Raw genomic sequence first — 72,089 nt, 5'->3', positions numbered from 1 at the left:
TTAAACGAGATCTTTGAAGGCATACCAGGCGTACGCGTGTACGTGGACGACGTGCTTATTTGGGGAACTGAAAAAGAGGAGCATGACCAACGGCTTCGTAGCGCGCTGAAAGCAGCGCAGTCAGCAGGTTTGACGTTCAATGCACAAAAATGCCAGTTCGGTGTACAAGAGATAGGATTCCTTGGTGATATCATCAGCGGCAAAGGAATTGGCCCGAATCCAGCCTTAGTCGCCAGTCTAGTGCAGATGCCAAGGCCTGATAACAAGCTTGCAGTTCAGAGGCTGCTGGGCGTGGTTAATTACTTCAGTAAATACTTGCCGTCTCTAGCCCAGAAAACGGCTGCTCTGCGATCTCTTATCAAGCAGGACGCAGTGTTTGACTGGACACATAATCATGACAAAGAATGGAGAGCCATATGCAGATCACTAAGCGAGAAACCACTACTTACAGTTTTTGATCCATGCAGGCAAAGAAAAGTGACGTCAGATGCCTCCCAGAGCGGTATTGGATCCGCCCAACTGCAGAGTTGCGAAGACGGCTGGAGGCCAGTGGCTTACGCATCTAGAGCTCTGACAGGTACAGAACAACGGTATTCTTAGATAAAAAAAAAGAGGCTCTTGCTCTTGTATTTGGCTTTGAGAAGTTCTCCCATTTCATATATGGGCGGTCGCTGCAACTTGAAAGCGACCACAGGCCTCTCATTGATATTTCCAAGAAAGCTATTGCCGATATGCCGCCCAGGGTGCAACGTTTTTTTTTTTTAAGACTTCTGAAGTATGTTTACACACTGCTGTTTGTTCCCGGAAAACAGATGGAGCTGGCGGACATGTTATCGAGAGCACCGGGCACTGGAGACGTCACTGCGGTGGACACTGACGACGTCGAAGTTCATGCCATCAGCGTCGTGGCAGCACTTGTAAGTGAAAGTACGTCAGCTAGATTAGCACAGGAGACCGCTTCGGATCCATACCTTAAGGATGTCCTGCAGCAGATTACGGAAGGAAAACCTATCGCAGGCCAGCTTAAACCCATGGCTTCTGAGCTTTCGGTAATTAATGGTATGTTACTGAAAGGGACAAAGGTTGTGGTTCCGGCAAGCATGCAGCCTGAAATTCTAAAACGTGTGCATGAGGGTCATCTCGGAACAACTAAATGCAAAGCAATAGCGAGACAACTGGTATACTGGCCAGGCCTCGACTGTGATATCGAAACCTTGATCCAAAAATGCGCCGTTTGCAGACACCATGCTTACAGCCAGCGGTCAGAACCACTACTGATGCGTCCCACCCCGACTCGCGCATGGTTCCGCATTAGAGTTGATATATTCCAGTACGCAGGGAAATACTACTTGTGTGCGTACGACGCAACGTCAAACTTTCCAGAAGTAGAGTTGCTGCACGGGACCACGGCTGCTGCTCGGTGCAACTTTGCAAGATACGGCATTCCCGTTGAGGTATGCACGGACAATGGGCGTCAGTTTTCCAGTCGTGAATTCGCACAGTTCGCGAAAGCGTACAACTTCCGTCACGTCACGTCACGGGGACAGGACGTCTGATACACGTCCTGTCCCCTCCAGTCCATCAGGAAAGTAAGGCTTTCACGTTAGAACAGCTAAACATAAATTATACACCCGTGCAGAACCTACACTGCAGTAATGCGAACGCATGAACTTTGTTTGTGCAGTCGCGACACTAGAAGCGTATTTTTGCTTCGGTTATATTTTTATTTCCGTCAAATTACTGCAGCTTCATTTTCATAAACAGGTGAATTATGAATACATTTGCCGCCATTCAATGCAGAATAGTGGTTGGCGTGATCAGTTGGGACGAGGAAGATGTAGTGCTCGAGTCTTGCATGGACACGTTTTTTACCATAAAGTAGTTCAGGAGGAGACACTGGTGCTGCGGGGCCGCTCTGTGTCCAAACTCCTGGTGAGTGGCCCTGTGCACGACACGCATGAGGCAGGCAAGGCTCTGGCAGTAAAATAGCAAATTCAGTAGGGTTTAGCAATGATACTGCTTGTGCATGGCTCCTGATTTTTCTGCAATATGGTGCAGTTCCAGTTTACGTGTCTTGATGCAAGCAATCTTAAACAGTGGTTTCCTAGGTGCCGTTGATGCAACATGGTTAAACTAACAAAGTAGCCTAACAAAATTGTTCATATGTCCGGGAATAAAGTTTTAACACTAAAGCGAATATACGGAGCGGATTCAGACCTTCGCAATGCCACCAAAAAAGGTGCGCATATGATGTGCAGGCCTCTAAACTGCGACAAAGATTCATCGCAAAACGCAGGATAATTACGCATGAAGGCGCTCGTCCCATCCATCAGCCGTCCTTTCGTGCATCTCCATGCGAGCGAGATGCTGTCCAGAACCAACGAGAGATGCTCGCTGATGAGGTCATCCAGTCATCAAGCAGTCCATGGTCATCTCCTGTCGTCATCATCAAGAAAAGAGATGGCACACTGCTCTTCTGCGTCGACCACAGAAAGCTAATAACCGTGAAGAAGAAAGAAGTTTATACACTACAGCGCATAAACGACTCCTTTTGCAGACTTCGGCATGCTAAGTACGTGTCTTCAGGCGATCTCAGTTGATGAAAGGGACCGGGAGAAAACTGCCTTCAGCACACCGGACTGGCTTTACGAATTTCATGTCGTCCCCTTCGACCTGTGCTGCGCTACAGCAAACTTTCACAGGATCAATGATACGGTGCTCACTGGTCTAAAATGGCAAATTCTGCAACTTTAGATATAGTAGCGCCTGCCACCCAGAAACAAATGGCCTATCATAACAGCTCAATAACAGCCCACTTCATATATACTGTTCATATGCTAGTGTTCGGGAAGAAAAAAACAGCGTCGTTTTCTGAAGACAACAATGCGCAAAACAATATGCACTAATCAGCCTTCTTGAGACTGGCATGACCATGAGGTTGACCACGGCCAAAATGCAGAAATACCAGAAATACAGAAAACATTGCGGCGACCGAGTTTCATTTAAACGAAGGCCCGAACAGAATACCTTCGCTGGAAATTGTACGACAGGTCTGCTTTAGATGCCGATATTTTTCTTTATTGCCTGCTTAAACAAGACCACACAAATACAGATCATATTGTACAGTAGATCAGCGTCCCACAAGGACACATAGTTAATATAAAACATCCTCAGTCATATCAAGATGCCACGAATACTCACCCACTCAAGTGTTTCGCTTTGCATTTATTATATTTATCTAGTTAACGAAGATTTTCATTATTAGTATCACTAGCTCAACGCACACTACATCACAATAAAATTGATTTTGTCCTAACCAATCAAGTGTCGCATTAAACTTCAACGTAACGCGGTACATCGTACGTCGTCTTACCTTTACCGTCCATTCTTTTTTTTAAGTCTGTCTTGATTTACAGCGTGGTAATAAAGGAACACTAAGTGAAGAGTAGTTGCCCACCTTGCATTAGCTCGCTCTTCCTAAACAATCACCTAATGAAAACTTTATTTTTTCTTTTAAAACGTTATGAAGCATTTAGGCGGAAAATCTGTCTCATATCGTACTCACGTTAATGATTCTACTTTTTTTACATGAACCCTGGAAATGACAGCCGTCCACAGTAATTCCTGTCTACTAGGGGAAGCCATAACCTTGTACTTAATTGGCATAGCTTCGTGATTCGTCCTACACTTTTGCGTAACAGCTCTTGATTGCGTACGCCATGTTCTTTGGAAATGAGTGTCATCGCTAATTGCTTTCATTGACAGCACGAGCCAGCCGTGGATAAATTGGTGATTTTGCTGCAGCGCGAGACCACATTCATGGCATCTATAACCAGCAATATTGCGCAGTCTGGACCTTAAGCCATAATTCTTATGAAACAACGATAATTGAAAGGTTTGATACGCCTTTATATTATTCTTTGTTGTGAACATTTACACAGTGCAGAAATGCATAAAATCAGATCAGAACGTGAGAGAGCTGCTAATGTTACCGGGAACAGTGATTCGTACCATTGCAAGTAGGAGGACGAAGGAATGTATTACTAGGCGCAACTATAGCGAGGAACAGCAAATAACGCGCACTAATCAGCTTAAATAAATTACAAGAAATATAGCAGCATTACAACAATTTCAGTTTACCAAACCACATAGTCACATAACACTGTCTAAGCATTAGGACATACACTAAAAGCTTAACAGGTAGACATATGAGCCCGATTCAATTTTTTCACTTACTAATATATACATTACTCACTCAAACTTGTCCAGAAAGCACGTCAATATGAATATTGTAAAGTGTACGAAGAAATACCATCAGCCACAGGTGCAAGCAAAACATCAAGTGCTAACCACGCTATTCAATACATGTATAGTAATTATGAATACTTTTTGCTAGCTTTACACGCAAGGCATTCAATAAGTAGTAATGGTGGTCACAATGAAGACGGCAATCAAAAAAGAGACATTCCTGCTTCTGAAAGAGCTTTTTATTAGGCTGACTTGCGCCCTAACTTGACTAAGCAGCGCTTTGGAGCGCCAATTTATAGTTGGCGACAAAACCTCTGTATAAAAAAACTAATGAACCTAGAACAGCGTGGAACATTGCGGGAACTCCGGGTTAAATAGAAGTCAACGAGATACCTTTCGACGCATTGTTCCCTACAAATAAAATGCTAAGCAGTGTTTCCGTGACACTTGCGATTAATAGACAAAATCATAATAATCTACAGCGTTATGCAGGTGAACTAATAAGGCAGCATGCAAGAGAATGTGAGCAGTATCAATTACAGATTAGAAAGATTCGTGGCAATACGACGCATTAAATGGACCCAAATAATAAGTTTCAGAATTAAACTCTCAACATCTGGATGCACAACGAGAAATACTGGCTTGTACATATAACAGATTTCCAGCGATAATAAATGCATTTCGTCTAAAGATCAGGAAGTCAATAGTGATGAGCGCGAGAATGACTCATCACAATACCCGAACACAAGTTTCCCACTCGCTACGGCACACGATTGTTCACAATGCGCACCCCATTCCCTCACTGCCGAAACACTACAGTTTTTCTAAACCGTGTTTACGGATACGAACTGCGCTTGCAGCGGATATCATTCAAAACAAGAATAAGCCACCGGAATCAATACACCTCAAAAATCATCGCAGACTGACCCAGACATCAGCCACCTGCTTTGGTTCCCCTCAACGCTCTTCCCAGGGTGTTCTCCTTGCCGACCATTCACTTCGAGCATTATGAACAACGGATATTTCTCTCTAAAGATTCCCCCTACACGCTGCCTAGCCGTGGATGCATTGCGCTGCAATCCAAGTGCCTGACATTTGTGAACAGTGTCTCTTTCTGAAGAGTGAGAGTGAGTTTTACGGTGAAGGGATGTCAAAGCTTGCAAAGACAATATCTTACACGTCTATTGGCTTCAGAAAACTATCATAACCACAAACTCCTCACCGTGCACTCTTTTATGTATCTGAAGCTTCTGAAGGTAAATTCCTGCAACCATTAACTCATTTTAAAATGAAACGAAGTTATAGCTATTAATCCAGGACTACTAATATTGAGCTAAAGCTGGTAGAACTTTCAAATAGTGGAATGTAAAGAATTCTTTGTTAAGTATTCTGCATAGAACTGTAGTAGACTGTGTCACAAAATTATAATGCTCAGCTAAATTGTCACAAATTGCTGGACCCCTCCACAACGGCGTCCCTTATAGCTAGATTTACTTTCAGAATCAAACCCTATAATTTAACCAATAATCCAATGTCAAGCAATAAGTGTTTTATTTTGGGCGAGTTGGTTCATATTTGCAAAAAGGAATAAACTTACGAAAAACGTTGAGAAAAAAAGAGACATGACGACAAGATAGAGCACAAACTTTTTGCGCAAGTATATTCCATTTTGCAAATCGACACCTTTTGACGAGGTTTGAAAACTTAAACCGAGTTTGCAAATAAAAGTAGAGGAACTTGAAGTACACAGATGACGGCAACTTTGAAGCGTTTCTTAAAAGATTTCAAGCAGTATAATAAATTGCTTACCACCGAGCATTATAACAAATACAACAGCAAACAATCAATGTCATGAGATGCTCTTGGAGGCCAAGTTATATGAGTTTGAGAGCACTAGTATGCATATATCGCCCGAGCCAACCAAAAACCTTCCTTAAGCCTCAGGGGATGCCATAACGACTGCGAAGTCACTGTTTCCGAGATACTAAGGCCGCTATTAGATAATAGAATGACGTTTTCCCTTACGCCTGTGGAGTGTCATTTCCTCATGTTTTATGCGTAAGTGACGCTCACGTGGTGCCAGATATCCCTTTAGAGTTCTTTAAGCCGTGTTCATGTTCATGCTCTATCGTATCGTGGATTATTAAGCATTCATTTTCTGGTCATGTTAGAGAATAAGTTGCAAAATGAATTCTAACCTACTTCATAAGTATCTGCAAATGCATGTGGCGCAATAACCATATTTTGCCAATCTGCGCAGCTGTCTCTCAATAAAAATCGCCAAACACTTCAAGCCAAACCAAGCCAAGCATAGTTTCACACGTCCTCATGAGTTAAACTTGTTTTAAACGCCGGCTAATATTCCCTTCATGGATCACTGCCTTGTCGTGGCGGAGGGGCTTGCGAAACTCGATGAAGTCGTGAGCTCTGCTTTGTAGGGCCACCTAAGATAGACAGGTCACGGCAGAGAGTTCTGACAAAATGTGATTCACTGGAGAAGGTAATGGCAACCCACTCCAGTATTTCATGCCAAGAAAACCCTATGGCCAGTCACAATACCATTAAAGATATGGCGCCGGAAGATGAGCCCCCCAGGTTGGAAGGCGCCCCACGTGTTACTGGGGATGAACAAAGGGCGATTCCTAGTAGCTCCAGGACGAATGAAGCGGCTGGGCTAAAGCCAAAAGGACGCTCAGTTGTGGACGTGTCGGGAAGCGACCGGAAAGTCCGATGTTGCAAGGAGATATATCACATAGCAACATGGAATGTAAGATCTATGATGCAAGGTAAACTGGATGTCGTCAAGCGAGAAATGGACAGATAGGACATTGATATCTTGGGTATCAGCGAGCTCAAGTGGTCCGGAATGGGAGAGTTTAACTCTGGCGACCATTATGTCTTTTATTATGGGCACGAATATAAGAGAAGGAATGGGGTCGCTCTCATAGTAAACGGAAGAACGGGCAAAGCACTGCTAGGGTACAACCCCCAAAACGACCGAATGATTTCACTTCAGATCGAAGGTCACCCTTTCAACATAACAGTTATCGAAGCCTATGCACCGACCACTACTGCTGAAGAAGCTGACATTGAGAGATTTTATGCGGACCTACAATGCCTTTTAGACCGCACCCCATAATCAGACGTCGTTCTTCTCATAAGAGACTGGAATGCTAAGGACGGGAGTGAAGAAATATCCGGAATTATAGGCAAGGTCGGTCTTGGCGAGCCAAATGAAGCTCGGCAGAGGCAAGTAGAGTTTTGTCAAGAAAACAACCTGACAATAGCGAATACTCATTTTCAACAGCACGAGAGGCGCCTGTTCCCATGGACTTCACCGGACGGTCTGTACAGGAATCAGATCGATTACATTTTTTGCCGGCAGAGATGCAGAAGCGCTATACAAGCAGTAAAAACAAGGCCTGGGGCCGATTGTGGCCCCGATCATCAGCTTCTTATTGCCAAAATTAAGCTTCGATTGAGGAAAACGCAGAAAACTGGAAGGCCTTTCTGGTATGATCTGGATCAAATTCCATTAGAATATGCTGTGGAAGTGAGGAATCGATTTCAAGAATTAGATCTAGAAGACAGAGAGCCCGAAGAGATGTGGACTGACGTTCGTGATATAATACAAGAAGTTGCTACTAAGGTAGTTCTAAAGCAAAAGAAATGCAAGAAAGCAAACTGGTTGTCTGAAGAGGCTTTGCAAATAGCTGAGGAAAGGAGGATGGCAAAAGTTATGGGGGAAGGAGAAAGATACAAGGTTCTCATTGCAGATTTTCAGAAAATAGCAAAGAGAGACAAGAATGCCTTCCTGAACATACAGTGCCAAGCTGTTGAGGACAACAGCCAATTTAGGAACACAAGAGCTCTGTATAAGACAATCAGATATCAAAGGAAGCTTCTGTGCTAAGCTGGGCATGATAAAGGACAAACGAGGCAAGGACCACACTGAAGCCTCAGAGATAAAGAAGAGGTGGCAGGAATACACAGAAGAACTGTACAAGGACCCGAATGTGCAAACCACACATAAGACTGTTGTGATTACTGATCTCGAGCCGGGCATCCTGAAGAGTGAATTTGAATGGGCCTTAGCCAGCCTTGCTAAGAACAAAGCTAGAGGAATTGATGGCATTCCAGCTGAGTTGCTTCAAAACCTCAACCATGACGCTGTTAACATTCTCTATACATTATGTCAGAAGATTTGGACAACCCTGCAGTGGCCACAGGATTGGAGGAGGTCATTTTACATCCCCATTCCAAAGAAAGGCAGTGCCAGATGTTTCAACTACAGCACGATCGCACTTATTTCGCATGCTAGCAAGGTGATGTTGAAAATCCTCCAAGGAAGACTGCAGCAGTATGTTGATCGGGAGCTTCCGGACGTGCAAGCTGGGTTTCGCAAGGGCAGAGGGACTAGAGACCAAATTGCCAACCTTCGCTGGATCATGGAATAAGCAAGAGAGTTCCAGAAACCCATCTACTTTTGCTTTATTGATTATGCGAAAGCGTTTGACTGCGTAGATCACAGCAGATTGTGGCAAGCTCTCCAAGAGATGGGAGTTCCAATTCACCTCATCTGTCTCCTCAGGAACCTGTATGAAGGACAAGAGACCACAGTCAGAACTGGGCATGGTCTTACTGATTGGTTTCCAATTGAGAAAGGAGTGACTCCCTGCCTATTTAACCTATATGCAGAGTGCTTCATTAGGAAGGCCGGTCTGGATAAGTTTTCAGCTGGAGAGAAGATTGCTGGAAAACGCATCAACAACCTTAGATATGCGGATGATACCACTTCAATGGCAGAATGTGAAGTGGAACGCAGGAGATTTCTGATCCGCGTACAAGAAGAGAGTGAGAAGTTTGGGCTCAAACTGAGCATTTAAAATACAAAGTTCATGGCGTCTAGCCCTATCAAGCCCTGGAGCATCAATGGACAAGAAGTGGAAGCTGTGACAGATTTTCTCTTCTTGGGCTCCAAGATTACCTCGGAAGGAGACTGCAGCCATGAAATTAGGAGACGTCTGCTTCTGGGAAAGAGAGCAATGGTTATCCTTGACCGCGTAGTAAAGAGCAGAGGCATTAGTCTGCCAACCAAGATCCGTATAACTCGTGCTATGGTCTTTCCAGTTGTGATGTATGGATGCGAGATGTGGACTGTGAAAAAGGCTGACCGACGAAGAATTGACGCGTTTGAATTGTGGTGCTGGCGAAGACTCTTGAGATTTCCTTGGACTGCCAGAAGATCAAATCAGTCGATATTGTCGACCATAAACCCTGACTGCTCATTGAAGGGTCAAATTCTAAAGTTAAAGCTCAGCTACTTTGGTTATCTAATGAGACGAGAGGAGTCGCTGGAGAAAGATTTGATGTTGGGAAAGATTGAGGGTCGCCGGAGAAGGGGTAGGCAGCGAACGCAATGGTTAGATGGCATCCTCAATGCACTGCAGATGAAGTTATGTGCTGTTAGAAAGATAAAGAGAGACCGGAAAGCATTGACCGAACAGTCGGACACGACTGAATGACTGAAGTGAACTGAATATTTTCAATATAGAAAAAATTGTTACTTCCTGTGATGGTCTATTGATCAGGATATAATCCTCTGAGAACATCACAACATTCTATGAGAATATCTCGACTTTCTCTTGGCTAAGCAACAGTTCAAACCGGAATACCGTGTATTCGTGTATCTAAGCGCCTCCGATGGGAACCATGGCCCCTAATTTTGCAAATTTCTGAAAAAATATTTTTGGCGCAACTCGGCTGTGGACACTTTAATATAGCAAACACTCGTTATACATTGCTTTGCCGCAGAAGCGCCAAGCGCGACAGTGGCATGAACAACAGATACACTAGGCAGCAATAGGACCCCAGCCACAAGCAGCATGGGCCCTTTGCGTTTTAAGTCCCGTAAGGACTTAAAACGCAACTTGTATTTCATCATACAATACCGAATAACTCGCTGAACCACGTTGCTGCGCTAGGAAAATCGAGTGTTTGGTGCCGGAAGACTCGACTACGCAGCGCACATTTAGGGATCACAGCACGGCGGTGTGGCGGCTATTCCCGTCAAGCGTTGCGGGCGACATCTTGCAGAAGAGAGCCGGTGGTACAACAACCGTCGGCGCGCATGCGGAAGGTTAGTGCGAACCGCACAGCTGCGGCGGCGTCGCGCCTTCCTCTAGAGGTCATTTAAAACTAGATTTAACCTTCGGCTTTGCATGCTCTAAGTGGACATTTGCTGTAAAAAAGTTTGTTATGCGAATCTAATCATCCTCTTATTTTTCAAATGAAACCTCCTGGGCTCACTCTATCATTCAGAAGAGCTGCCAGGACAGCGATGTGGCCTGACCCGCACGGCAATCGTAACGTCAGTGCCGGCTTTACGCGTTTCTGTGTTCCAATAATACGTAACAGATGTCGGCACAGAACTTCTAAAACCGGCGGAAAACGACCACCTCAACTCTGTAAGTGTAATGCGTCGTCAGCCTAGTATCGACTGCGCTGTATAGGTTTGACGGGAATCGCGGGTGCGTGTTGCTTGGTTTCATATTATGTTCTCAGTCTTTTAACGGAAGTCAAAACCCGTTGATAACCGCTTGAAGTTTAATCTAACCACATTCGCGTTTGCCATATATGCTTGACAAGTTTGTTAACAGAACAAATTATTTATTGCGCCCATCTTGCGCCGAGATATCGCTGCAATAAGAAGGCTCGGGTTAATATTAGATGTCGCTTTGCCAGCGCGGTAATAAAAAAATGATGTACTTATATACAACTAAATGACCGAAAAGGTCAAAAGAAACGCAGTCTTCCGCGAAATGGGATGATACTAGTGTCCGTGGTAATATTGTTATGCTGCGTAGTGGCTTACTGAGAAGCAGCTGAAGAAGCAGAAGCAGAGGAAGCGAGGTTCGCGCCGACTGATCCGGGTTTCTGAGCCGTGTGCGTCCGTCCTTCATTCGACGTGCACCTGCATTAAAACCGTTTCATCCGTTATATTTTGTGCTAGACGCTGGGTAAAAACGTTCTGGATTCGCTAGTACCTTGTCGCCGCCATCGTGTAGCAGTTTTGCCACCTTTATCTCCTCAACAGTACCTTTCAATGGCTACCATCCGCACGACGCATACTCATGAAAAGCGACCTGAAGAGATGACGACTTTTTCCCACCAGCGAGAACCGCGTCTGTTCTACGGTGAGTCCGAAGATGACGTTGAAGAATGGCTCCGGCATTACGAAAGATGCAGCAAGTACAACCGCTGTTACTCGATCGCAGGTCTGTAAAATGTTGTTTTCTTCCGCGCTGGCACGGCTCTCAGAGAGGCCAGCTGCCCGATGAGACATGCACAGGTTACATCGAGGAAATATTAAACTGTCGCATCGTAAACCGGCAGATGTGAGAAGAATACATTGTAGGGCACCTTCTCAAGAGGACTGCTGAGGATGTGTACACCTTCCTTATTTCACGGACACCTTTGCCACAGTAGCAGATGTCATCAAGCATTGCCGGGCATTTGAGGCGTTAAAGGCACGTCGGATAGCGCCAAAATTTGACTGTCTTTCTAATGTGACAACTGTTTCCGGTATCGGCATTCCGGAGGCTGAAGACATCGCTTCTATGGTCAGGAGGATTACACGCGAGGAGCTGGATATTCAGCGGCAATGTACAAATTTCAATGTACCCTACCACCCGACATCGAGGTCCGTATCATCATGGGAACAACGTACGCCATGGGCTGCACAAAATAACAGCGAACTATCTTACAACAACGGCGTGGACGGACCCTGCAAGCAACATCGCACCCTTATTTCCAGCTGTGTCCATCCGATCCGGATGAAGTGCCTGGTGGTGCTCCTTGTCGCGCTTCTGTCGCCGCATCTCTGCCTCCAAGTGACCCTGAAGTGAACTACCAGAGCCGCTTGCCATCCGTACGTTACACCTTTGGGGGCAGCGGACACATCTTCCGCTTTTGCCCGCGTCGTCAAATTACCCATTCCCCTGCCCACGAGCATCGCGCTTCAAGAATGGTGCCCAGTGGGAGCAGCAGCCACCCGCTACCTTCTATCTGCCCCCTTCCCCTCAACGCCACACACGGAATGAATCCCCTGTGTCCGATCGCAGAATCACTCCCCCACCGCAGCGACACCCCGTTCGCCATCCCCACGTCACCGCTTTGTTTCTCCAGCGCTGGGAAACTAGGTGGTGCGACCGATAGATGTAAGGTCTCAGGACAGTCAATTTCACGCATACCTCTACCTATCGTCATGCTAAAAACAAAGTGTCAGTGTGTGCAGACAATGTTACAATGGATGCTTTGGTTGAGACTGGTGCCGCTGTGTAAGTTATGAGCCGTTAAGTACCGCCTTCTACAGAAAGTTATGTTTGTGTGGTACAAAAACGCTACGTTTTGTAGAGTTGGGGTGAAAATTTAATTCCGGTTGGCCTGTGCTCAGTTTCAGTTCTAATTGGTGACGAGAGCTACAGGACAGAATTCACTGCCTTGAGACGTGCCACGCGAGACGTGATCTTGGGTGCTGACTTTTTTGCGCGAATGGGGCGACTTCAGACTTTAGTGCCGGTAAAATTTGTTTGCAGCCGAATATTATCTCCAAATTATTAGATAAAATGTCTCTGAGGCATCAAGAAGTTCTCGCCCTGAAGGAAGATGTGCTACTTGCCTGCCATGACGGCGACGTTTCTCCCCGTGAATTCATCTGAATCCTTCATGGGTAAGCATTCAATAGTCGTCTAGCCTGATGTCTCGAATAGAGCGAAAAAAAATATTTTTGTGCCACGCTCTGTCGTGGAGGCGGAGGATGGTCGCGCATACATCTGGGCTGCGAACGTGTCTGAAGAGCCTATTCGTCTTCCATCTGGTTTGACACTCGCGATATTTGAGAATTATGTGACTCATACCGTTGGAATTATTTCCAATTGCAGAGCAGCCGTGAAAGACAAGTCTGAATATTGTGCTGAGTTTGAGGGCATGGTCAACAAATAGCTCCCATCTAGTGAACGTCGTATTCTGCAAGACATTTTGTCAACTCACGTCCAAGTGATCGACTTTGCCTCAAACGGATCGGGTAGCGATTTCCCACCTTCTCGGCTACAGCACAAAATTAATACAGGCAATGCATCCCTTATTCGCCAAAAACCGTACAGAGTCTCCCCGGCAGAGCGCAAGATTATTAAAGAACAGGTGGACGAAATGCTGCAGAATGAAATTATCTGAGAATCTTCCAGTCTGTGGGCAGCTCCCGTGATCCTAGTGTGAAAAAAAAAGACAATTCTTGGCGATTTTGCGTAGACTACCGTCGTTTGAATGTGGTAACAAAGAAAGACGTATACCCGTTACCTCGCACTGCTGACACTGTCGATTGTCTGCATTCGGCCTCACATTTCTCCTCTGTTTATTTGCGATCTGGCTATTGGAAAATTCCTCTACATCCATCCGAGCGTGAGAAGACTCTGTTTTTAACACCAGATGCTTTATACGAATTGAATGTAATGCCCTTTGGATTATGTAACGCTCCCGCGACGTTCGCGCGATTTATGGACACTATCTTTCGTGGCCTCAAATGGTAAATATGCATGTGTTACCTTGATGATGTTACCATGTTTGGAAAGACCTTCCAAAAGCACAGTGAGAGGCTTCATAGTGTTCTTGAATGCATTGGAAAAGCAGGCCTTCCTCATTTTCAGTTGGAAGAGGTAACATTTTGGAGAGCGATAAACTTTAGTTCTTGGGTTCCTCGTCAACGAGGATGATGAGGATGGTACCAGGCCGGATCCGCAGACGATTGCTGCAGTACTCGACTTCGAAACTCCACGCACCCTGAAAAGTCTTTGGAGGTTTCTCTTATTTTCCGCCGCTTCATTGCTAGTTTTGCGCCAACTTGCCCATCCCATTACTTCTCTACTCCACAAGGATTCGCAATTTGTGTGGACCCCAGAGTGCGAATCTGCTCAAGTCTTCTCTAACTTCAGCACCACTGCTGCGCCACTTCGACCCTTCTGCTGTGACGGAGGTTCACACTGACGCCAGTGGTTCTTGTGCAGCTGCATAGTGGGGCTGAGCACGTTATTGCATATGCCAGCACCACGTTGACAAAATGTGAACACAGTTACTGAAATGAAGTGCCTCGCAATTGTGTTCGCTGTGCACAAGTTCCGACCATACGAATATGGACGCTATTTCACCATAGTTACTGGCCACCATTCGCTATGCTGGCTCATCGGACTTCGCGATCCATCTGGTTGTCTGGTACGCTGGGCATTACGCCTATAAGAATACAACTTTGGTATCGCGTACAAGAGTGGACGATATCACAGTGATGCAGACTGCTTGTCACGGCACCCATTGCCGACTTCCGTTAACGAGGAAGACGGCTTCAACGGGTGTTTAGCCTCAATCGCGTCGACGTTTCCTAGTATGGCAACCTTTAGGCAAGAACAACGCAACGACCGGTTACTACAGCCTCCTATACAAGAGGCAGAAAAAAGAGCGGAGTTAACGCAGCTCACTATCGAAGATGATGCTTTGTTCAAGAAGAACTACTCAGTTGACGGTGCTGCCCTCCTTTTGGTCGTCCCAAAAAGTTTCCGTGCACAAGTTTTGCAAGCCGTGCACGATGACATTACCTCTGGACATCTAGGCTTCTGTCGTACCGTGCACCGAATTCGCCAGCGTTTTTATTGGCCACAAATTTATAAGACAACCAAGCAATACGTTGCGACATGTAAACAATGCCAACGACCTAAGGCACGCACCAGAATGCTGGGCGGACCTTTACAACCCGTCGAGCCACCTACCTCACCTTTTGAAAAGATTGGAACTGACCTGCTCAGCCCTTTTCCAAAGGCTGTGGAGGGCTACTGCTGGGTTATCGTCTGCGTTGACTATCTTACCAGATACGCAGAGACCGCTACTCTCGCTGCCACAAAGGCTGCAGATGTTTCATCGTTTCTTTTGCATTCCATTATTCTTCGCCATGGCGCACCCCATGTTATTATAAGTGATCGTAGTCGGCAATTCACTGCTGATATCGTGGAAGAAATGCTCCCAATTCGTAGTTCACACTACCGACACTCGACACCGTATCATCCGCGGACCAACGACCTCACCGAGCGCACCAACCGCACCTTGACAACCATGCTATCCATGTATGTCTCGTCTGACCATCGCAGCTGGGATGCAGTGCTAACGTATGTGACGTGCGCTTATAACACTGCAAATCATAAAGTTACCGGCTATTCTCCTTTCTAATTACTCTATGCAAGAACTCCCCACGTTTTCCTAGACACCATCTTCCCATTTTCCCCCAACGACGATGCGTCAGTTTCCCAGATACTAAGCCGTGCCGAAGAAGCCCGTCGTATAGCCCGCTTATGCACACTTGCTTCTCAAAGCCGCTGAAAAGAACACTACGATCTGCATCATCGTGCAGATGCTTACTTCCCTGGAGACTACGTCTGGCTTTGGACGCCTATTCTCAAAAGAGGATTATATGAGAAGTTTCTCTGCAAGTACGATGGCCCCTTCGTCGTGTTGGACTGACTGAATGCATGACGTCATTGCCAGTCAAAACTGATAACCGCCCATCCCGCAACACATAAGTTGTTCACGTGGCTCGCCTGAAGCGCTGCCATCTTCGATCTGCCTAATTTTCTTGGGGACGAGAATCGTTTGCCCAGAAGAAATTGCTACGCCGCGTAGCGGCTTACTGAGAAGCAGCAGAAGCACAAGAAGCAGAGGAACCGAAGCGAGCGCAGACTGATCCGGGTTTCTGAGCCCTGTGTGTCCGTCCTTCATTCGACGTTCGCCTGTATTAAAACCATTTCATCCGTTACAATATATATGTGGCTACGCAGATATTCATACATAGCAAACCTAAGGGCCATGGAATGCAATCGTGTTGTGTTAAAAGAGGAATAACGTTTCGCTCCTGAAGTCAGTCTTGCTTCGATACTTAAATAAAGCGTGCATTGAAAAGAAACATGTATATTTAAAAAAACTGGCAAAGTCTACAACCTAATAAAAGGGGATCTTAAGGTATATTGATAGTTGCGGTGCAGTTGTGCAATCTGCGAAAAACATTATAGTCATAGGTTATTTACCAGAACATCTCCACAGAGTGTGGGGACGTAGATAAAGTTAGAAAAATCCGCACTATGTAATGTGCGATATGAGTTCACTTTAAACAACCCCTGGTGGTATAAATCTGCGGAGAGCTACAGAACAGCGCCTCACATAGCTTCAATCTCTTAGGTACGTTAAACCTCACCAAACGCAGTTATTCAATCATGTATCCATCGTCGTGTCTCTATACTGGTGCACCTTGGTCTAGAACTGCAGTACTTTTACGATTCCGCTCCGATTCCTTCGCGAGCAGTAGGTTAGAAAATAGAAAATTACTATGAGCTCTGTGGTTTCAGGGAAGTATGCTTAAAAGAATTCCTGTCATGTCACTCTCATTCAGAGTTCTGCTGTTGAACAAGAGCCTGTACAAATCCTTGTAATGCGCTTTAACGAAGGTTACAGCCTTCCTGGACATAATTTATCAATAGCATTTGCGAAACGCTAGGAGGAGCCCGTCTACTGCGCGATATCTGCGCACTGTAAAAAAAAAAAAAAAAAAAAAAAAAAAAAAACTTCAGGCAGGCGAAACTTTCAGGGACACTCGGCTACGCCGTCTTTCATAGAGTCATAGCATTCAGGAGGTAAATCAGTGGTCTAAACACATATGCCTATGCACGACACATTGAGTACATTTTGCCACTGACGCTGTGGGACAAATTAAAAAATAGAAATAATACACATAACAATAAATTGACCAACAAACCTGCTACAAAAGTCATCATTTTGATTTGATCCAGGCATTAGGAGAAGTCAAGTTATTCTTTGTTTCATAATGAAACCAGAATGCGCTTACAGTAGACATTATTAAAAAGAGGAAAGACTCATTGAAGGAGGTTGTTAACTGTACACCTAATTTTTCAAGGCACAACACAAAACTGTCACTCAGGTTTTCGGAGGCCGTCCAGAGTACTGACGGGTGACGTGTCCATTCAGGAGCAGCCAATAGTCTAGCTCTCTGTATATTAATCGAAGAGACACGTGCGCTGCTATGTTTATAATCATCAACAATTAAAGTCACTGGTTACTGCTCAAGAAAGTAGGAATGTTTAGCCGAATGCCACCTCCAATAAAAACACTGCAAATGAGCAAGACAGCATCCCACAAAAGCAGATAAAAAACCCGCGATGGTGAGACATTTGCGTGATACGCGCTTTCTTCAAGTACTCATCCCGCAAAGCCGCAATGGAGGCTTCCTCTTTAAACGAGCACTCAGGCATGCGATACAAGGATGTCTCTACTAGGCGGTTCAAGATGTTGCCATAAATTCGCCAGTAAAGGAAGTCTTTCCTCACAATTGTAGTCCCCGGCCGAATGGCAAATGAATCGTGCGATTCTGCATACTCAATTTTGTAGTATTTTTGCGCACAGTTGGTTAGCCCAGATGGAAGACAAGCGAACCCTTTTCGCTTCGCGCAAAGAAAGCAACCTTGGGCTTCTTTGGACAATAGACTCTTGGGGTGTTTTGTGCTTTTGTAAGCTCGACGAATCTTCTCCACAAGAGGTGAACCAGGGGGTGTATTCTTCTCTACTCCAAGGAAATCAACACCCTCCCAAGCAAAACAGGGCTTCAGTTGACCTTCGTCTAAAGCCGACTCCAGCTCTTCCATGGTATCGAGGACATTTTGCGGAACTACCACACTGAGGCGAGATGTGAGTTCTCCTCGAAAGTACACAGAGAGAGGCATTATTCCAATTACCCAAATAAACAGAAGCACATAACGACCAGGGAGAAGGCTATTATAAGTACGGTGTTTCTTCGAGTGAATTGGTACTGATGTAGAAAGAAGCGATGCGATAAGAAACATTCCATAATCCATACTTGCTTCCATGCAATTCGTTCCCAACTCAAAGAGGTGTCTAAGAGTTAATGCCAGCCAGTATGCTAGTAGCACCAACAGTGCAAACATAAAGCCCGACTTCGACTGCGTCATTACGTAAGAGAACGAGACATGTATCAACTCCGGATCTTTCCACGTGTAAAAAAATTCTTGCGTGACGGTCAAAGTTGGTGGGTAGCGTATAAGTTCAAAATACCGGGGATCATGTTTAAATGATCTCATAAGGATGTCAATGTAGCCATTGACCACCGCCATGACCGCTGTGCTATCGTCCGGGTAGGTGACCAACCTGGTGGTTACATTAAGGGCATAGAGTGCTGTTAGTATCGCAGACTCTCCTGATGGCCAGTGGCAGCTTCTAGGAGCAAAAGGTTGCTGTAAACAAGTTACAGTTATCTCATTCATCGATGGAGGAAATCGGAGTCCCGATTCTTTTCCTCGGGTTTCCAGCAAACAATTTGTAGACAAGATAGAAACATGCGGCCCAGAACAAGGGATGCTTGTCTTATACGGAACTGAAACCAGAGGGCTTCCGTCGCACAAAAGGTAGCGTGAACGAATTTGGAAAGCAAAAAAATTTTCTTCCTTCGCCACATCATCTCTGTCATGGAATATAACCCAGTCTAATAAAGGTGGCAGGGTGGGTGTGTATAAAACCTTCTTTACAAATTCAATCTTTTCGCTTGGTGAACCCATGAATACAACCACGGTTCTGACGTTCATTGCTCTGTTTGCCAGAACGTATTTTTCTAAACCAGTCGCGCTACGCACCCACCTAGTTACTTTTCCGGGAAACGTTCTCATCAGTATTTTGTCACTTCTCTCTATTTGGCGGTTACTTGTGAAGAATGCCACATGAGAGTTTGAAGTTGTACGTGCGAGGAGAACACGTGTCAGGGCTTCTGCGCTATAGCAAATGCTCAATTCATTTGAGTATGTTCGATCTGAAAGAAAGTACACGTGTGCCAAGAACAACAGGGGTAACTTCAACAACAGAGCTGCAGTCATTTTGTCAAGCAAACGTGTGAAATACGCTTGTTCCTAGAGGGCAGTAAACTTGAAAGGCCTTTGAGAACCTGCAAAAGACAGATTAGGAATACAATTGTAGATTTTATGTTGCGCGAAAAGCGTCATTAAAACATTCAGCGCCTTGCTATTGATATGCTATTCTCTAAAAAATATTAAGAACTGCTAACGGCCTCGTCTTAGAGCAAATTTCGAATAGCAAGAAAATTTTGTGGTAATCATGGGCAAGAAACAGAAGATGAATTAGGTTATTACTTTGTGGAAAAACTCATATATGGTAAAAATGTGGAAGGTCAAAGCATTAAACTGGTTTTTGTGAACCATTTCAAAGACCGCGGATAGAAAATATTGGTGGTAATACTGAGAATGAGTGCTTTACAGAAGATGTTGATATTCTGTGCCAGAATGTAGATGCATTCTCAATTTATAATACATATGGAGAGGCTTACTCTGGGCACATATGGACAAACATTTGTCCCTTGTTGCAGGTATTTTGGAGACAGCTGAGGCAGGCCACGCATGCTTATAAATCAGTGATGAGGTGTATTTCTTTTCAATAAAATTACACAGGCATGTGATGATGAATATTGAATCCATTGGGCACTAGACTGTTAGGTTGTTCAAGCAATGTTCATATCATTTTAACATCTGGAAGGATCATTATTACTGCAGAAGTCTTCTACTCTAACGACAACACAAGGGTATAAGAAGGAAGAAAGAAAGAAACGTATACGTACAAAAAATAAGACGTTGACGAGGGGAGGTCAATACAGCTGTGCTGAGCTTGATGATGTGATGATAGGAGATGGTTCTTTCCTATTCGTCTCAACAGCAAGCTGGCTCAGTTCAAATTTGACTTTTATAATGTCCCTTGTTTTGCCAGGATTCACTCACCAGAGCAACTCTTCTTTTCCTGGGTTAATGCCACGGAGTTCTTGTTAGTGCCGCGACGGAAATACCTGGTAAAAGAGCAAAAGCGGTACATATTTTACCACAGTATAGCCAGTAACGTAAGCACAAATAGATAAGCATTTAGGCCCTGATGGCATCGCCTAAAACCAGAACTCCTTTGTTCCGCATTCTACTAGGTAACCTTTAAAAACAATTTTTACTATGTAATCCCTCCGGGATCCCTTAAAAGGAGACTGCAGTGGTTTTCAAACTTGCTCACCTTCCACTGTACTGAAGTAGACTGACAGTTGTCAGGTCTGTCAAGTTATTTTTACGATTATTGCGAAAACACCAGAGCAATCGCCGAATGAAAGCGCATCGTTCAAGTTTCCCGCTGCCCGCAACGGCGCAAGAGAGGACGTTCAAGTTTCCCGCTGCCCGCAACGGCGCAAGAGAGGAGGAGAGTGAAGAGAGAAACTTCCCCCGCGCCGGCGTGCGTGACGTCACCGTGAGTATAGGCCAGCTGCTCCCAGCAGCCCGAGTCCGTTTTTAGCCTGTGTTGTTGATCTTGTTTCGAGTTGTGGAAGTTCAACGGGTCGCTTGAGTTGAGCACCCATCCCAACATGCGGTAGTGATATGCCTTCTGGTGTACGAGCACCTTCGGCCGCGACGATGCCAGTTTTCTCAAGTTCCCGCAAGACAAAAAGCTCCGAGCGCAGTGGGTCACTTCTGTGAAAAGCGACCCGTTTACGCTGACTATATTACTGGGTAACGGAAACTGCAATAATTGCTGAATTCTTATGTTGTATTCTGAGAGCAGCTGCAATGCACCTGGCAGAGCTATTTTCTAGCAATATATAAACACCTATTGTGAAAGAATATATTGTCCTACGTGAAAATACGATTATTCGTGTAAACAAAAATCGCAGACGAGCAGCGAGTATGTACCCGACTTGTTTTTTGTTTACTGACCACGAGCGAATTTGGGCAGTTCCCTTTCGGAAGGAGGGTTTTCATCAGCGGCTGCGAGCCTCGACTATCTGTTGATTCAAGCTTCCCGTATAGTTGCAATTCGAGCATAACCATACAAAGCAATATTGCAAATATACTGTTGTATATCAACGCACATTTTATGTATATCAACGCATATTTTACTGATAACTGAATCTTATTTGTATGTAAACATTTCGGGAAAACTAAAATAGCATATCCTACGGCCGCATCACTATTTCAAAAACCAGTGCCTCTGGGTCCCAGCGCCCTAGTGCCATACCTGATTATAGGACCTGTATGATGCTGGAGACTGTGCATACTGGGGCACGGCTTAATGGCACGCGCCGCACTGGTGGCACTGGTCGCCCGGAGAAAAAATCGCCTCGCATAAAAAGTAAAACTGAAACAGAAAGAAGCACCTCAACTACATTAGAAAAAAGATTAAAAAAAAAACTACCGAAAAAAAACAGCACTAGTGTGCTTCGAACTCGGTACCTTTTGCTCCAAAACTTTCTGCGCTAACCACTCGGCCACGCCGAAAACAGTACAGTAAAGCTTCTAAAGATTTTTGCCTGTTATGTCATGATCGCATTCATAAGATTGGGATTTGTTGTTTTGAAGTGTATAAGCCATTGCTGCCGCTCTAGCAATTACAAATTCTTGACCATCGGAGCTTGCTGCCTGCTCTCACGACTTGCAACAAATGTTCTGGATGCCTAGGCGCACAATTTGGTGCTCTGGAATCATTTCAACATGTCGAGTTTGGCATCGCTGGCAAATTTACCAGCTGCTGGCTCTTCGGTGGCACGCTGCTACCTTGGGCGCAATTTTCGCTGAACACGCAGCTGTAGCACGAACCTTTAAGGAAAAGAAGTGCGACCAAGCTTCAATACCGGCAAGCGCTGCAGCGACGACACTATTTTTCTGATAACTGAATCTTATTTGTATGTAAACATTTCGGAAAGCGATGCGATGTTCAAAATATGTGGCTGGAACATGCAGTTCCGAATCATCGGTCTCACCATGTCTCGAGAAAATCGAGAACGCTCTACACCACAATCAAGAATACACCGAGTACTCGGTTCGCACGCCGCTAGCCAGGCAACAAGTCGTCACTTCTCTACTAGGCAGAGCGTTAGGGTCGCCTGAATCTGCCTCCGAGTCGGAAAGTAATGTTAGAAGCGCTTTGTGGTTGAACGCTCCCACACATACATCCAATTTTGGCAAATAAAAACATATGCAGCTTTGCAAAATGCCGTTCTACATGCTAGAGCCACCTTTCGATGCCAGTAGACGCTGATGGCTGGCCTTCGCTTCGTCGATGCTGCGTCGTTAGCCGCCGTATCTGGTGCGTATAGATACGACGAGACCCAGATAGTCACTTTATCGTACCGCAACAGCTTTTATAACGTCGCAGAGAGCTGTGACAGCTGCGATCTACATGCCGTGCAGCGCAGGATGCATATTGGCCGCGTCTCGAGTCCTCACGACGGCGTCACGACAGCTCAACCAATCTCAGGCGGCGGTGCGGTCCGCGGCGTGTCTCGAGGTGCCGGCAGTGTCAGTCGCATATTCTACTTTGAAAAAAAAAAAAAAAAACAATTGGCGCTTGTTTCTGTCTAAATTTAATTAGAAAGTCGAGTTCACGGCGTGAGAAACTGAAGCCATTAAAATCTCGATTTCTTCAAAAAAGTGCTGCAGTGTCCCTTTAGGCAACTATTGCCCTTTTTTCTCTACTACGTATATCTACGATGTGATAAGAGGAACCAGCAGCGAAGAGCGCATTGAAGAAAGCAAGTTTTAAACAATTAGTAAATTCATATATTAGGAGATATTATTTCTTTCAACGGGTCATTTTAAAAATTTCGTTGCATCCATTTGCAAGAATTAATCCGTCAAATAAACATTGTTTGGTTTGATATATGCGGTTTAACGTCCCAAAACGGCTGAGGCTGAGAGGCGCCATAGTGGAGTTCTCAGACTTCAACCACCTTGGCGGCTCATAAATATAAATAAATCGTTTAGTCTTTGCTATAGCTGTTCCTTGATTAACGTTTACACTAACTGAGCATAACGGTTTTTATCGAGGGCCATTTATTGGAGGTAGCTCCCCATTCTAGGCTACAATATGTTTGTATCTTTAGAAACATATCTTCAGTAGAGAGCTTGAAATTCGACATAGACACTACCCGCTGTGGTGGTGTAATGATTAGGTCGCTCGTCTTCTCTTCCCGAGGATGGGGGATCGAACCCTGGTCGTGGCAGCTGCGTTACTATGGAGGCAATCACCCGTGTGCTCCACGACGATTTCATTGCAGGTTAATGAAGTTGCCGAAATGGTCCGAATTTGCTGAACCTTCCACAATGACATCTCTCATAGCCTTAGTCGCTTTTGGGATGTTAAATCCCATAAATTAAACATAAATCTTGAATGGATATAACTCTAGGTGCTTATGTGGAACCATGAATTCGTTATTCGGGAACATTGAAAGGGCTTCTTTAGCTAGCGTGGGATACGGCGGGATCAGATTTTGATCCAGATAATGACCGAGGGAGTGTTTACCAACAGCGTCTGGAACAATGAAAGATAATAATTACAACTCTTAAGCCTTAATTTATTTTACCACTATTTTGCTTCTTGAGTATCTGCTCTGAGCTGCTGTAAGCGGCCGTGGTATGAACACCACTCCTAATTTCCCCCACTCGTTAAGCATGTGTGGTGCACCCTACATGCTACAAAAAGTACAGCCCTTTAACCAACCTTTACTTACACTCATCGTTGAAATACTCTTTCCTATGCCTACATTGTTTTTTTCTTGGTAGGGTGGATGTACCCACGAAACGCAGGGTACCTGAAAAAATAACTTGTGTCCTTTAGAGATGAGCATTTGATCCGCGATCGACATCTCAGCTTATTTTAGATGTTATTTTAATAATAATATCTATATTAATATTTCTTATTTCCATCGAGATGATGGAGGAGGTTGTGGGTAAACGGTTCTCCTAAAAGGCTGCTCAACAAGGCTCAGAGCCCTCCTTACAGGGCAACAACAAAGCACGAAAAGACACCACAAGTATACATATAAGCCCTTCGCAACTTAGAAGCTGCACAATAAAATAAAGTGGACACAGAAAAAAATAAATTGGAAACAAAGGAAATAAAACAACATTAAAATAATTAAAGAAGATACAAACCAGTACAATAAACACAGCATTAAATATACATATCATAGAAACACAGGTGCAGTTTTTGAGGATGTATCCCATGAAGCTGTCATAATTCGTGTTTAGATATTTTGAGCAGGTCAGTCCCGGATTTTTTATAGCTGTTTAATAGTGTTCGAAGGGTAAAGCATAACTTTCCATTGCGTAGCTGGTTCTAGGACTTGGTACAATTCACTCCTTTTTATGACGGGCAGGGTAACACAGTACTTTTTCCCAGTAACGAAAAGTCATGCAAAGATTCAAGATGGTATTTTATTCGCGCCCGAAAGCAAGTGCTAGCTTATAATTGTAGACATCGAATACTGGTATTAGGTTTTATTTTATGGAAAAGACCTTGCGAGTGACTGTTGTGTGGTTGATTGAAAAGTATTCCGATAAACTTTTTTTTTGAAGTATGAAGATCTTTTGTTGATTTGTATAAGTGGTTGTGCCCCAAATCAGGAAATAGTAATTAAGATGAGAGTAAAACAGAGAATTATAAAGCAGAAACTTGACTTAATATGGAGATATTTTCTGTAACGGGAAATAATGCCAGCTGCCTTAGGTAACTTAGTTAAAATCTAATCAATGTGACTATCCGATAGCATGCTCTGAGAAATTGTAATACTCAGAATTTTATTGGTATTCGTGATTACAATTGGTGCTCGATCAAAAATTAAGCTTAGATGAAAGTTTAACTGCCTTGATTTAGGTTAAATATTACAGCTTTCGTCTTAATAGCATTTATGCTTAAATGGTTCGCTATTGACCACGTTTTAAGCTTGGTAAGGAGAAAATTTGCGTCTGAAGCAGATAGAGATTTGCCAGCGTCGTCTTCATATAAAACATATTTAGGCTTAGTAGAAAGGTTAGTGAGATTACTGATGTAAATATTAAAAAGAAGGGGACCAATAATGCTGCCCTGGGGACCACCTTTGACTATGGATTTTAAATCAGAACGATACGTTTCTATTTCGACGAACAGCTATCAAAAACTGAGTTATGATTTGATAAGTTCGATAAAATGTCCTAAGATTCCCTATATTTTCAATTACCTAAGCAAAGTTAAGTTATCAATACAATCAAATGCTTTAGAAAAGTCGACATAAACACCAAGAATAAAGTTCTTTTTTTCAAATTCGAACAAACTGAACTATTTCTATTCCAGCAGAGGTAATGTGGTCGATTTGTTTTTCCTAAATCTATATTCAGCATCTGAAATACGTATGTGAAGATCAATGAAATAGCAAAGCTGATAATAGATAAGCATTTCCAAGCCTTTCAAAAATATAGATAAGTCTAAGATGGGTCTATATTTATTCTTGTCGATAGGATCGCCCTTTTTAAAGAGCCTATTTATTGTAGCGATTTGCATTCGCTTTGAAAAACATGCAATCGTTAGGCGAAGGTTAACAAATGGGTTAAATATGGACATAATACATCCAAAATATTTCACGGGACGTATCTGAACTTTTTCAGCATCGCAACTTGAACTACTACATAATGAAGAAAAACAGATGCAACTTCATCTTCACTTGAAGGGCTTTGGAAGCCTGAGAAATTATTTCTATCCGGCATAGGATTGTAAAAATCTTCAGCTATACCGTGATCAGAATAAATATATAAATACGCATTAAAACAATCTGCAAGACACAACCAGACACTTCACAGTAATTAATTAACAATGTCTGAATTCTAATCGAATGGTTTTTGCGTTTAAAAACATTGTTCAACTTTTTCCATACGAGGTCAGTTTCCTTCAAGCAGCTTAGGAATTCAGAGTAAATGTAACTAGATCTGCTTATTTTACTCTCCTTGTTTAATTAATTTAGGTACATCCTAAATTGCTTTAAGGCATCAGCATCCTTTGTTTTAATAAACTGGCTGTGAAGCGTGCTTTTTCGTTAATGTTTCGGCATAGTTCTGGAGTTACCCAAAGCTTACAGATTGTTTTACTTAGATTTAAAAGATTCAATTGGAAAATGGCGCTTGAAAATCTGCAAGAACTGGTTCAAACACCTTCGTACCATTGATCTCAAGCATCAGACTCATCAGTCTGATGCTTGAGATGGACGTATAAATATGCCACCTTTCCGTTTAATAAATAGTTGGTAGTGTGCGTATGAGGTGTCCCCTTCTTGTCTGTGTCCGTTTCCGTGTTGCGCCGCCGTTCAATTCCCCAAAGAACTTGCACACAGCTTTCTTGTGAGCGGGCGGTGGAAACTGTGCGATCGCAACCGTTTTCCCAGGGTCACGGCGAGCACCATTCTTGCTAACGATATGACCAGAGACCGCAGTTCCTTGTGCGCAATGTGGCAGTTCTCTGCATTCAAAGTTATCCTTTATGACTTGATAGATTCTTGTACTTTCTGAAGCCTTTGCAGGTGGTTTACAAAGCTAGAGAAGAAGACAAGGACATCATCCAAGTATACTAGCCAAATCTGCGCCTTCAAGCCCGCCCGCACAGTGTCCATTACTCGTTGAAACGTCTTTAGTGCGGAGCAGAGGCCAAATGGCATAACTGTGAACTTGAAAAGGCCATCCGGTATGATGAATGCGGTCTCGCGATCTTTTTCGTCGACCTCAATTTGCCAACACCCGCTCTTCAGGTCCATTGATGAGAAATACCTTGTATTGCAGAGGCGGTCGAGTGAGTCATCAATACGAGGGAGAGGGTAAACATCCTTCTTTGTTATGCTGTTTAGGCGGCGGTAACCTACGCAGAAGCGAAGCGTTCCGTCTTTCGCCTTCACCAGAACGACTGGTGCCGCTTACGGCCTTATTGATGCATGAATGACGCCGTCACGAAGCATTTCATTGCTTTTCTCTCGGAATGCTTAGCGTTCCCGCAGCTATACTCGATAAGGGCTCTGACGGAGAGATCAGGTGTGTTCGTCAGTAAAAATGCGCTGCTTTGCCATTTGGAGTTTGTTGCACGTTCGACGCTGACGAAAAGCACTCCCAGTAGCTTTTAAGAAAGCTACTAATCTGGTCTTGTCTGCGCCTGGGTAATGCTGGGTTGATGTCTAACGTCGGCAGATTTTCTCGGGTGGGTGCATTGTCTGCGGGCTGGTCGGTTATTACGAAGACATTTCGGATGTCTACTAGTGCGTCCAGGAAAGCGATGATTGTCGCCTTGTTAAGATGTCTGTATGCTTGGGTGAAAATCGTCCCCAGCACCTTTGCTTGTCCTGCCCGGAACTTGACGATGACTCATGCGATGCCGAGGCTTCCTTCCAAGAGCAACTGGGCATTTCGTTCGATGGCGCCTACGGCGATTTCGATGTCTGCGCTACTTATGCAGACGTCGACACTAGATCGGGTCAGCACGGTACATTTCAATTCCTCGTCCACTACGTTCAGAGTGGCAGATTGCGTCGAATTTAAAATAGAAGGCATAGCATTTTCCGCCGAAATATTGATGAGCTTTGATCGAAGGTGTATGATCGCTTGATGTGCACTGCGAAAATAAATACCAGGATAATGTCTCACCTGCAGTTGTGTGGCACCACGGAGCTTGTAGGATAAGTGCGTCCATTCATTATAATTCTTGCGGTGCATCATCCGGAAGGCGTATTAACATTACCACCAGAGATCCAGTTGAGGAAGTCATTCCATGTGATAGTCATGCTCTTGAGCTAGGCGGACAACGTTTTATTGATGACATAATGATCAGCTATAGTGTCCACTAAGGCGGTAACCGTTCTACCTTCGAGAGCCACTTCTCGGACACATTACTGAGTCTTCATATTGCATGTCGTCTTCGGTGTTTGATCGCTGCTTCGTTTTTTGCTGAGGTCTCGGCCGGGGCATGCCGTCGTCACTGTTGGGCGTTGATGTCAGCTGGAAGTCTGGTCACGTCGTCGTCAATGCAGTCGTCGTGCGTAGCGGTGGTGTAAACTTTGCATCATCGTCACTCGTCGACGAATGATCTTCGGTAGTTCTCTGTCTAGCAACCCCACGTACAAGGGTTGCTGTCTTTAGTTTCCTCTATGGGGAACTGGGGACCCTCGTCGCTCGTAGTTGCGGCCCGACAGCGCAAATCGCGAGCAGTACGGCGATGCAGAGCGGGATAGGCGTCTTGATGACGCGTACTCTGCCCTGCAGGTAGTCGTCGATTTCTTGTGGTCGTTCACCAGGAAGGGGTCGTGGGGCATCGAGGGCGAATCCCCGCAGGCCGATTCGTCTGCATGGCCAGTGGCGTTGAATGTGACTGGCATCACCGCAGTGGAAGCACAGTGGGCGGTTTCTTGCAGTCCTCCAGGCGACTCATTTCCTGGTGCTTGCGAGTCGTACGTGGGCTTGGCGGGCGGGAGCAAGACGCCTCGTTCAGGAGCACCTTGTTAGTGACGAGGGGGCCTGGCGTGGTTCGTCGGAACGCAGGACGGCGGAACACTGCACCGTAGTTCATCGCTGCGAACTCTTGCGTTGCAGTAGACGGGGCCGTCACTTGATGAAGGCCCAAAGCCTACTAGACTTCATGACAGACGAAGTCCGCAAGCGTCGCAATTTAGGGCTCTTAGGACGTTTGCAGGAATCGCAATTCTTCGCGGACGATATCGCGGATAAGCTCCAGCAGGTTATCAGTGCATGTACGTGAGCAGTCATAGAGGTCTGTGGGGAAGACGTCGACTGATCGATTGTACAGGCGGCCCTTGTTTCCAAAGTCTTCTCTATACACGCTGCATCCTGGCAGAATTCCTCCACAGTCTTTGGCGGCTGGCGTACAAGACCAGCAAAAAATTCGTCGTTTACACCAAGCATCAGGAAGTTTACCTGATTCTTCATGGTCATATCGGGATCGGCGTGGCGGAAGAGACGCTTCATCTCTTCAACGAAAGCAAGCACGGACTCATTAGTGAGTTTAATTCGGGATTGAAAGTTGGCCTGGGCTTTTTTTTTTTCGGACGAAATTTACAAAAGCCGTCAAATATTCTCTCCTAATGTTTACCAATACTTTAAAATGTCCCACAATTTTTGAACCAAATTCGGTCAGAACTATGAAGAAAAAAGTAGACTTGCCTTAGCTTCGTTTCCTTCGTCCAGGCATTCTATACTGAGGAGCGCTCAAACAGGTCGAGCCTGTCTTGTGCGTCCTCACCCGGTCACCCCTGGAAGCCGGGAGACTCACGAGGCTAGGCGAAAACCAACAGCGGTTTCTGTTCAACTGGTGAATTCGTCGGGGGTACGTAACGGTGTTGGGAGTCACAACCTCCACAAAACGTTATGTAGTGGTGACATGGTCATTGGCGACAAATGAGGAGGCGTGAATTCACTCGAATAAATTCGTTATTAAGGCGAAAGCCTTTAAGGGCGCATGCTATCGTGGACAAGTTTGTCCCGCTTTTGCGGCGTTCTGATTGGCCGAGGCGGGATGCGGCCTTGCCACCTGCAATTCCTGACTTGAACGCGCGTCAAGGAACGCCATGCGACAGGAGCGCTGGTGTACCGTCCAAACACACACTTGCCGGAGAAAGTGTGGTAGATACTGCGTCTTTCCTTTCCAGTAAACCAATTATAATTTTATGTAGCACTGCAAATAATGCCGACAAGAGGCTAACAATAGGAGGCAAATTATAAGATAGGAAGGTCAGGCGTTCGCCATGGTGCTCTTAAGGGACATCTAAATGACCCTTTTATTATTGGGTTGAATTGCGTCTGCAAAAAAAAAAAAAAAAAAAAAAAAAAACTAAGATTCGGCGGCGGCGATGACAGCAAAGATGCCCGATGGTCGTCGAACAAAGAATGTTTGTCGCACACATCAACGCTCATTTTAGGGAGGCTCAGAAACCTCTAGATAAAGCCGCAAACTGTTGCTAGCACAACCTGGAACTTTGTAGAAACATACACGAGCGGCCGGAATCTTCAAGACAGATCTCGGTGCTTCTTGCGCGACAAAGAAACTGATAAAGCTGTGCCTCTGGACAAGCATGAACAAACAAAGAATGTAGAATTGACTCGAGTGCAAGAATCAGAGTGATAAGGCCGCTTTCCGGGGCTGTTGAAAGGAGCAATAAAGATTTTAATTGTTTGCGCCAATATCTATTAGTACTTTCATTTAAATGATGCTGTCATGCATTCAGTCTAGATACTATATTTAGCTATCTCCTGATTCGTCTATTCTGGTACACTAGCGATAAGTTCAGAAATAAATAAGGTACGTTATGATGCATGCATAATTAGTGCCCTTCAGAAGTATATACACCGAAAAAACTACCCATGTTGCACTAATAGTATTTTAATGACACTGTTTACTTTTATAATGCTTTCTTGAGACCGCGACCGTGTGCGTGACGTCAGTGCCCTGAAGAATAAGCAAAACTCTGTGTCCTCAAATACTACCCTCCGAACGACTAGGCAGCTGATCCCTAATATTTTATGGTTATCGCAGACGCTGATGCGATAAGAAATTTGTCTAAAAGCTTCGCACTGTTTGTAGGCCACGTGCGTGCACTTCAAGTAGCCATGAAGCCATTGTAATGCAATTTAGAAAATTTGCTACAGGCAATTGAGCCCCCTGTTTAGCACGTGGGCAGCATTGTGTTCAAGGTAATATGAAAAGTGAATTTATACCATGCCTGCCACCATAATCTGTCTATTTATAGCAGAAATGTGCAAAACTTTAAATGTCTGCCAGGTGCGCACTTTCGAAGATCACGAGAAAGGCACATTTACTCAGAGCAGACCATCATTCAAAGGTCAAGTCGCTCGCCAAGACTGACCGCAGGAAGAGCACTACGGTTCTATGCGTAAAACGTGATTGTGAACTAAGCGAGTAAAGTGTAAATAATAAATATGAACCAAAAAACAAAGAAGATCTCGTTAAGCAGATATCCGGCGTTGGAATCGGCGTCGATATTGGCGTATTTCTCACGTCGGCGCTACGGGCGAAAGAACAAGCCCATAGTTATGGCAAGTAAAAGCTGGTAGCTTGTATATGCTAGTCATGGATTGATCGCAGAGCTGTCTGATGTCAACTCACTTCCTTACTCGTTCTGGAGTCGAGGCAACTTGCATACGCGAGTAGCGATAAAACTCACGCGCATGGCATTAGCATGTGGTAAGTGGTGGTGGTAAAAACGCTTATTTGAAGTAGAGGTGTGGACCCCCTATGCGCATCCACATGCTAGATAGTAAGAGGTAGGGTACGCCAAAAATAAGTGGTAGCATACAGTGCGGAGCACTGATTTCTCGAGTTTTTTCCTACGTAATGAGATTACATGATATCAGGAAGTTGGGAGGAGGTGTCAACATGAGCTACTCATTTGAGATGGAAGGTTGAATGAAAATTCGCCTTCCAGAGTTTCTTGGTGTAGAGGGAGTCGCTCTGATCGCAGGGAAATACGAACGTGTATAGGGCAGTTTAATCCGGGCTGCGTTTTGCCAAATCATATCCCTTAGGTCCACTGGAGCAGACGACGCACTCAGCGAGCTAAACGCCGATTGTTGCTGAAAGGTCTCTCTCTGAACGCAACTTAAAGGTAACATACACTCACTGTAAACGGCGGTTGTTGCTAAAAGATCTCTCTGAACGCCACCTAAATGGAACATGCACTCACCGAAGGTAGGAAATAATTACGGTGAAGGTAACTGTTTAGTGTAACCGTTCTCATACGGATTTGTACTGAAGTGTGTCAGTGAACGCAACCTAAAGTAATACACTCACTGAAGGCAGGTTATAATTGCGGTGAAGGCAAATGAAAGAAAAATTCAGAAAAAGAAATTAAAACACAGGAGTCGAACAGATGTTTCAGCGGCATCAGTGCACAGTTGGGTGGTGTCAATTTAGTGCGCCGCAAAAGCTTCTTTTTTTCTTTACAGCCTGACTTTTGCAAAACAACACAAACACACACAAGACATTGATATAATAAGCCTGCCTGGGGCTGGCTTCGTCGTTCTAAAAATCCTTTAGATCCATCAAGGTTCTACCTTTGGCAACCGCCCAGGATTATCATCGACAAAGTTCCCAATCTTGATAAACCAATTGAGAGCCTCGCGGAAAAATATTCGTGCAGGACGCGCATCAGGATCACAGTGATATCCTGCCATGCGTGAACGACATATACTATGGAGGCCTATTAGCATGATTGAATCATATGAAACCCCCTCCTCATTTCGCGTGGGCAAGTACCATATTCCATAAGTTCTAATAGATAATAGTTTCTTCAAGGTTCTTTGAAGTACGTCCCAAAAATAAACCCCTTCCCAACAGTGAAGAACTACATAAATACATGTCTATCGTTGTTCCTGAGAATTTTGTAAACGTATACTGGGCGATGACGCCGCCAAAGTACCTTGGCGCGCCACTAGAATGCTATCATGATAGCGAGACGTATTGGAGAGCATGCACAGATGATATGCGGGAAAAGGCAGATATGTGGAAAGGAACTGGCTGATCAATTTTTGCCAGAGCCACAGTGTGCAGCCTCTTCTTTATTTCTAGGCTGTGGTATGTGATGCATGTTTTACACTGTGCAAGATTGAGTGTGCAGAAGCTGCATAGGATATTCGCGGTTTTTTTTTGTCGGCTTCAAAATGGGAGAGATGCAGATGCACGAATTTATTTAGAAGTGTAAGGATGGCGGAGTGGGCTTAGGCCATCTTTTTTTGCTGCAGCTTGTCAGCAGATTTCTCTTCCTGCGTGACGTTCATGATCCCGTTTTGTTCACTGTCTGCCAAATTAGGCTGGGACGTGCATTGCGAGATTTTGTTGTGGCAACAGAATGTTACACAGGAGGTATTTTTGGTTACTTTAGAGAAGTTGTTCAAAGTGTGCGATTTCTTTCTGCAAGATTTTCGAAAGAATATTTAACAACTGTGAAAAAGAAAAAGTTATACAAAGATTTGTGCGACGTTGTTCTTCCAGAGCCCATCTATGGGTCCATCTACTGGGGAGGCCCTGGCAGGAATATACTGAGGAGGCTAAAGAGATGGAATGTGCCGGCTGCGGCTAAAACTTTCTTTCTTAAGTTGCACACTGGAAGTTTGCCAATAAAGTATTTTTGCAAGAAAAAGGTTTTTGTTCTTCCGTGGGGTGCAGATTGCTTAATTTGTAAACAGTGTGCCACAAAAGCGACGGGAACAGCGGCCTTTAAATGCGGTATTGTTCGTTCAGACAATATATTCACGATTTGTCGCCAGGGGCGCTGCTCACAGGTTTAGTTAACCAATCTAAATCAATAAATAAAATACATGGAGAAAAATGAGCATGATAGCTCTGCTACCACCCCGTTACAAAGGGGACGCTCCTATATTCTATGCATCCATCCAACAGTGGCCGGGTGAATAAAGCGGCGGTGGAAACTAGCATAAAACGACTGTAAGATTGGTGTCTTAAACGCAGAGAAGTGACATAATGTTAGTAATGTAGGAACAAAAGTTTAATAAATAGAATGATGGTTTAGTTAACCATTCTAAATCAATAATTAAGATATAGGGAGAAAAATGAGCATGATAGCTACGGCTACCACCCCGTTTCAAAGGGGACGCTCCTATATTCCATCCATCCATCCACTCCAAAGCGTCGTCTTTTCTAGTGCTCCTACGAGATATAGTTTAGTAATAAGCACCCGGGCTTTATATGTCACGTGGCCACTTTCGCTTGGAATATGGTCCGCTTTAACGAGGAGTTTACGCAATCACCATAAGTTTTATTCGGTAATTTCTGCCAATGGCACCGCCTTGAGCTCCTCAACATCCGAAATCGCTCTTAAAAAAGCCGAGAAAAAAGAGCGGAAGAATCAGATCCCCATCTCGCATGTCAGGTTTTTGGCATTAGACGAAATTGTGGCTGGTAATGGATGAATTCTGTCTGGATGATTTTAGTTTTGATATTAACTAGCTCAGGTTTCTGAAAAGAGCGCTTAGAGAAATTCGACTGCAAGATGTCTGAGCCAGACGCAGTGGCTTATTAATTATGAGAGAAAAGTTAATCCACCTCATACCTTCGGGATCGAAGAGACCGGGAACACAAAAGCCGCAGTATGTGGAGCTTCTTTCATACAGGATGTCTGTCGGGCAAAAATGGCGTTCAACTGCGAGACCAGTTTCCCCGAGAGCATTAAAATACTGATACCTAACCATTGCTCTGAAAACTATTGAACGGTTTTTCTGTTTTTTTTGTGTGTGTCTGTGAACGCGGTTCATAATGTTTGCGAACTCAGCTGTTGCTGTTTGCTTTTTTGCAAATCTTGCTTAGCACGTTTTTTCGTCTTTTTCGACATCTCCTCAAGTCAAATCTTCCATTTTAAGTATTTGCAAAGCTTTTAAATTGCAACGTATCGATCGATCTTACTTTCAGTCTTTCTGACACGGAGGTATAATAGAAATGCAAGGCACACTAACATTTTTAAGCAATAAAAAAATTTAATTTGATAGAGAGCTTGACTATGAATTTGAGGTACAAAACAAGAAGTGGTCTGTAGATCTCTACTCCTTTCTGCGAATCGGGAGGATTATCTTTGCACATACTCTAGAGAATATTCTTCAGGAAGTTAAGAACGACATAGCCATTCTTATCAACTCGGGCGAGAGGTACCGTTGGGTATCGGGTACCTGAATAGAACTTGTATGCTTTTTTTTTTTGTTTTTACGACTGTCGGGTTCTTTGCTCTATCGGAACGAGCATCTTCATTTACCCTTCAATTCCCTACAATATATACATATATTTCCAGGCTCTCCTACGTAACACCTATCAAAAAATAGAGAGAAACAGCAGGCCGGAAAGACAAGAACGGTAACTAGCAATGCCCAGTGGGCTAGCTACATGCGGCAGGGAGTAAAAAGAAGAAAAAGAAAAGCGAAGCGGCAACGAAATAGGTTTTTCGCATGTGCATCGACGGGGTTTTGAAAATAAAAAACACATTGGACAGAAAAGTAATTGGATAAGCATTGCTGCCAATGAACTCATTATTTATGTTTGTGTGATCGCCACATTTATCATTGATTGCAGGCAAAAGTGACAAGAAAAGTCATATAACTTCCAGAAAAACCTCTGAATGGAATGTTTTCTGCTTGAAATATCTAAGGCGGGCTCTTTTTCTCCGCTCCAAAGAAAACGCGCAAAATATATAAAACCAGCGCAATTGTGAAGCTCGCACACCCCAAATCCACTAAATTTAAGTGTGTGAAATGAATGATCAAGGACGGATGTAGTGTATAAGGCCATGGGGAAGCCACATGTTTTGACAGTAGTAGGTATGTGTGCCTTTGGTTCATCTGGCATGACATGGAAAATGGCTGTTGCTGAGGGAGGGTCGCCGAAGCGATAAACCTTACAAGACAGATAAGCAAAAGAATTAGGCTTTTTTATTCTATTTCAAAGAAGGAGTGCCGGCCAAGGACATGCATTTTCGAGGTCATGCAGTCAAGGCCCGAGGAGTGGATACCCGCTACAGGTGCAATGCGCTGTCGCTTTCTGGTGGCCACAGATACGCCTAAACCGAACTGAACGTCGACTGGATGTATAAGAGTTGTCGTATAGCGCTGTGGATGGTAACTTTTTTACTCTTGCGGTGTCTCTCTTCTAAAGGCCTCATAAAGGAATAAATTTATTGAAAACAATTTATTGAAAGGTTTTTGAAAAGCGTCTAAACTTTCAGTATCACACTAGTACTGTGCACCTAGATGTGCGCAAAACGTTTGTAAGCAAACAATAGCTTGAATTGCCCTAGTATAGTTCCAGCGCCATACATCCAGTTTAGATTGAGCCAGAAGTGCCTTTCAATTCCAAAACTTGCTCCGGTTACGTACGAAAACATACACACTAAGACTATATATATATATATATATATATATATATATATATATATATATATATATATATATATATATAGTAGAACGTTGTGAAAGACGCGACTGTTTCACAGTTTATTACTCCACCAGTTTCGGGAATGGTATTCCCTATGTCAGGGCAACCTGCCGAAGGGCTACCATTCCTGAAACCCGAAACGTTTGGAGTAAGAAACTCTGCAAACAAGCAGTCACATTTGTCCTAACGTTCTACTTTATGCAGTATAGTGGCCCTGTGGAACCTACTAGATACCTATATATATATATATATATATATATATATATATATATATCTTGCAGGATTCAGAAATATGTAAAAGAGGACGTAGGGGCGTACGAAAGAAAACAATTATTTCCGACGTTTCGACCGGGGCGTCAAGGAATGTCGCGTTGGTCATGAAATGCACTACTTGACGAAGGCCGGGCGCCGGCCGAAACGTCGGAAATATATAATTGTTTTCAGTTGTGCGCCCCTACCTCTTCTTATATATATATCACACAACTTTCCCAAATATCCGTGCGAAACTCTTGTTAGAACAATATAGATAATCGGGAAAGTTGTGTGACATCCTGTTTAAATTTCCCGGGCCACTCAGTCTTAAGCAAACTGTATATTTATGTATATATATAATTTTTCCGTCCCATTTTTACGCCTTGGAGGAGAACTGACGTGTTGAGCGAAGCTTGAAAATTATTTAATTCGCTTCTAAAGGTCTTCTACTATTGATAATAATCACACCTTTTTTTTTTTCATTTCTAACAGGCACCAGCACCACCGCTTGCCCCTGGCTGTTTTCGAAGGGGATTATCCCCTCCACAAAACAAGAAGCTAAAGCAGCTGGAAGCTGGGGATCCATCACGGTCACCGAATCGTACCACATGCACTTCGCGGTGCATCTGATCGGCTAAGCAATATACAGAATTGTTTTAGTTGTAGAAATCTTGTGTAAATATCGAAAGACAAAAGACTCGCAGAGAAAACTTTTACATCCTTAGACTCTGAGAACCACAAATGACTGCAACGGCACTAACTAGATGGCATTTAAATGTCGTCTCGTCTACTACCATAATACGAAAAATAAAACGAGGAATTTGAATTTTTGTTTCGTACACTAACGAGTATAAACCAACCGAAGATCATTAAGTCATATTAGATAGAGGTGCAGCGATGGCGTAGCGGTAGAACATCCGCCTCGAATGCAAGAGGACCGGGGTTCAAATCTCGGTGCCGCGCAATTCTCCACCGGAAAAAAAAAAAAATCCGCGTGTCGATGGAATTGCATACACAGGTTTGGGGTGCGACCTGATGCCGGTGAACACCTCCGGCAACGCACTCCCTCACCAGAACAGGAATTGGCCACCCTGGTGCAGTAATTGGCCACAACCTCCTATGATAAGCTCCATAAAACCCCGGCCCTCAGTCACCAGCGGCTGCGGAACAACTGATCACGGCGGCGGTCAGACCTGTGACGCAGCAGGGGGTGCTAAGAAAGCCTGGCTCCGCTGGACAGGCCGCCATTGGAAACTGACCCTGGCAACGTTTAATGCTAGAACCCTAGCCAGTGAAGCTAGTTTAGCAGTGCTGTTAGAGGCACTAGAGGGCATGAAATGGGATGTCATAGGGCTTAGATAGGTTAGAAGGCCGAATGAGGCATATACTGTACTGAAGGATGGGCATGTACTGTGTTATCGAGGTTTACCAGAGAGGAGACAACTAGGAGTAGGTTTCCTCGTCAATAAGTATATAGCGGGTAATATAGATGAATTCTATAGTATTAATGAGAGGGTTGCAGGCATCGTAATTAGGCTTAATAAGCGGTATAAACTGAAGGTTGTACAGGCCTATGCGCCTACATATAGTTATGATGACCAGGCAGTTGAAAGCTTCTATGAAGATGTAGAATCGGCAATGCGAAAAGTAAAAACGCAGTATACTGTACTAATAGGCGACTTCAATGCCAAGGTAGGGAAAAAACAGGCAGGAGGCAAGGCAGTAGGTGACTATGGCATTGGTTCTAGGAATAGCAGAGGGGAGTTGCTAGTTGAGTTTGCAGAGCGCAATAACTTACGAATCATGAATACCTTCTTCAGCAAACGGAAGAACCGAAAATGGACATGGAAAAGTTCTAACGGAGAGACTAAAAATGAAATCGACTTCATAATGTGTTCAACCCCCGCCATTGTGCAGGATGTAGAGGTAATCGGGAAAGTGCGATGCAGTGACCACAGGATGGTGAGGTCCCGAATTAGCCTAAATCTTAAGAAGGAACGCAATAGATTAGTAAGAAACCCATCAACGAATTAGCGGTGAGGGGGAGGGCAGAAGAGTTCAGGATCTCGCTACAGAATAGGTATTCAGCTCTAACTGAGGATGGCGACATTACCCTAGAGGCAAGGAACAATAATTTCAGAAATATCATTACTGAGTGTGCGGTAGAGGTAGGCGGTAGGATAGTTAGAGAGGATACCGGTAAGCTGTCTAAGGAGACGAAAGATTTGATTAAGAAACGCCAGAGTATGAAATCTTCCAATCCAACAGACCAGATCGAATTTGCCGAGATATCAAAGCTAATCAATAAGCGCAAGGTGGCCGATATAAGGAAGTATAACATGGACAAAATTGAGCATGCTGTAAAAAACGGGGGAAGCCTTAAAGCGGTAAAGAAGAAATTGGGCATAGGCAAAAACCAGATGTATGTGATAAGGGACAAGGCGGGCACCGTCATCACTAATACGGACAAGATAGTCAAAGGAGTCGAGGAGTTCTATACATATCTCTACAGTAGCCAAAGTAGTCAGGACCGTAATGAGATTGGCGGTAGGGAAAAACAGTCAGACGTTCCACCAGTGACGAAGGACGAGGTCAAGAAAGCACTAGAAACTATGAAAAAGGGGAAATCAGCTGGAGAGGATCAGATAACTACAGATTTGCTGAAGGACGGGGGGGATATCGTGCTAGAAAAACTGGCCACCCTGTATACGCAGTGCCTGGTGTCATCGACGGTACCGGAACCATGGAAGAACGCAAACACTATCCTCATTCACAAGAATGGGGACTCTAAGGACCTTAAAAATTACAGACCAATCAGCTTACTGTCTGTTAAATATAAGGTATTTACTAAGGTAATCACTAATAGAATGAGGACAACTTTAGACTACAATCAAGCAAAGGATCAAGCAGGGTTTCGGAAACGGTACTCTACTATCGATCATATCCATACCATCAATCAGGAGATAGAAAAATGCTCGGAATGTAACAAGCCCTTATACAAAGCATTCATTGATTACGAAAAAGCATTTGACTCAGTTGAAACCTCGGCGGTGATGCAGGCATTGCGAAATCAAGGGGTAGACGAGCCGTACGTGAAAGTGCTGCAAGATATATATAGCGGCTGCACAGCAACCATAGTTCTGCATAAAGAAAGTAACAAAATTCCCATAAAGAAAGGTGTTAGGCAAGGAGACACAATCTCCCCAGTACTATTCACAGCTTGTTTAGAGGAAGTATTCAGAGACTTGGAATGGGAGCAGTTAGCGATAAGGGTAGATGGAGAATACCTCGGTAATCTGCGATTTGCTGATGACATTGCCTTGCTAAGCAACTCGGGGGATGAACTGCAAATAATGATTGATGACCTAGACAGAAAAAGTAGAAAGGTAGGCTTGAAAATCAGTATGCAGAAGACTAAGGTAATGTTCAACAGCCTCGGGAAGGAACAGCAGTTTACATTAGGTAGCGAAATGCTGGAAGTAGTAGGCGAATATGTCTACTTAGGACAGGTAGTAACCGCAGATCCGGACCATGAAAAGGAAATAACAAGAAGAATAAGATTGGGATGGAGCGCATTTGGCAAGCTCTCGCAGATTATGACTAGCAGCTCACCGGTATCGCTCAAGAGGAAAGTATACAACAGTTGCATCTTGCCTGTACTCACCTATGGGGCTGAAACGTGGAGGCTAACCAAGAGAGTTCTACTTAAGTTGAGGACAACCCAGATTGCTATGGAACGAAAAATGGTAGGGGTAACATTAAGAGATAGGAAGCATGCAGAGTGGGTCCGAGAAATAACTCAAGTTACCGACATTCTAGTGGAAATTAAGAAGAAGAAATGGACATGGGCAGGACATGTAGTGCGAAGAGAGGATAACCGATGGTCGCTGAGGGTAACAAACTGGATTCCAAGCGAAGGAAAGCGTAGCAGGGGGCGGCAGAAAGTTAGGTGGGCGGATGGGATTAAGAAGTTCGCAGGGGTCAAGTGGATGCAGCTAGCACAGAACCGGGTTAAGTGGAGAAATTTGGGAGAGGCCTTCGCCCTGCAGTGGTATAATCAGGCTGATGATGATGATGATGATGATGAGATAGCGTGGGCAGGGCTTTTGCCGAAACGTGGTAGCATAGGACTCCAGGAAGCGGCCAAACGGTTACATTATTGTTGCTGGAAGAGTTAAGGGAAGTTTTACAGTTTGGTCTTAATTCAGAAAACGAGCACTGCACCTATTGCTAGTATCTAAGGAGGCTGTTTTCTTTAGTGTGACTTTACCTAATTAATAAGACGCGGTTTGATCTGAGATTTCTGTTGCACTGTATAAGAACAGCCATGGGTTCCACATATTTTCCTGCGTCTAACAGGAAGTTTTGCTCGGCTGAAACGTTCCCTCGGCATTTGTAGTATCAAGCTGGAAACAAGTCAGTTAAGCTGAAAGATTGCTTCAACGCAGGGAGGAAAAAGAGAGCGGAAATGGTATTTAAGAGCGAAAGCACGAAATGTCTAGGGCCTAGCCCAGGTGAAAATAATTACCGGTTCAGTTTCTTGCGAAAACTGCTCTCCTCAGCAAGATCCTGAATTTCAGTTTCCGGTTTCTATTTTCTTGGTTTTGGGGCATATTTCTCGTCCATTTCACTGATATTGAAATAAGTAAATTATGGATGTGCTTCTTTTCGCTATGATATCGCCAGAGAAGATAAGTAACGATGTTTTTACGTAGTCATTTATTGTTCCTGAGTAAAATGAACATTTTGACAATGTTGACATTACAATTATTTAATTATTATATTAAAGCAAGACCTTCACATAACAAGAAATACTGTTTGGTCCACGCTACTGTTTATAGATCGCACCTAGAGGCTGTGTGCGAGTTTAGAAAAAGTACTGTAAATCTGTAAGTAAAAATGTGTTTTGAGGCTAGAAACGTAAGGTATGAATAATTTCACCTTTCAGAACAAGGCTGATGCCATCACACTCCTATATTGAAGTTTTCTGTATTCAGTTAGTCACTATAGTAAAGAATTCAAATTATTCTTACCAAATCAACTTACTATGGTAAGGCGAAAGTAAACATTTATTCGCGCAGAAATATTCCATTACCGAAATTCACAAACGCGAAAAACGCGAGGTTAATTTTCCCAAGCAAAGTAGTGGATCATTGAAGCTGATTTGATTTTTACAGTCCTTGTAGTCGGGTTGTGCGCCTAATTATATACAGCATAGTGCTCGCTAAGCGGCTGAAGAGGAAATCGGCTTACAAGTATTTAAGGTACTGAAACAAGGCAAGCAGAACTTTACCAAACACACCGGAAACTTTGCAAACCGTAAGAAATTTACTGTTAACTACATCAGGTATGAGAGCATGACTCAAGCAACTACTCAAGAAAATTGTAGGTGTGAATGTTGTGGCACCTATATTTATAATACTTGCATCTCAAAGTCATGGACGAACAAGCACATAGAATATTTTATCTGTATTTCTTTTAAGAAAAAAGAAACCAAATTCTGCAAGTGGCCGACGAATGCCTAATAATTTAATTACAAAGGCATGGGCCAACAAGTATGTGGCCTATTTTAATATGTATTATATTCTTCTGGAAAAACTAAAACAATTATTGGAGTTGTTTTTGCTGAACTGAGAGCTAAGAAGAATGCAAAATTGTGTCCTATCTAGATGGAAGATGGCATACGTAGGGCCCAGAAGAAAGTGCAGGTTTGTGATCAAGTTGGAGATATCACCATCGTCAAAAGCCTGACTATACTCACTGCAGGATAAAAGTATCTCCAATATTCCTCCTGTTAACCCGGTCCTGTGTTAGCTGCATCCACTTCACCGCTGCGAACTTCTTAACCTCCTCCACCCAACGAATTTTCTCCCGCCCCATGCTACGCTTCCCTTCATTTCGAATCCAGTTTGTCACCCTAAGCGAATATCGGTTATCCTCTCTTCGCACTACTTGCCCTGGCCATGCCTATTTCTTCTTCTTGATTGCCACCGGAATGTCAGTAACTGGCCCACTCTGCACGTTTCCTATCTCTAAACGTGTAGTTCATATTTCTTAACGTTACACTTCACTAAGATACACTACTAGAGGGAAACAGCGCAAAAATGCAGAAAGAAGACAGTGCTGGTACTGCTTTCTTATTTCTTGTTTCAGCGGCTTTATTGTGTTGTAGTGAATTCCCTGATATAGCATTACATAGAGCTTATGTGACAAAATGGAGCTAAATGTTAAATAGTGGGTGAGAACCGCAGCTCCTGCTATGTTCAGGATTTGCGATTATCTTAACACACTTTTATCACTGCTTGGTCGTTTTGTCTTGGTGCTCCTAAATTTTAAAATGATGTCTATTAAAACGTCCCTCTGTAGTTGAGGTGTCACATGTAATTCCAATGGTTACTTTGTAGTAAGATGGAGATGTTTGCTACCTAACTAATTGTGCCAATTCCATTGCACATCCACTCGGAGTGAGGGATTGTGCTTTTCCGACTAATATACCGAGAAATCACGCATAATGTATATTTGTCATCATTGCGTATATGAGACGCTGTGACCAATGGAAATTCGTTGATGTGGGAAGCATACATGTTTTAATATTCCTCAAAATGTTGATGAATGCTTTTATAAGGGTTTTTTGCAACCTTATATTTATAAAAGCCAGACGTACATTGATATAGACTTTTACAGTGCTTCGTTTACCGAGCTTGCAAAATAAAATAAGAAGAATTCTCGTGCGTGTTGGATTTGCTGTTCGGCGTGGTGCTGCCTTGTGATCATAGACCAGAAAATATTGTGTCGTAAGCTGCATGGTATGCTCTGGTTCTGATGCTTGCCTGAACGTTCCCTCGTTTTATCACATTTTCCTCCAGCCATTCTTGCTTCCGAAATGTTTAGGAGCTCGATTTTACTTAATTTGGTGCGGGTTGTTCTGGTTATTTTGTGGTGAAAATGTGTGTCCTCCGCACAGTCTTAAGTGTAGCGCGAATTCTAACAGAATATTGCAATGTTGAATGGACCTATGTTATTTATGCAATGCAGGCAACGTAGCTTAGTCTTTGCGGGTGCACATTTTAAACATGGGTCATCGGTTAGTACAGCACACTCTAGTCGCTAAATCAATCAGATTCTTGCGTATCGTGAGTTTAAAATAAAAAAATATAAATGCAGGTAATAAACAAAATTTTGCAGTACTGTCCCTCTTTGTATCAGCAATTCAGTCAACACAACTCTATTCCAAAAACTAGCTCGCAACCATAGGTGTTCAGAATAAAGCGATAAGCCACATTATACCCAATGCAGGGCGAAGGCCGCTCCTACATTACTTCAGTTATCCAGGTCCAGTGCTAGCGGCATGCACTTGACCTGGGCCAACGTCCTCATTGGAATCTAATTGTTAGCCCCAAGCGATAACCGATTGTCCTATCTTGACACTGCATGCCCTGCCCACTCCAATGTCTTCTTTTTGATTTTGACAAGAATATCATCAGTTCCAGTTATTGCAACAACCCACTCTGCACGCTTATTTCTTAATGTAACACCTACAATTTTAAGTTCCATAGCTCTCTACGTTTTCCTCAACTTAAGCAGAACCCTTTTCGGTAATCCCACGAAAATAATTCTCGCTGTAATTACCACAGACACTTTGCATGTTGTATGTTAAGACACAGCGAAATCTGACAACCCAATCATAGCATTGGTAGTTGGCACACGTCATGGCTCTTTTCTATATCGTGTGTCGGGTGCTGCCCTGAAGTACTGTGGCCATCGGCAATTTAGCACTTATAATTGGCATCACATGCGTGGTATTGTAACTATGACGCCCCTATTTAATTGCCCATTCCTCCCCGCCAGGGCGGCGCAGTAGCTAAGGCGCTGTATAACATTGCGCAAGTATCCGGGATTGAATCCCAACATCGGCGGCCGCCTTTCAGTGGAAGCGTAAAGCAATGCGCCCGTACACTGAGCGATATAATCCATTTAAAATAAACCCAAGTGGTGAAAACGTTCCGTAGCTTTCACTACGGCGCCCCTCATTGCCTACCGATGTTGCTTTAAGACGCGAAACCCCATAAACAAAACCAAACCAAGCAAATTGCTCATTAACATCGAATATGGCGCCGGCTGCGCCCAATAGCCGCCATATTTTTAACGTTTGAACTTTAATGCAACCTGGGCTACATACACCTATCTTGGAAATAACGAACTTCTAAATAATATAATGGCACATACGTTCTCAATATCATATTTTATCGACTCGGTGAAATTTGTTAGAAAATGTTGCACGTAATTAAGGTAATAATATAGCATTGTTTTCGCTGTGTCAGATCCGAGAGGTTGCGCAAGCTGTCGTAGACCCGCTTCGGATTGGTGCCGTGTGGCTGTTGGCGAGACTGTTTCGCATACTGCCTAACGTAACACCAGTTTTCGTTGAAGCTACTGTTTTTTGTTTTTTGTTTGTTCGGGTCGCATGCTGTCCGCGATCAAATGGAACCGTCATCTGTCCTCTACCGCTGTGACCCATCACGCCATACCCGTATTTGTTGCTCAATGATTAGGACACTCTGGATACTGACAAGAACAGCAAGGGTTCGAAATGAGCGCATTGGCCGAGTTTTAGTGGTGGCGAAGCGTCGCGTGGCGACATTCAAAGGCGTGCTGCTCGAGCAATAACCCAAAAATGCGGCTTTAGAGAAGATTAAATCTCATTCTACTTTCAGTGGAGTCCTTTAAAGGAAATGTTCAGACAGTAAAGAACAAACTAGAAGCTGCGAAAACTGTGATCTACTGGTTTTTCGTTTATTAGGCCTAGTAGAAGTTCCATCTGGATATCAATAATCCTAAAAGTTCACCTGTTAAATGTATGGAGGACTTTTTACGCTCGATAGAGAAGCTTCACGGTTAGCTCAGCGGCACCGTCTTTACTGAGCGTTTATGTTCGCTTTTTAAAATGACTGCTGCGCCAAAAGTAGTGACAACGTGTGTGTTGATGCCGAAACGCGCTAAGCCAGTTTCTGGAATTGAACAGAGAGAATCTTCCACTTCACAATCGAGTCTCACTTTGCTTTGCTAAGTTGTTCGTTGCAAAAAAGGTCCATAGGTGAAAAAGTAAAGCTGCTGCCATGGCAGTCACTGTAAGAGCTTTTTTTTAGGTGGTGGATATTCTTACTGCATGATAGCAATCATCCTCAACCCCTGCCAACTGCTCTGTACCGGGCGTTATGCTTTTCACTTAGCCCCTGGCACTAAAACATGCCTATAAAAGACATGCCTATAAAAGCTTTTTGCGTTCATTGTGCCTTGTGACATGTGATTCACTATATTAAAAAAATTGAAATCTCCTTTGTTAATCTCCCTGAAACAATGCTACATGACTCATAACACTACGTTGATTGGTTCATAACATTATTACGCATTGCAAAATAAAGCAATAGCATCTAAAGCATTTTCCGACCTAAAAGGACAAGGATATTCTGAAAAGCAATTCCTATCACGACGCCGACATATGAACGGAGGAGGTATACCTTAGAAATATAATGGTTGGGGCGGCAGTTACACCGTCGTTCACTTGCCGATGGGGCTCTCAAGACATAGGAACGCCCACTGCCCCCTACAGCTACAGAGATGGATGTTGGCCAAATGCACTGAACTTGTGAAGGGAGAAGGGCGTCAAGCACACATATTCCAAGCGAGTGGGACTGCCGCGACAAGAGAGGAGGGCTCCTTCAAGTAGTAGGCGGAAGAAACTAAGAGCAAGAGCCTTTTCATCTTTCTGGAAGAAAATGCTTTACATGGTGTTCTATAGTATTCCGAGTGGCTACATTGCGAGATATAAATATAGCGCATTCAGAGCAACACTGCAAAAACAAAACATGTTTATTTCGACATTTTAGTCGCACCACGGCCTTTCTAAAAATGTATTGACATTGCACTTAGCTCTCTCCTTAAATGTTTCACAATAACAGCCAGAGAAGGCAAGGAAAGGGGAAAGTAAGATAAAATAATGAGAGGGGCAGAAAAAGAAACAAGAGGACGTAGGGAGCATTTCACCGCAACGCGAGCACAACAAGCGTGAACACCGCATAGAAGCCGGCCAGCGCGCAAAAAAGGCGAGCACGCAGAAATCAGGGTGGGTGGTCCAAAACCCAAGATTGAGACGGGCCGTCCCGATTGGTGTACTCATTTTTATTGAGTGCAGGGATTTATGGCGCCTCTGTACTGGTTTGATGCAGCAAAACAACACAGATACAACAAGAGGGAGATAAAGCAGGTGAAAGGCACATAGTGTGATGTTCATTGCGGCAGCGAAAAGGAAGATCTGGAATTAAAACGCAAAAGACACCGAAAACGTGAAGAAAAAAAAAAAGCTTGAGTTTTGGGATAAAGGAAAAAATACTGTAAAAGGTGTCTCTACATATTTATCGAAAACAATGCACCATAACGGGTTGACGTTAAAAGAAAAAATACAAAGAAAGCACCGCATTTCCTTAAATAGGAATGTCATTCAGTGGACAGTGCCCAAGATGAACACAAGTTGACATATTGTACACATACATCAGTGGTCGGCACTCCACATTAAGGCAGTGTTGAGCTTCTAATAGTAACTAAACTAACAAAAACTGTATGAAAAATGAATGCCATAAGCACATAGTCTCCAGAAACAATAGTAACTCCATCGTGTTGAACGTTTAACAGTGGTACCGTTTAAATTTACGTGGAATGTGAGGAGAGCGTGCCACCACTCATATGAAAGCCAGCATTGAAGATGTAGAATTTGTATAGTAAGCACGACTCGCTAGCTTCCCTGTTATACTGAGGTGGAAGCATGAAGGTTGTAGCGTTACCCTGAAGAAGTTGAAAACGAATGCCCTGGTGCGCCTCTGTGACTTGAGAACGAAATTATTGGAAGTGATTGTATATTTTCTCGGTAGTTATTCATTTACACGGAGAGGTGTTTCAGTTTCTCCAACATACTGCTCATGGCACACGCCGCATTCGAGGAGGTCGACCACATTACTCGTGTCACAGTTTAATGGCGAATTCCAATCGCAGAACTGGAGCAGCGCGCACGCTCCATCACAGAACGCCTCAATCCGGCGGAGAGCACGCTCCCAGACTCTGCGTTTCGAATACTCTTGCTCTGGCCGGAGCAAGTAGGTGGCGCTCGCGAGCAAACGGAGACGGATAAAGTACCCATCATTCCTTGCACTTGCCCGCGCTTTTTGTGCGCTCGCGTCGTCTGCTTTGCAAGCCTGCAGCCTTTCTTCCCTTTGATATGGAGGTTACACCAGCCGTTTACGCAATTATATCCTCCTTGCTCGAAGAGCCGAGCGCGGACACACACGGAAAGACTCCTTCAGGACTTTCTTTAATATGGAAGAAAACTTCGGTTCACGTACCGAATGTTTGCAGTCTTCCAGAGCTGAGCTGTAACGTGCGCGGCTTTGAGTTTACACGGACGATGGACATATAAATAGTTGATTCTTGATTCTACGACAGATGAGTCGGAACTGCTGCTCGCCGACTCGCTGTCCTCAAGCAAAGCGAGCGCAAGAGCGCGACGCGAATCACCATCCATGGCGGCGGAAGCCAACGCGGCGAGCCACCGGAAATGAATGCGCTAGCTAGCGCATGCGCAAGCGTCGCTCGGAAAGTCACGTCACGCAAACTTCCGGTCGGTTCCCCCGATTTCGGCGGAGCAGTTTTGACTGCTCCGCGGAGCGACCCTTGCTCGGCAATTGCTCCCGTTCTGCGTTTGGAAGACGCGATCCGTGTTCCGGATCTGCGTTTGGAAGACAATTGCTCCGAAAGGAGCAGAAAACGTTGCTCTGGAAGTGCTCCTGCTCTGCGATTGGAATTCACCATAAGTCTCCCATAAATTCGGGTGGTTCAGGAAGTTCGGTCTTCATTTTGTTACTTTGGAAAAGTAAATAGGATGCTTTTTTTATGATAGCATATTATTCGGGGTTGATTCTCTGTAGTTTAAGATGAATACGCAGACATCTCTAGGTTTAAGAGGGTACGGTGAACTTTCGTTGGAGCTTTGTTGACAGCATCATCAATGTTGGGCTACGAATAGCACTGTCGGGTTAAATCCTTGCGGAGCGTCTCAGAGCTGTAAGCGTAGTCATCCTCACGAGAGCATACGCGCTTGATTCTTAAGTCTGGCAGTAGGGTATTCCTTTCTTGCAGAGTTTTTCATGGCTAAATTCTAAATGCAAGTACTGATATCTCTGCGTGGGCTTTTTAAAAACTGATGTTATCAGACTGTTATGGTCACATGAAGCGTGACATCAATAAACCTAATAACACAGGCGGAGTAGGTATGATAGAAAAAAAATGCTGTGAATACTGCTAAATATAGTGATGAATTTCAGTAGTTCTTCTTTGCCATGACACCATATAAGAAAAATTATTATCTATAAATATTCTATAAAAGAGAGGCTTCAGGAAGCACCTTTCAAGGGATTCAGTTTGGGATTCAATGCCCATAATTACATTGGCATAATCAAAACCAACCTTAGTGCCAATTGACATGCCATTTAATTGTACATAATGTTGGCAGTCGAAATCGACCTTATGCATTTTAACACTAGTCAACAATCTGCATGCAATTACGACTGCCTTGTTCCCATCCGAGTGGGGTACGTTAGTATATAAAGACAACGTCGAGAGTGCCAAGGATGTTCTTTTGTGGAAAAATTAAATCATCTATGTCCGAAAGGAACTGAGTTATGTCCCTGACAAATGAAGGGAAAATGGTTGGCATATCGTAGATTAGGGTGTCGACAAAATTGAAGATATTAGCTGTTGTGACCCCTATTCCCGAAATGATTGGTCGACCAGGGCTGTCCTTATCTATCATTGGCAGGAGGTAGAACGTACAAGGGACACGTGGCAAATGGAGCAGAGGCTTTACGATTTTATCAGTTATTCTTCTCTTCCTTCCGAGGTACTATAGCCTGGTTTCAACAGCGTCTTTGAAATTCAAAGTTGAGTCTGAAGCTACAGGCTCGTAGAAAGCATTATTACTTATTGGCCTTTTCGCCTCATTCTTGTAGTCTCAAGTATTCATGATGACAGTTGCACCTGCTTTGTCAGCAGGCTTTATAACACTGTCGGTACGTGTTTCAAGAGATAATAAAGCCGCTGCTTTGTTTGGTAGGCTTCTATAGTATTGCGACTGCATTTTAAATTCTGTGATAATGTCGTTTTGCTCAGCTCTTGCGTTGCAGTAGACGGGGCCGTCACTTGAGGAAGGCCCAAAGCCAACTACACTTCTTGACGGACGAAGTTCGCAAGCCTCACAATTTGGTGCTCTTAGCACGATTGCAGGAGTCGTAAGTCTTCGCGGACGATGTCGCGTATAAGCTCAAGCACGTTGTCAGTGCATGTAGGTGAGCCGTCATAGCGGCTTGTGGGGAAGACGCCGACTGACCGGTTGTGCAGGCGGCCCCTTGTTTTCATAGACTTCTCTATACTCGCTGCATCATGGCAGAATTCCTTCACAGTCTTTGGCGTCTGGCGTACAAGACCAACAAAGAAATGGTCTTTTACACCACGCATCAGGACGTTTACCTGATTCTTCTCGGTCATGTCGAAATCGGCGCGGCGGAAGAGTCGCTTCATCTCTTCAACGCAAGCAAGCACGGACTTATGAGTTGAATTCGGGATTGAAGGTAAGCCTGGTCTTTTTCTTTTCGGACGACCTTTACAAAAGCCGTCCAAAACTATCTCTTAATGTATACCAATCCTTTAAAATAGCTGACTATTTTCGAACCAAATTTGGGCAGACTTTTGAAGAAAAAAGTAGGCTTGCCTTAGATAATTTTCCTCCGTCCCAGCATTGTATGTTGACTAGCGCTCAAACAGGTCGAGACTGTCTTGCGCGTCCTCACCCAATCATCCTTGGAAGCAGGGAGACTCACGAGGCTTGGTGAAAACCAACGGCGGTTTCCGTTCAACGGGTGACATCGTCGGGGGCATGGCGGAGGTACTTAACGATGTCGGGAGTCAGCCCCTCCACAAAATGTTATGTAGTGGTAACAAGGTCATTGGCGACAAATGAGGAGGCATGAAATTTCCTGGAATAAACTCGTTATTAACACGAAAGCCTTAAATGGTTCATGCGGTTGTGGACAAAGTGTCTCCCGCTTTTTCAGCATTCTGATTGGCCGACGCGGAATGCGGCCCTGCCATCTGCAATGCCGCACTTGAACGCGGGCCAAGGAATACCACATGACAGGAGCGATGGTGTACCCCTGCCATCTGCAGTGCCGCACTTGGCCGCGCGCCAAGGAACACCACATAACAGGAGCGATGGTGTACCGTCCAAACGCACACGGAGAAAATGTGATAGCTACTGCGCCTTTCCTTTCCTGTAAACCAATTATAATTATTTGTAGCACTGCAACGAATGCCGACAAAAGGCTAACGATGGGAGGCAAATTATAGGATAGGAAAGGTTGGCTTCCGCCGTTATGCTCTTAAGAGACATCTAAGAGACCGTCTTTTTATTGGGTTGACTTGCGCCCGCAAAAAAAAAAAAGCTAAGATTCGGCGGCGGCGATGACAGCAAAGATGCCCGATGGTCGTCGAACAAAGAATGTTTTGTCGCACACATCAACGCTCATTTTAAAGAGGCTCAGAAATATCTAGATAAAGCCGCAAAATGTTACTAGCACAACCTGGAACTTTGTAGAAACATACACAAGCGGCCGGAATCTTCAAGACAGATCTCTGCGCTTCTTGCGCGACAGCAAAACTGATAAATCTGCGCTTCTCGACAAGCATGAACAAACAAAGAATGTAGAATTGATTTGCGCGCAAGAATCAGAGTGATAAGGCCGCTTTCCGGGGCTGTTGAAAAGAACAATAAAGATTTGAATTGTTTGCGCAAATATATAATAGTACTTGGATTTAAATGATGCTATAATGCATTCAGCCCAGTTACTTTTAGCTATCTCCTGACTCTTCCGTTCTGCTACGCTAGCGATGAGTTCAGAAAGCACTAAGGTATGTGAAGGTGAAGAATGATACATGCATAACTAGTGCGCTTTAGAGGTATACACATAAAATTAACTGCATATTTTATAGCAATATTAATTTCATGCCACTGTTTACTTTTATAATGCTTCCTTGCGACAGCGACCGCAGCGCCCTGCAGAATGAGGAAAACTCTCTCTCTTTTCAAATACTACTCTCCGAACGACTACGTAACTATCCTTAATATTTTATGATCATTGGCAATGGTGATGCCATAAAAAAGTCGTCTAACATTTTCGCACTGTTGTAGACCATCTGCGTGCACTTTAAGTAGCCATGAAGCCATTGTAATGCCGTAAGAAAATTTGCTAAAGGCAATTGAGCCCTATGTTTAGCACGTGGGCAGCATTTGTTCGAGGTAATATCAAAAGTGAATCTATACCACGCCTGCCATCATACTCTATCTATTTATAGCAGACATGTGCAACACTTTAAATGTCTGCAGGTGCGCACTTTCGAAGGACACTAGAAAGGCACATTTTACTCAGAGCAGACCAGTATTCAATGGCCAAGTCGCTCGCCAAGATTGACCGCAGGAAAAGCACTACGGTTCTATGCGTAAAACGTGATTGCGAACAACGCGAGTAATGTGTAAATAATAAATATTAACACGAGAACAAAAAGGTCTCGTGTAGCAGATATCCGACGTCAGAAGCGCCGTCGATAATGACGTCCTAGTCGCATCGGCGTTACGAGCGAAAAACAAAGGCCATAGCTATGGCAAGTAAATGCTGGCAGCTTGCATATGGTGGTCATGGATTGACCGCATAGTTGTCTGATGTCATCTCAGTTCTTAACTCACTTCTGGAGTCGAGGCGAGTTTAATACCAGAGTAGCGATAAAAAGCACGCGCATAGCATTCGCAAATGGTAAGTGGTAGCTTACACTGCGGAGCACTGATTCCTCTAGTTTTTTTCCTACGTAACGAGATTACATAATATCAGGAAGTTCGGACGAGCTGTCAACATGTGCTGCTCATTTGAGGTGGCAGGTGCACTGAAAATTTACTTTCCAGGGCGTGTATATGCAGAGGAAGGAGCTCTATTTGTAGGACTACCAGGAGCGCTTATAGAGTAGTTTAACCCGGGCTCTATATTTCGCGTGGCAACCTTCGCTTTGAACATGGTCCGCTGGTAATGGAGGAGATTACGTTATCACCATCAGTTTACACTGAAAGTTCTGCCAGTTGTACCACCTTGAGCTCATCAAATATCCAAAATCACTGTAAAAAACAAGAGAAAAAGAGCGGAACCATCAGATCCCCATCTACAATGTCAGGGTTTTGGCGTTAGACGTGATGATACTGACCCAACTTGTGGCCGTCATTAAACCCGCCAGCGGTTCGGTGGTGGACCACTGCTGCTATTGTGGCGCGCGTGTTTATCTCCCTCTTCTTTTTCTTTCTTCTCTATTTTCTCTTCTGTCCACACGACGCAGCAGAGGTGGCTCAGCTACAGAACCAGTAGCAGGCCCGTGCATTTTCTTTTCCTTCTCCCTACAACCATACCAACACAACAACAACGGTAAGAGATAAATAAGTACCTGGAGATTTATTCTTGAAATTAATCTGCTCAGGTTTCAGAAGAGAGCGCTTAGCAAAAGTCGACTGCAAGATGTTTGAGCCAGACTCAATGGCGTATGTGTATATGACAGGAAAGTTAATCCACCCCATACCTTCGGGGTCGAAAAGACCGGGAACATAAAAGCCGCAATATGTGGAGGCTCTTTCATTCACAGGACCATGCGGACATACGTGGCGTTCAACTGCGAGAGCAGATTCCCTGACAGCCTTAAAGTGTTAATACCGAAGCATTCCCTTGTCCACTAATGATCGGTTGTTCCGTGAACGCGGTTCATAATGTCTGCGACCTCTATGGCTGTTGCTGTTTGTTTTTTGAAAGTCTTGCTTAGCACGTTGTTTCGCCTGTTTCGACTTCCCCTCAAGCCAACTCTTCCATTTTAAGTATTATCAAATCTTTTAAATTGAAACATTATCGATCGACCCTACGTTTAATCCTTCTGACACGGAGTCCGTCTAAGTACTGGGAGGCAATAGAAATGCCAGAGGCAATAACATTTCTGAACAATAAAAAAATATGGTTCGATAGAGAGCTTGACGGAGAATTTGAGGTACAAAATGACAAGTAGTCTGCAGATCTCCCCACCTTTTTGCGAATCTGGAGGATTATCTTTGCACATTTTGCGAAGAATATTCTTCAGGAAGTGAAGAATGACATAGGCAGTCTGATCTACTCGAGCGAGAGGTACCGTTAGGTATGGAGTGCCTGAATGAAATCTCTATGCTTTATTTGCCCTTTACGACTGTTGGGTTATTTGATCTATCGGAACGAGCAGCTTCATTTACCCTTCAATTCTCTACAATGCATACAAGTATCTACAGGCTCTGCTACGTAACATCCATCAAGAAAGAGAAAAAAATTGAGAGAAATAGCAGAGCGGAATGACAAGAACGTTGACTAGCAATGCGCAGTAAGCTAGCTACATGCGGCAGCGAGTAAAAAAGGAAAAAGAAAAGCGAAAACGGCAACGAAATTTGTTTTTCGCATGTGCATCGACTGGGATTTGAAGATTAAAAAAACATTACACACAATATTAACGGGATAAGCAGTGTTGCCGCTCGCCAATAAACTCATTATTTATGTTTGTGTGATCGCGCTACATTTATCATTGGATTCAGATATGTGGCGCAACAAACACAAACACAAGAGAAGATACACGACACACGCACACACTACCAACTGTAATAAGAATCTGGTGGTGGTGAACTCTTTTATTGCGCCCAATAACAGGGGACCAGTCAAAGGGCTGGTTGCGCTGACTTAGAGGAGGTCGGCGGGGATCCTTTGGGATGCCGCGGCCTCCACCGCGCGTTGGATAAGCCAGCGTTGGTCTGCTGGCTCGGAAGTACACAGGAGAGACTCCCACGTCTCTGGGGTGTTTGTGTTGTCTGTGTTGTAATGTGTACAAGTCCACACCAAGTGTACGAGTGTGGCCGGAGTTGAGCAGTGTTTACACATGGAGACTATCTGATCCGGAAAGATCCTGCTGTATAAGAGGGGGTGTGGAAAGCTGCCAGTTTGTAATTTGCGCCATCAGACGGCCTCGCGTCCTGTTAGATCGCGGTGTGCGGGAGGATATGTGCACCTTGGGAGTCGGTAGTGCTGGAGTATGTCCGTGTAAGTGGTGAGTAGAGAAGCGCGTGATATATGTGTCAGCGGAACCAGGGTGGCTGATCATACTCTCGGCTCGGCAGCTGAGATCTCGAGCGAGAGTGTTTGCCTGGGCGTTTCCGCTGAGCGACTCGTGGGCTGGAGCCCAAAGAAGTAAGCGAGATGTGGAAGAGGGTGCTGTAGAACGTAGAATGTGTAACGCCTGGCAAGAGATACGGCCAGCATCGTAATTGCGAATAGCCTGTTGAGAGTCACTGATGACGACTTTGCTATTAGGGTCGTCTAGCGCTAGCGCAATGGCAACCTCCTCAGCAGCGGTGACTCTTTCTGCATTGCGAATGCTGCAGGTTGCGTACCAGCTGCGGTGAGGGGCGAGAGCTACCGCCACCATCGCTGGCCTCGATGGATGGTAAGAGGCGTCCGTATACGTGACGTCCGGACGTCCACTGAAGCGTTTCTCGAATTGACGAGCCCGATCGGCCCGTCTCTCGGCGTGGTGTTCCGGGTGCATCCGTTTGGGAATAGGAGGAATGCGGAGATTTAGGCGATATTCCGGTGTAAGTTCAGCGTAACTTGGGGCCGATCTCGGCGGGAGATCCCAACTTGCTGCAGTGCTGCTCGGCCAGCATGTGTGAGTGAGAGCCGCTCATACTGGGCGGTGAGGGTTGTCTCGATCAGTTCGTTCACGGTATTGGAAATTCCGAGAGCCATGAGCTTATGGGTAACTGTGGAAATGGGAGGACCTAGGGCCGTCTTGTATGCTTTTCGAAGTGATGCCTCAAGCCGTTCGCTTTCGGCACGAGTGAGACGTAAGTAGGGTCCAGAGTAGGTGATGCGGGAGCAGATGAAAGTTTGAACGAGGCGCAGGAGGTTGGACTCTCGCATGACATGATGTTTGTTGGAGATTCGCTTAAGGAGGCGTCCGATCTGTACAACCGACTGGTCGATGCGTTGGATCGTGATGTTGTTGCTGCCGTTGGCCTGTAGATGCAAGCCCAAGATCCTGATGTTGTCTGTTCGAGGAATCGGGTTTCCTTGCACCTAGAGGTTGATGTCAGGAAGTATATTTGAAGGGCGTCGTCCCGGGGATGGAATGATGATATACTCGGACTTTGTCGCCGAGCAAGTGAGGCCAACTGTACTTAGATAATCTCCAATCCGTTCGATCGCGGTCTGTAAAATCTCTTCAATATGGCCGTCACTGCCGCGCGTGATCCAAAGTGTGAGGTCGTCAGCATAAATGCTGTGATGCAGGTGGGGGATGTCGGCCAGTAGCTTAGGCAGGCCTATCAGTTCGACGTTAAAAAGCATCGGCGAAAGTACGGCGCCTTGCGGCGTGCCACGGTTTCCCGGAGAGATGATGAAAGGATCTCCAGTGCCGGCTTTAAGTTGCACTGTGCGGTCGGTGAGAAAGTTTCGAATGTATGCATACATGCGATGTCCAACACCGAGAGCTTGAAGTTGTTTAAGAATCGCTTCATGGAGGACGTTGTCGAATGCCTTCGCAACATCGAGGCCGACGATGACTTTCGTGTCTAGTGTACGTCTCATGACTACCTGATGATGGAGAAGAAGTATAATGTCCGGGGCCGCTAAATGAGGGCGGAAGCCGAACATTGTGTCTGGTAGAAGATGGTTGTCTTCAAGGAATTGTGAGAATCTGGTCTGGATAACGTGTTCCGTCAGCTTCCCAACGCAGGACGTGAGAGAGATGGGACGGAGGTTGGCCAAGGTTGGTGGTTTGCCCGGCTTGGGGATGAGGACTAGATTGGCGCATTTCCACACTTGAGGGATGGTACCGCTGGCCCAACATTCTTGAAAATAGTCGGTAAGAGCAAGAATGGATGCGTCGTCTAGATTCCTAAGCATTTTATTTGAAATGCGGTCAGGGCAGGCCGCCGAAGTCGTCTTGAGGCGATTGAGTTCTGATCGGACCTCCGCAAAAGTGATTGGAGCGTCTAGACAGAGATGTCTGCGCCCTGATAGAAGGGGAGGTTGGTTGTTGGTTCAGGGCGGATGTAAGTATTTATAAGCTCTTGTTTGAGCTCATCAGACGTGCCAGGATACTGGTGGAAGATTCGCTCGAGCTGTTGGCGTGTCTGGAGCTTGCCTCCTGCTGGGTCGAGTAAATGTCGAAGGAGGTTCCACGTCTTACGAGCGTTTGTAGTCTTGTTCATCTGGTCACATATGTTGTGCCAGCTCTGTCTAGTGAGTTCTATTGCATAGTTCTCGATATTCGTATGTGCGCGCGCCAGTCTACGCCGGACATTGCAGTCCCATTTCCGAGTGGCAAGTAGAGCTTCGAGCGACTTCTTGCGCTCCCACAGATGGGCGTAGTAACGGTCGCAGTGTGGGATACTGTCCTCCAACTCGACGGTTTCAGTGGCGTCGGCCACTTGTTTGACAATTTCGGTTGTCCACGCCTTGATATCAGTAATAGCGGAAGGTTTGTCCTGCTGTTTCCTGTGCGTCCGGAAGGAGTCCCAGCCAATCACCTGAGCCGGCCGCGTACATTGCCTGGTGGGCTCGTGTATTACGATTTCGAGTACGAAGTGATCACTCCCAAAGTTTTCGTGAGTGTGACACCAAGTCGCTTTAACTCTGGAGGTCGTAAAGGCAAGATCCGGCGTTGTATCACGCTGTAGGCCCGTACCGTGTATAGTGGGGTAGGACACGTCCGTGATAAGGGTCAGCTGGTGCGTATGCCAGTCATTCCAAAGGCGTCGACCTTTAGCAGAGTCATAGTGGTAGCCCTAAGCGCGGTGATGCGCATTAAAGTCACCGAGAATGAGGAGGGGTTGCCCCTGCGCCAGCTGCTGGGCTTTGAGGAAAAGCGGACCGAAAATATCCTTATGAGCTCGGGGAGGGCTGTAGACAATAATTATAAACAGACTAGTGCAACGTTTACGCGAGGGTAGAGGTAATATTCCTAAGAAGACGTATTCGGGGAAAGTTGGATCTAAATTGTGCTGGAGGACAGTGAGATTACGTTTGACGAGAGTAGCTATTCGAGGTTTTACTCGTTCCGATAGGTATGTAATGTAACCGGCAAGTTTCGTGTTCTTGTCGCATTCCTGAAGAGCTATTAGTTCGGGGCGATCACTCGCGGCGAGGAACGGCTGGAGGACGGGACACTTACGCGCGAACCCACGACAGTTCCACTGCCACATGGTGGTGTTACCCGAGCTGCTCGCCATGATTAGGCTGGGATATTTGTGGGGTTTGAACGGGTGTCGGCGCAGGGGCCGCGGGTACAACGGCAGCGAGGAGTTTGCCGTGTGCTATTTTAGTTGTGCTCAGCATCTCAAATTGTTGCGTGACTTGTGAGCCGATTGTGTGGAGTGAGCGTTCGATGTGTGCGTCTAAAGCCTTGATGCGAGTTTGACCTAGGTTGCAGCTTTCCTCAACTTTGGCAAAACGCGCCTGCCAACCCTCCCTGGGTGAGTCGGTGTCGGATGTTGCTTTGCGTTTTTGTGCTGATCGGTTGGGAGGAGCGATATCCATAGGTACTGAATCATATGATCCCTGCGGATGCGGGGGAGACGGAGTGAGTGTGGCCGTCGGCTTTTCGAGAGCCTCTACTCTGAGTATAAGTTGTTGGATGACTGCTGTCAGTTCCATAATCGCTTTGTGTATGTCTAGAGTAGTGGGAGTCCCTTCCTGCGTACTCACCGGTTCTTGACGTTCTCGTAGATCTGGTAGAGATGGTGGTAGCCCAGGTGGCTGCTGCAAAGGATGAGGAGAGTCCCCTGTCTGCTGGACGACTGCAGGTGGCCCGGGATTGGTCCGGGAGGTCCCCTGAGAACCCATCCGTGGAGCGGGAGACTTGAGCGGTGGAAAAGAGCTCGAACGGTCTCGGAGCTGCCGCTGCTGGCTATCGGAGCGTTGCCGGTCCCATCGGCTGGTGCGCTGGAGTGTGATCCGCTTAGCGGTCTCTTGGGTCTTGAGTTTCTCTTCCTCAGCATTTCGAATTTTCTCCCACTTCCTGCGCTTGACTTCGTAAGGAATCCTGAAGATTTCCCTGCAGCGACTATCGCCCGTGAGATGTTCTTTGCCGCACAGGCGGCAGATTGGTTTGCACGTGTGGTCGTTGGTAGGATTGGATAGTCCGCAACCTCTTCAGTTGGTAGTTGTGCTTCCACAAACATCGGCTCGATGACCGAGCTCGCCACAGCGATAGCACACCTCGTACTTCTTAAAACACTTCCTCTTCTCCACTCCTCCTCTTCTACACTCAGGTACGTCTCATCTTCCTCTTCTTCTCATCTTCCTCTTCTTTGCCAAGGCGATAATGGCACTCTCTTCCTCGCAGACCATAACATCGTCCAAACATGGCAGTGACCAATCTCATCTTCCTCTTCTTCTCTTCTTCCTCTTCTTTACCCAGGGCATAGTGGCACTTTCTTCCTCTCAGACCATAAACATCAACCAAACATGACAGTCCCAAATTCTACACTGTCTTGTTACTCCACACCTCTGCTTTGCCCAGTAACTCATACCACACAGGACAAGCAAATATCACCAAATAGTCACATAGTCATACAATAAAAACCACCGCCACACATATACAGCAGGACATGTCCATCCACACCACATAATTTGCGTAGTCCCTATGTATTGAAAAACTTTAACTTGCCATCGTCTACGAAGCCACGAAGCCCATGTACTTGAGGGAAAAAAATTCTTTAAACTGCCATGACCCCAAAACGTAAGATGAGTCCAAGAATAACAGCTTTAGGCCAAGAATACCAACTTGAGGCCCGATAAAATTTTTGTTCTTTGCATTACTCAGGAGGATTGCTCAATAAAAGTAAATTCTTTTCTACGTAAACTCAACGAAGCTTCACTAATACATATCTCTTCTTTCTTCTGTATCCAATACGCCTCTAACATTTCGCGTGCCATCTTATCCTGACTCTTGCCTAAAATGTTTAGCCTGCTAAACAACGGCTCACACTTGCACCTTTGGCAGTGAAGGGTAAATTTGACCCCTTGCCATTTTCTGTGGACTTCTCGTGTTCCCTCATTCTATCATTAATACATCTTCCTGTTTCCCCAATATATACTTTACCGCACGCCAGAGGAACCTCATAAATCACTCCTACCCGACATCCAATAAAACTCTTAACATGCTTCTTATCACATTGTCCATTCTTTTTCCTCCCTATTAATGCACATAACCCACCAGTTTTTTTGGGGCAGAAAACACAACTGGCACCTCAAACCTACCAGCCGCCTTTTTCAGGCAGTGTGCAACTCTATGTATATAGGGGATCACTTAATGCACATAACCCGCCCCCACACACACATATATATATATATATATATATATATATATATATATATATATATATATATATATATATATATATATATATATATATATATATATATATATATAGCATAAGTAAATAGACGTACTTGGTTGCTAGAGGTTACATAAAAGTGAAAAATTGCTTCATACTGTTTCCAAGTTTATTTGTAGTCGACGTTTCGGCAGTAGCCCTGCCTTTCTTAAGACTGATGGTACATGGTACATGATACAGGTGATACAAACAATATATATATATATATATATATATATATATATATATATATATATATATATATATATGTTGTATATATATATATATATTTATATATATATATATATATATATATATATATATATATATATATATATATATATATATATATATATATATATATATATATATATACATAAGAATCTAAAGCTAGCGGAAGCTGGGGATCCATCTCTGACACCGAATTGTACCACATGTACTTCGTGGTGCATCTGATCGGCAAAACAATATTCACAATTGTTCTAGTTGGAGAACTCTTGCTTGAATATCAAAACACAAAAGCTCTCATGGAAAACGTTTACATCCTTACCCTTTGAAACCCGCAAATGAGTGCTACGGAACCGACTCGATGAAATTTAAACGTCGTCTTGTCTGCCACCATAGCACAAAAGATAAAGCGAGAAAATGTTTTTTTTTTCGTACTCTAACGACTATAAACCAACCGAAGATCATTACGTCATTTTAGAATGCGTGGGCAGGCTTTTTTGCCGAAACGTGGTAGCATAGGTCTCCAGGAAGCGGCCGAACGGTTACATTATCATTGCTGGAAGAGTTAAGGGATGTTTTACAGTTTGGTATTAATTCAGAAAACGAGCACTGCACCCATTTCCAGCATTTATGGAAGCTGTTTTTATTAGTGTGACTTACCTAATGAATAAGACGCGGTTTGAGCAGAGATTGCGGTTGCACTGTATAAGAACAGCCATGGGTTCCACCTATTTTCCTGCGTCTAACAGGAAGTTGTGCTCGGCTGAAACGTTCCCTCGGCATTTGTAGTATGAAGCTGGAAACAAGGTAGTTAAGCTGAAAAATTGCTTCAACGCAGGGAGGAAAAAGAGAGCGGAAATGGTATTTAAGAGCGAAAGCACGAAATGTCTAGGGCATGGCTCTAGTGAAAATGATTACCGGTTTATTTTCTTGCGAAAACTGCTCTCTTCAGCAAGATCCTGATTTTCAATATCCGGTTTCTCTTTTCTTCGTTTTGGAGCATATTTCTCGTCCATTTTAATCATATTGAAATAAGTAAATTACGGATGTGCTCCTTTTTTCTATGATATCGCCAGAGAAGATAAGTAACGATTATTTTACGTAGTCGTTTATTGTTCATGAGTAAAATGAACATTTTAACAACGTTGTCTTTGCAAATATTGAATTAATAATTTAAAGCAAGATCTTCAGAATACTAGAAATACTGCTTGGTCCACGTTAGCGTTTAGATATTGCACACAGATGATGTGGGCGAGCTTAGAAAAGTAAGCTAAATCCCTAAGTAAAAATGTGTTTTGAGGCTAGAAACGTAACGTATGATTAATCTCAGCTTTCAGAACAAGGCGGATGCCATTACACTCCGATATTAAATTTTTCTGCATTCAGTTAGCCCCTATAGTATAGAGTTTTGAAATTATTGTTACCAAAATATCGTATTATGTTAGGAAAAAGGGAACATTTTATTCGCGCAAATATTTTCTGTTTCCGAAATTCACAACGCAAAAAACGCGAGGTTAATTTCTATAAACAATATAGTGGATCATTGAGAAGCTGATTTTATATTTACAGTCCTTGTATTCGGTTTGTGGCCTAATTATCTACAGCATAGTGTTCGCTAAGCGGCAGAAGAGGAAATCGGCTTACAAGTATTTAAGGCACAGAAACAAGACAAGCAGAACTTTACCAAACACACCGTAAACTTTGTAAACCATAAGGAAAGTACCGTTAGCTCACATCAGGTATGAGACCATGACTCAAGCAACTACTCAAAAAAATTAGAAGTGTGAATGCTTAGGCACCTTTATTCTTAATTCTTGCATCTCAAAGTCATGGACGAACAAGCATATAGAATAATTTATCTGTATTTGTTCTAAGAAAAACGAAAATAAATTCTGCAAGTCGCTGACGGATGCCTAATAATTGAATTACAAAGGCATGGGGTAACAAGTATGTAGCCTATTTTATTATGTATTCTATTTGCTAGGAAAAACTAAAACAATTATTGAAGTGGTCGTTTGCTGAATTAGGAGCTAAGATATGAATGCAAAATAGTGTCCTATCTGATTGGAAGAGGGCATATGAAGGGATCAGAAGAAATTTCAGGTTTGTGGTCAGGTGGGAGATGTCCCCATCTTCAACAGCCTGATTATACCCAATGCAGGGTGAAGGCATCTCCCATATTCCTCCTGTTAACCCAGTTCTGTGCTAGCTGCATCCACTTGACCCCAGCGAACTTCTTAATCTCATCCTCCCAACTAAATTTCTGCCGACTCCTGCTACGCTTTCCTCCCTTTGGAATCCAGTTTGTTACCCTAAGCGAAAATTCGTTATCCTCTCTTCGCACTACATGTCCTGCCCGTGCCTCTTTCTGCTTCTTGATTTCCACCAGAATATCAGCAATTGAATTATTTATCTGACCAGCTCTGCACGTTTCCTACTTCTAAACGTTGATTTCATATCTCTTAACGTTGTACTTCCCTAAGATACACTACAAGAGCGAAATAGCGCAAGAAAGCAGAAAGAAGACATAGCTGGCACTGCTTTCTTATTTCTTGTTTGATTTGCATTAGTGTATCGTAGTAAATGCCCTGATATAGCATTACATCGAGGTTATGTGAAAAAATGAAGCTAAAGGGTAAAATAATGGGTGAGAACCGCAGCTCCTGCTATGTTCAGGATTTGAGATTATCTTAACACACTTTTATCACTCCTTGGTCCTTTTGTCTTGGTGCTCCTGAAATTCAGAATGAAGTCTTTTAAAATGTTCCTCTGCAGTTAGAGGTGTCTGATGTGATTCCAATGGTTACTTTGTAGTAATTGGAGATGTTTGCTACCTGACGAATTGTGCCAATTCCTTTGCACATCCACTCGGACTGAATGGTTGTGCTTTTGCGACTAATATATCGAGAGAAAGGATGCTTAAGGTGTATTTGTCATCAGTGCATATACGAGACGCTGTGACCAACAGGCAATTCGGGGATGTGGGAAGCATACTTGTTTTAATATCCCTCAAAATGTTGATGAACACTTTCATAAGGGTTTTTTGTAACCTTATTTTTATAAAAACCAGACGTGCATTGATTTAGACGTTTACAGTGCTTCTTTTACTGAGCTTGAAAAATAAAATCAGAATTCTCGTGCGCGTTGGATTCAGCGTTCGGCGTGGTGCTGCCTTGTGGTCATAGACCAAAGAATATTGTGTCGTAAGCTGCATGGTACGCTCTGGTTCTGATGCTTGCCTTCCCTCGTTTTATCACATTTTCCTCCTGCCATTCTTGCTTTCCAAATGTTTAGGCGCTCGATTTTGCTTTATTTGGTGTGCGTTGTTCTCGTTATTTTCTGTTGAAAATGTGTTTCCTCCGCACATTCCTAAATGTAGAGCTAATTCTAACAGAAAATTGCAGTGTTGAATGCATTTATGTTATTTATGCACAGCAGGCAACGTAGCTTAGTCTTTGCGCGTGCAAATTTTAAATATGGGTCTACGGTAAGTACACCACACTCTAGTCGCTAAGTCAATCAGATCCTTGCGCATCGTGGGTTTAAAATTAAAAAAAATATCTATAAAGGAAGGTAATAAACGAAATTTTGCAATAGTGTCCCTCTTTGTGTCTGCAATTCAGTCAACACAACTCTATTCCAAATCCTAGCTCGCAACGATAGGTATTCAGAATAAAACAATAAGCCACAGTATAGCCACTGCAGGGCGAAGGCCGCTCCTACTTTACTCCAATTACCCAGGTCCTGTGCTAGCGGCATGCACTTGACCTGGGCCAACGTCATCCTTGGAATTGAATTGTTTACCCGTAGCGACAACCGGTTGTCCTCTCTTGACACTGCATGCCCTGCGCACTCCAATGTCTTCTTTTTGATTTACACTAGATTATCACAGTTCAAGTTATTGCAACGACCCCCTCTGCAGCGCTTATTTCTTAATGTTACACCTACAAATTTACTTTCCATAGCTCTCTATATTGTCCCAAACTTAAACGGAACCCTTTTCGTTACCCAAATCTAAATATTTATCTCTTTTAATACCACAAATCCTTTTTGCGTGTTGTATGCTAAGATCCTCAAATTCAGCACCGTTCCTGAGGGCAGACAAAGGAAAAAGACACAGCGAGAACTGACAACCGATTCATAGCATTGGTGGTTGAAACACGTCATGGCCCCTTTCTGTATCGTGTGTCGGGTGTTGCCCTAAAGCACTGTGGCCATCGGCAATTTTATTTTTCTCGCTAATGAGCACTTATATTTGGCATCACATGCGTGGTATCGGAACTACGACGTCCCTATTTAATTGCCCATTCCTCGGCGCCAGGGTGGCGCAGTAGTTAAGGCGCTCGACTACTGTGCGCAAGTATCCAGGATCGAATCCCAACATCGGCGGCCTCTTTTCGATGCAGGCGAAAAGCAATGCGCCCGTGCGCTGTGCGATGTCAATCCCCTTTAAATAACCCCAGGTGGTCAAAACTTTCCGAAGCTTTCACTATACGGCTCCCCTCATAGCCTTTAGGACGCGAAGCCCCATAAACATAACCAAGTCAGGAAAATTGCTCATTATCATCGAATATGGCGCTGGCTACGCCCAATAGCCGCCATATTTTGAACATTTGGACTTCAATGCAGCCCGGGCTACATACACTTATCTTGGAAATAACGAATTCCTAAATCAATTATTTGCACATGCATTCTCTATATTACGTTATTATCGACTCGGTGAAATTTGTTAGAAAATTTTGCACGTAATTAGGTTAATATTATATAATTGTTTTCGGTGTGCGAGACGCGAGAAGTTGCGCAAGCGGTCATAGCCGCAACACGGACTGGTGCCGTGTGGCTGCTGCCGAGACTGAGGGATTTGCATATTGCCTAACGCAAGCGCAAGTTTCCATTGAAGCTACTCTAACTTTTGTTATCTCGTTCGGGGCGCATGCTGTCCGCTGTCAGATGGCACCATCATCTGTCCTCTACCGCTGTGACCCAGTCACGCCATACCCGTATTTGTTGCTCAAATGATTAGGACGCTCTGGATACTGAGAAGAACTGCAGGAGTTCGAAACTGAGCGCATTTGCCGAGTTTTAGTGGTGGTGAAGCGTCGCGTGGCGACATTCAAAGGCGTGCTGCTCGATCAATAATCCAAAAATGCTGCTTTATAGAAAATAAATCTCATTCTACTTTCAGTGGGGTCTTTTAAACAAAATGTTCAGGCAGTAAAGAACAAACTAGAGATTGCGAAAACTGTGATCTACTCGTTTTTCGTTTATTAGGGTTAGTATAGTTTCCATCTGGATATCAATAATCCTAAGAGTTCGCCTGTTAAATGCACGGAGGACTTTTTACTCTCGATAGAGAAGCTTCATGGTTAGCTCAGTGGCACTGCCTTTACTAAGCGTTTATGTTCGCTTTTTAAAATGACTGCTGCGCCAAAAGTAGTGAGAACGTGAGTGTTCTTGCCGAAACGCGCTAAGCCAGTTTCTGGAATTGAAAAGAGAGAATCTTCAACTTCACAATCGAGTCTCACTTTGCTTTGCTAAGTTGTTCGTTGCAAGAAAGGTCCATAGGTGAAAACGTAAAGCTGCTGCCATGGCAGTCACTGTAAGCGCTTTTTTTTTAGGTGGTGGATATTCTTACTGCATGATAGCAATCATCCTCAACCCCTGCCAACTGCTCTGTACCGGGCGTTATGCTTTTCACTTAGCCCCTGGCACTAAAACATGCCTATAAAAGACATGCCTATAAAAGCTTTTTGCGTTCATTGTGCCTTGTGACATGTAATTCACTATACTAAAAAAATGAAATCTCCTTTCTTAATCTCCGTAAAACAATGCTACATGACTCATAACACTACGTTGATCGATTCATAACATTATTCCGCATTGCAAAATAAAGCAATAGCATCTAAAGCATTTTCCGACCTAAAAGGACAAGGATATTCTGAAAAGCAATTCCTATCACAACGCCGACATATGAAAGGAGGAGGTATACCTTAGAAATATAATGGTTGGGGCGGCAGTTACCCCGTCGTTCACTTGCCGATGGGGCTCTCAAGACATAGGAACGACCACTGCCCACTACAGCTACAGAGGTGGATGTTGACCAAATGCACTGAACTTGTGAAGGGAGAAGGGCATCAAGCACAGAAATTCCAAGCGAGTGAGACTGCCGCGACAAAAGAGGAGGGCTCCTTCAAGTAGAAGGCGGAAGAAACTAAGAGCAAGAGCCTTTTCATCTTTCTAGAAGAAAATGCTTTACATGGTGTTCTATAGTATTCCGGGTGGCTACATTGCGAGATATAAATATAGCGCATTCAGAGTAACACTGCAAAAACAAAACATGTTTATTTCGACATTTTAGTCGCACCACGTCCGTTCTAAGAATGTACTGACGCTGCGCTCAGCTCTCTCCCTAAAGGTTTGACAATAACAGCCAGAGAATGCAAAGAAAGGGGAAAGTAAGATACAATAATCAGAGGGGCGGAAAAAGAAACAAGAGGACGTAGGGAGCATTTCACAGCAACGTGAGCACAACAAGCGTGAACACCGCATAGAAGCGGGCCAGCGCGGAAAAAAAGCGATCACGCAGAAATCAGGGTGGGTGGTCCAAAACCCAAGAGGGAGACGGGCCGTCCCGATTGGTGTACTCATTTTTATTGAGTGCAGGGATTTATGGCGCCTCTGTACTGGTTTGATGCAGCAAAACAACACAGATACAACAAGAGGCAGATAAAGCAGGTGAAAGGCACATAGTGTGATGTTCATTGCGGCAGCGAAAAGGAAAATCTGGAATTAAAACGAAAAAGACACCGAAAACGCGAAGAAAAAAAAAAGCTTGAGTTTTGGGATACAGGAAAAAATACTGTAAAAGGTGTCTCTACATATTTATCGAAAACAATGCACCATAACGGGTTGACGTTAAAAGAAGAAATACAAAGAAAGCACCGCATTTCCTTAAATAGGAATGTCATTCAGTGGACAGTGCCCAAGATCAACACAAGTTGACATATTATACACATACATCAGTGGTCGGCACTCCACATTAAGGCAGTGTTGAGCTTCTAATAGTAACTAAACTAAAAAAACTGTATTAAAAATGAATGCCATAAGCGCATAGTCTCCAGAAACAATAGTAACTCCATCGTGTTGAACGTTTAACAGTGGTACCGTTTAAATTTACGTGGAATGTGAGGAGAGTGTGCCAGCACTCATATGAAAGCCAGCATTGAAGATGTAGAATTTGTATAGTAAGCACGACTCGCAAGCTTCCCCGTTATACTGCGATGGAAGCATGAAGGTTGTAGCGTTACCCTGAAGAAGTTGAAAACGAATGCCCTGGTGCGCCTCTGTGACTTGAGAACGAAATTATTGGAAGTGATTGTATATTTTCTCGGTAGTTATTCATTTACACGGAGAGGTGTTTCAGTTTCTCCAACATACTGCTCATGGCACACGCCGCATTCGAGAAGGTCGACCACATTACTCGTGTCACAGTTTAAGTCTCCCATAAATTCGGGTGATTCAGGAAGTTCTGTCTTCATTTTGTTACTTTGGAAAAGTAAATAGGATGCTTTTTTTAGGATAGCATATTATTCGGGGTTGATTCTCTGTAGTTTAAGATGAATACGCAGACATCTCTAGGTTTAAGAGGGTACGGTGAACTTTCGTTGGAGCTTTGTTGACAGCATCATCAATGTTGGGCTACGAATAGCACTGTCGGGTTAAATCCTTGCGGAGCGTCTCACAGCTGGAAGCGTAGTCATCCTCACGAGAGCATACGCGCTTGATTCTTAAGTCTGGCAGTAGGGTATACCTTTCTTGCAGAGTTTTTCATGGCTAGATTCTAAATGCAAGTACTGATATTTCTGCGTGGGCTTTTTAAAAACTGATGTTATCAGACTGTTATGGTCACATGAAGCGTGACATCAATAAACCTAGTAACAGAGGCGGAGTAAGTATGAGAGAGAAAAAAAATGCTGTGAATACTGCTTAATATAGTGATAAATTTCAGTAGTTCTTCTTTGCCATGACACCATATAAGAAAAATTATTATCTATAAATATTCTATAAAAAAGAGGCTTCAGGAAGCACCTTTCAAGGGATTCAGTTAGGGATTCAATGCCCATAATTACATTGGCATAATCAAAACCAACCTTAGTGCCAATTGACATGCCATTTAATTGTACATAATGTTGGCAGTCGAACTCGACCTTATGCATTTTTAACACTAGTCAACAATCTGCATGCAATTACGACTGCCTTGTTCCCATCCGAGTGGGGTACGTTAGTATATAAAGACAACGTCGAGAGTGCCAAGGATGTTCTTTTCTGGAAAAATTAAATCATCTATGTCCGAAAGGAACTGAGTTATGTCCCTGACAAATGAAGGGAAAATGGTTGGCATATCGTAGATTAGGGTGTCGACAAAATTGAAGATATTAGCTGTTGTGACCCCTATTCCCGAAATGATTGGTCGACCAGGGCTGTCCTTATCTATGTTTGGCAGGAGGTAGAACGTACAAGGGACACGTGGCAAAGGAAGCAGAGGCTTTACGATTTTATCACTTATTCTTTTCTTCCTTCCGAGGTACTATAGCGTGGTTTGAACAGCGTCTTTGAAATTCAAAGTTGAGTCTGAAGCTACAGGCTCGTAGAAAGCATTATTACTTATTGGCCTTTTCGCCTCATTCTTGTAGTCTCAAGTATTCATGATGACAGTTGCACCTGCTTTGTCGGCAGGCTTTATAACAATCTCGGTACGTGTTCCAAGAGATAATAAAGCCGCTGCTTTGTTTGGTAGGCTTCTATAGTATTGCGACTGCATTTTAAATTCTGTGATAATGTCGTTTTGCTCAGCTCTTGCGTTGCAGTAGACGGGGCCGTCACTTGAGGAAGGCCCAAAGCCAACTACACTTCTTGACGGACGAAGTTCGCAAGCGTCACAATTTGGGGCTCTTAGCACGATTGCAGGAGTCGTAAGTCTTCGCGGACGATGTCGCGTATAAGCTCAAGCACATTGTCAGTGCATGTAGGTGAGCCGTCGAAGCGGCCTGTGGGGAAGACGCCGACTGACCGGTTGTACAGGCGGCTCCTTGTTTTCATAGACTTCTCTATACTCGCTGCATCCTGGCAGAATTCCTTCACAGTCTTTGGCGTCTGGCGTAGAAGACCAACAAAGAAATGGTCTTTTACACCACGCATCAGGACGTTTACTTGATTCTTCTCGGTCATGTCGAAATCGGCGCGGCGGAAGAGTCGCTTCATCTCTTCAACGCAAGCAAGCACGGACTTATGAGTTGAATTCGGGATTGAAGGTAAGCCTGGTCTTTTTCTTTTCGGACGACCTTTACAAAAGCCATCCAAAACTATCTCTTAATGTCTACCAATCCTTTAAAATAGCTGACTATTTTCGAACCAAATTTGGGCAGACTTTTGAAGAAAAAAGTAGGCTTGCCTTAGATACTTTTCCTCCGTCCCAGCATTGTATGTTGACTAGCGCTCAAACAGGTCGAGACTGTCTTGTGCGTCCTCACCCAATCATCCTTGGTAGCAGGGAGACTCACGAGGCTTGGTGAAAACCAACGGCGGTTTCCGTTCAACGGGTGACATCGTCGGGGGCATGGCGGCGGGTACTTAACGATGTCGGGAGTCAGCCCCTCCACAAAATGTTATGTAGTGGTAACGAGGTCATTGGCGACAAATGAGGAGGCATGAAATTTCCTGGAATAAACTCGTTATTAACACGAAAGCCTTAAATGGTTCATGCGGTTGTGGACAAAGTGTCTCCCGCTTTTTCAGCATTCTGATTGGCCGACTCGGAATGCGGCCCTGCCATCTGCAATGCCGCACTTGAACGCGGGCCAAGGAACCCCACATGACAGGAGCGATGGTGTACCCCTGCCATCTGCAGTGCCGCACTTTGCCGCGCGCAAGAAACACCACATAACAGGAGCGATGGTGTACCGTCCAAACACACACGGAGAAAATGTGATAGCTACTGCGCCTTTCCTTTCCTGTAAACCAATTATAATTATTTGTAGCACTGCAACGAATGCCGACAAGAGGCTAACGATAGGAGGCAAATTAGAGGATAGGAAAGGTTGGCTTCCGCCTTTCTGCTCTTAAGAGACATCTAAGAGGCCGTCTTTTTATTGGGTTGACTTGCGCCCGCAAAAAAAAAAAAAAGCTAAGATTCGGCGGCGGCGATGACAGCAAAGATGCCCGATGGTCGTCGAACAAAGAATGTTTTGTCGCACACATCAACGCTCATTTTAAAGAGGCTCAGAAATATCTAGATAAAGCCGCAAAATGTTACTAGCACAACTTGGAACTTTGTAGAAACATACACAAGCGGCCGGAATCTTCAAGACAGATCTCTGCGCTTCTTGCGCGACAGCAAAACTGATAAATCTGCGCTTCTCGACAAGCATGAACAAACAAAGAATGTAGAATTGATTTGCGCGCAAGAATCAGAGTGATAAGGCCGATTTCCGGGGCTGTTGAAAAGAACAATAAAGGTTTGAATTGTTTGCGCAAATATATAATAGTACTTGGATTTAAATGATGCTATAATGCATTCAGCCCAGTTACTTTTAGCTATCTCCTGACTCTTCCGTTCTGCTACACTAGCGATGAGTTCAGAAAGCCCTAAGGTATGTGAAGGTGAAGAATGATACATGCATAACTAGTGCGCTTTAGAGGTATACACATAAAATTAACTGCATATTTTATAGCAATATTAATTTCATGCCACTGTTTACTTTTATAATGCTTCCTTGCGACAGCGACCACAGCGCCCTGCAGAATGAGGAAAACTCTCTCTCTCTTTTCAAATACTACTCTCCGAACGACTACGCAAGTATCCTTAATATTTTATGAATATTGGCAATGGTGATGCCATAAAAAAGTCGTCTAACATTTTCGCACTGTTGTAGACCATCTGCGTGCACTTTAAGTAGCCATGAAGCCATTGTAATGCCGTGAGAAAATTTGCTAAAGGCAATTGAGCCCTATGCTTAGCACGTGGGCAGCATTTGTTCGAGGTAATATCAAAAGTGAATTTATACCACGCCTGCCACCATAATCTATCTATTTATAGCAGACATGTGCAACACTTTAAATGTCTGCAGGTGCGCACTTTCGAAGGACACTAGAAAGGCACATTTTACTCAGAGCAGACCAGTATTCAATGGCCCAGTCGCTCGCCAAGATTGACCGCAGGAAAAGCACTACGGTTCTATGCGTAAAACGTGATTGCGAACAACGCGAGTAATGTGTAAATAATAAATATTAACACGAGAACAAAAAGGTCTCGTGTAGCAGATATCCGAAGTCAGAAGCGGCGTCGATATTGACGTCCTAGTCGCATCGGCGTTACGAGCGAAAAACAAAGGCCATAGCTATGGCAAGTAAATGCTGGCAGCTTGCATATGGTGGTCATGGATTGACCGCATAGTTGTCTGATGTCATCTCAGTTCTTAACTCACTTCTGGAGTCGAGGCGAGTTTAATACCAGAGTAGCGATAAAAAGCACGCGCATAGCATTCGCAAATGGTAAGTGGTAGCTTACACTGCGGAGCACTGATTCCTCTAGTTTTTTTCCTACGTAACGAGATTACATAATATCAGGAAGTTGGGACGAGCTGTCAACATGTGCTGCTCATTTGAGGTGGCAGGTACACTGAAAATTTACTTTCCAGGGCGTGTATATGCAGAGGAAGGAGCTCTATTTGTAGGACTACCAGGAGCGCTTATAGAGTAGTTTAACCCGGGCTCTATATTTCGCGTGGCAACCTTCGCTTTGAACATGGTCCGCTGGTAATGGAGGAGATTACGTTATCACCATCAGTTTACACTTAAAGTTCTGCCAGTTGTACCACCTTGAGCT

This window comes from Amblyomma maculatum, chromosome 10, assembly GCF_055883805.1.
Source record: "Amblyomma maculatum isolate TAMU_Amacu chromosome 10, ASM5588380v1, whole genome shotgun sequence".
NCBI lineage: Eukaryota > Metazoa > Arthropoda > Arachnida > Ixodida > Ixodidae > Amblyomma > Amblyomma maculatum.
Note: the sequence above shows the minus strand (reverse complement) of the source record.